At 44.0% G+C, this 71,416-nt stretch overlaps 7 protein-coding genes and 1 long non-coding RNA gene across 8 annotated transcripts; 1 reads left to right on the forward strand and 7 right to left on the reverse strand.

Moving 5' to 3' along the window:
• Positions 1–9,989: 9,989 nt before the first annotated feature.
• LOC145345365 (histone H3) lies at positions 9,990–10,405 on the reverse strand. The gene has a single exon (XM_080193184.1). It carries the CDS (start codon positions 10,398–10,400, stop codon positions 9,990–9,992), a length of 411 nt encoding a protein of 136 aa, XP_080049310.1. The 5' UTR covers positions 10,401–10,405.
• A 332-nt stretch (positions 10,406–10,737) lies between these two features.
• On the reverse strand, positions 10,738–12,623 carry LOC145345366 (histone H1.3-like). The gene has a single exon (XM_080193185.1). It carries the CDS (start codon positions 12,564–12,566, stop codon positions 11,925–11,927), a length of 642 nt encoding a protein of 213 aa, XP_080049311.1. The 5' UTR covers positions 12,567–12,623; the 3' UTR covers positions 10,738–11,924.
• Positions 12,624–15,580: 2,957 nt separating this feature from the next.
• On the forward strand, positions 15,581–42,649 carry LOC145344708 (uncharacterized). Its single transcript, XR_013886966.1, has 6 exons — positions 15,581–15,835; positions 20,393–21,281; positions 31,488–31,688; positions 33,321–34,057; positions 37,241–37,354; positions 42,371–42,649. It is a non-coding gene; the product is annotated as an uncharacterized LOC145344708 (long non-coding RNA).
• On the reverse strand, positions 37,354–40,677 carry LOC145344706 (histone H2B 7-like). The gene has a single exon (XM_080191812.1). The coding sequence runs from the start codon at positions 40,151–40,153 to the stop codon at positions 39,773–39,775; it is 381 nt and encodes a 126-aa protein (XP_080047938.1). The 5' UTR covers positions 40,154–40,677; the 3' UTR covers positions 37,354–39,772.
• A 2,027-nt stretch (positions 42,650–44,676) lies between the features above and the next one.
• Positions 44,677–45,737, reverse strand: LOC145344709 (histone H2A-like). Its single transcript, XM_080191813.1, has one exon. It carries the CDS (start codon positions 45,735–45,737, stop codon positions 45,348–45,350), a length of 390 nt encoding a protein of 129 aa, XP_080047939.1. The 3' UTR covers positions 44,677–45,347.
• Positions 45,738–47,197: 1,460 nt separating this feature from the next.
• LOC145344711 (histone H2B 7-like) lies at positions 47,198–47,608 on the reverse strand. Its single transcript, XM_080191816.1, has one exon. It carries the CDS (start codon positions 47,576–47,578, stop codon positions 47,198–47,200), a length of 381 nt encoding a protein of 126 aa, XP_080047942.1. The 5' UTR covers positions 47,579–47,608.
• Positions 47,609–49,461: 1,853 nt separating this feature from the next.
• LOC145344710 (histone H2A-like) lies at positions 49,462–49,896 on the reverse strand. The gene has a single exon (XM_080191814.1). It carries the CDS (start codon positions 49,849–49,851, stop codon positions 49,462–49,464), a length of 390 nt encoding a protein of 129 aa, XP_080047940.1. The 5' UTR covers positions 49,852–49,896.
• A 681-nt stretch (positions 49,897–50,577) lies between these two features.
• Positions 50,578–51,708, reverse strand: LOC145345367 (histone H2B 1/2-like). The gene has a single exon (XM_080193187.1). It carries the CDS (start codon positions 51,696–51,698, stop codon positions 51,321–51,323), a length of 378 nt encoding a protein of 125 aa, XP_080049313.1. The 5' UTR covers positions 51,699–51,708; the 3' UTR covers positions 50,578–51,320.
• Between the last annotated feature and the right edge of the window lie 19,708 nt (positions 51,709–71,416).

A 71,416-nucleotide genomic window follows, 5' to 3' on the forward strand; every position in this document is an offset into this window, starting at 1 on the left:
GATAAGTCCTAGGACCACAGTTTTAATTCATGGGACAATGATTAAAGGGGTAATAGAGATAGTAAGGATAATAGGGAGTATTGTAACCTGCTTGCAGAGTTGTTTATTTCACTGTATAAAAATAGCGCGGGTTTGTTCAAAAATTCAGAGTTCTCTCGGTGTTGACTGAGGTGTACTCTGTGATATCACGACAATAAACTCTCCTGACGCCTGACTCTGAACGTCTCTGCCTGAGTTATTCTGAGCTAGGAATTTCCTCGACACTCTGATACAATAACGCACCTTGACCTACAGAAATGCTACATTCAGTGTGAAGGGATCCATTCTGTAGAAATGTCAGGAGTTGAGGTAACTGTTTGTTTGGTCTCATACCTGAAATTTTCATTTGTCGTGGAGTTTTTTATTTTGTTTTTTTAAATTCCAGTCTGAATAAAGATGCACACCAAATCAGAAAATCTTTCTAAGCTAAGAGTGGTAGTAAAATTTAAAGGTGAAAAAGAATGATGCCTTTGCTAAAAAGTTGTTGTTTTTATTTGATTTATTACTATCACATGTATTGGGAGACAGTGAAAAATGTTGTTTCTTGTGCACTTGACAGACAAAACACACCATCCATAGAGGAGAAGGAAAGGAGAAGGTGCAGAACGTAGTGTTGCAATTACAGATACAGTGATGAGAAAGATTGGCTTAATGTATGATCTATGCTTTCAAAAATCTGATGGCAGCAGGGAAGAAGCTGTTCTTGAGTCATCTGATACATGTTCTCAGACCTTTGTATCTTTTTCCTAATGGAACAAGGTGAAACACAGCATGTCTGGGGTGCGTGGTGTCCTTGATTATGCTGGCCGCTTTTCTGAAGCAGTGGGAAGTGTGGACAGTGTCGATGGATGGGAGGTTGGTTTGTATGATGGACTGGGCTATGTTCACAATCCTTTGTAGCTTCTTGCAGTTTTGATCAGAGCAGGAGCATACCAAGCTGTGATACATTTGAAAAGAGTGCTTTCTGTGGTGCATCTGTAAAATTTGGTGATAGTCATAGTGGACATGTCGAATTCCCTTAGCCTCCTGAGAAAGTAGAGGCATTGGTGGGCAATCTTAACTATACTGTGGAGAGACAGGACAAGTTGCTGGTAATCTGGACAGCTAAAGGCTAGAAGCTCTTGGCCATTTCCACTTGATCACCATCAATATCAACAGGGGCATGTTCTCCACTACACTTCCTAAAGTCAAAGACTAGCCTCTTTGTTTTATTCACATTGAAGGAGAGATTATTGTTGCACCATTTCACCAATACTCAGCAAATGACACCAGACTGAGGAACATTTTTAAAATTTACTTATTTATTCACATTGCTAATTACCCTCACCTTCGAGGACAGTTTGCAGTGGGCACTAAATGCTGGTCTAGCAGCGATACCCAAATCCCATGGACGAAGAAATCAAAAATACACAGAGGGTTGAAAGTGATATTCACCATTAGCTAAACCAGTGAATTGTTCATCAACTTTCACTGTTGACTTTTTTTTCAACTGAAAGAACAGTTTGGCTGCTATGTAAGATTGTAACCAGGTCCCCACCAGTGCCAAATTTCTGACCTGAAAATTGACTCAGCTCCTTCCTCCTAGTGAAAATTTAACTAATTTTAATGTGTCTTTCACTCTCTTCATTTAGCCTGAGCTGCAATAATCTGGGAGATTCAGGAATGAAACTACTGTCTGCAGCTCTGAGGAATCTGGACTGTAAAATACAGAAGCTAAGGTAAGTTCCAGAATATGTGAGGTTGTCTGTGTAGAGATGTTCTTTCTGCAATTTCATTTTTGTTCTTATTCACATTTCAGGCTGTGCTGCACTCACCTTGTCAGAACACATCAGGACATTTGATACTTCTTTCCACACTGTAACCATGTGTCTCACACCCGCTCACCTCTCTACAATCTTCATACAGACTTGTTTGGATCAATGAAACAGTCTTCTCCCATCCTGAGAGAACAGGACTTCCCTCTGAGGCTGAGCAGCTGGGAGGAGTGTCTGCAGGGATGTATTAGGGATTGGGAAGAACTCTTGACCTGCTTTCAGTCATTTCAGCTCTTCATTCAGTAAGCAGAGTTCCCTCACTGCTCTCTCCAGAGCTGCTGTGTTTTGAAAGTCCTGCTGGCTGCCTTTGAAGATGGTGCCTCTGACAATAACATCTTAATAACTCTACCTATCCTGCCCATACAGTCACACCACCCATTCCCATCCCCATGTTGGCATTTCAGAACTTCTGGTAAAATCACAGCCATTATCTTCAACTGCACCACAAACTGCATTCCCAAACCATTGACCATCCCATGTCCCCCCCAAGCCTCTTCAATAAGGACATGGGGATGAGGTGTTTTTGTCTTGTCCCATCATCATTATCCCTATTGTCAGTTAACTACTCCTGTAATTCCAGTTTTGTTCTTTCTTTGTTCCTTCCCCAGTCACCCACTGCTGTCACTTCAAACCTGTCAATTCACTGCCACTTCCCAGTTACAATGAAAGGTCAAACTTTAACTCTGCTTCTTTCTTCACAAAATTTTACCTAACCTGTTGAGCATTTCCAATATATTCTATTTATATTTCAGTTTCGGCATTAAATACTCCATTCAGTATAAATGCAGGTTGTGCTTTTTGAATGCCTCATACTATACATTATTCTTATTCATACCATCTTTAAAACTCTGACAATTTACCCTGATTCCTAGTATTGTTCTCTCTCTGATTTCCCGTCTATATAGTAACTTTCTCTCAGATTCTTGTGTTGAGGATCTCATCTCCGCTGTTAGTACAAAGCAGTCACTGATGGATCTGATGCTGAATTCAAGCTCCTTCACAGACCAATCTGTCCCCACTTTCTGTCGCATCATCCAGACCTGCAGGAGTCTGGAGAGGATCCAGTGAGTGCTTGCATTAATTTAAATATAAATGGGACTTCAAATTCAGGCCAATTTATATTTTTCCAGCAGTGGCAATGACAAGCAGATTCCACTGTGCGTGAACGTTCTCCCAAACCTTCAAGCACCTCAAGCTGCTGCATATTTTCCCTTGGATCTTCAGCACAGTGACTGCCAGGAGCTCCATCACAGCAGAGTCAGAAGATCAAGCACACACCCAATTTACAGCAGTGATCCCAGGGAGCTGCATCAGAGCAGAGTCGGAGAAGAGAGAGCACACATCCTATTTACAGGACAGTGACTACAGGGAGCTCCATTGGAGGAGAGTAGAGTCAGGGAAGGGAGAGCACACCAGTGGCGCAGCTGGACAGGGAGCAGTGGAGCAACTGCTTCCCCTGAGCACATTCTTCAAAAGTGGTGCCTTTTCAACAGGGTGTTCCTCACAGGCCCCTCAGATCTCTTCCCGAGATCTGAAGGCCTTGAGCCGTGTACTACAATCACGGGATGTGATACGGATGCAGGGACTTCAGGCAGCAAGGAAGGCATGCAATCATGAGAATAATTGCAGAGGCTGCAAAGGACATAACTATGCAGCCAATGTGATGAAGGGGCAGTCAAGATCAAGCATCCCAGCCTTTGTTCTACAATGGGTGAGGATAGATTGTCTGGGTTAGCTTTGGTCTCCATTGAAAGACAGTGATTACTGAGGTAGATTATAATAAAGTAATAATAACTTTGCTAGAATGAAGCCTAGATGAAACAGGCTATTGTAGTTGTTTCATACCTTTTTCATATTGCTTTGTTTTGTTTTCATTTTGCATTTAAAAATGTAAAATAACCCCAGGCAGAATGCTCTCCAGTGGGGCACTTGACTAATCAACAGATAGGAAAGACCCATTGTGGAGATTAGTCTGGGCTACAGTGATTGATTACGCTCAATATTCCTGCAGTTAGGGTTAAAGTATCCAGGGTTCCTGTTCAGTGCCCATGACCCTGCTGGGAGGTGAACCTGTGTGGGTTCAGGATGGGGACAGGATCTGTTCAGCTGCGATAGATCCCACTGTCCAATTGGGACAAACACCCGCACTGCAGGGGGTGACCTAGAGAGAGTATCTCGTCAGGGAGGTTCTGGTGGATTCTGCAGCTGAGGAGCTGGACTGAAAGTATCAGCACTGTCTTCCCTCGGTAAGAATGCTGTGAAAACCCAAACTGAATCCACTTGTCCTGACTTGCTGTCAATCAACTCAATTATCAACAGTGTTTTACTGCCAAGTCTGTTCCAGCGTGAGAATGGGGCAAAACCCCCTCAATTCTAGCAGATATTCATCAGACTTCAGAAATCAAGGAAAGGAAGCAATCTGTGATTGACCATGAGCAGATTGGAACAACAAGTGCAGATAAGGTGACCTGGTATTAGATATCAGCTGTGACCATAGTCTGATCAAGGGATAGAGGGATAAAACTCTTGTGGTTTAATGTAAAAATCAAATTGGTCACCATACAGTAATGATGAATTGAGATAGAGATATACATATATAGTGGAAAGAACAGGTAACAAGAAGAAAATAATTATTTTTATAAGTTTTCATACACATCAGTAATGTTGCCACTGGCACCCAATTACTGCTGATCACTACAAATTGTAGCTGATAGCCTCTTATTCATTGTGCTATTTACCCTATTGTATCTGATTAGTATTGCTGGGTGACCCTGTCTCTAACTATTTTGATGCTGAAGTTATGATTATGTTATTATGTCAATTAAACATTCCTAGTGGATAATTTGTTGTGAGTTCTTTGACGATTTAACAAGAAAAAATTTTTAATTCATTCACACAGGACCTTGTGGGGATTTGAATCGAGGGCTTGAAGTTATCTCAATGGATGATGTCAGACAATTCGACTGAACGATATTAGACATCGTTCACTTTTAGGCTGGGAGGTAAAATTCAGTTGGTTCCTCAGTGCTGACAGTAGGTGAAGGGGGTAAAGGTGCATGTCCATTCACCTTACCATTTATTTGTTGGAACTCTGAATATCAGCATTCAAACAACAGGGGTTTAATAGACAGAAACTTCGGGTTCAGAAGTGATTGATATCTCTGAGCCACAATTAACACTGGCATGGAATGAAATATAAATCCGATTGCATGAGTGAGCTGTGCTACAGCTATCAAGGAATGGATGGGAATGTAAGTACTTTGCTTATTGCTAATTAACTCAGTGGAGTTTGAACCAAACTCAACAGATGCTGGTACATTCAGGATGGGTGCTGGTCCATCACAAAGCACACGCACAGACAGACTAAGGGGCAATTGAGCACAGCCAATCCACCTAACCTGCACATCTTTGGACTGTGGAGAAAACCAATGCAGACATAGGGAGAGCATGCAAATTCCACATAGACAATTACCCAAGACTGCAATTGAAACTGGGTCCCTGGCACTGTAAGGCAGTGATGATATCCAGTGTCACTATGCTCCAATGTCAATAAAAATCCAATGACCATAAAGATCAACAGGATATGGTCTTGAGCAGACTTAAATACTGAGGACCAAACCTGTGTTTGGTGATGGCATTTCCAAGATTCCTATTTAAATGTGTGAAGGTTTTAATGAGGGTGTTCTAAACATTATAACTGAAAAGGATCATCTATGACACCTGGTGATTGACCTCTGTAACCTGAACAGATTCCTCCTCCCCAATATAAATGGATATTTATGGTTGATCTAAATGCCTCCTCTATTCCACAGAAAACAACTCAAGTTTATCATCTCTTTCTTCATTGGGAATGGCTGATCACCAGACTTGACTGGAGGGCAGGAGTACATGACTGCATCTCACCCCACAACCAGCAGTCAGGACTAGCGAAGAGTGGTGGTGCAATTAAAAATCTAATAATGATCCTGAAATTATTGTGAATTGTCATATAAACCCATTCTGGTTCACCTTTATGGAAGGAAATCTGCTATCCCTATCTGGACTCTGAAATGTCCTGTGCAGCTGCCTAGCCAGCCAGACACTCAGTTCCAGGGCAATTAGAGATAGACAATTAATACTGGGCCAGACTGCAATGCCTAAATCCAATGAACTTTTTTTTTGTAAACTGGAGTGTCCAGCCAGGGAAATTTCATGATACCATGCACACTGAGCAATAGGTAGATTAAGATGACATACTGAAAAGGAATTTTATAATTAGGAGAAATGTGTGTGGGCAAGTGGGTCAGGGCAGTTCCTGCAGCTACATATAAGAATTCAGGATATGTTGCCAATGCACCCTGACACCCCATCCCTCACATCACAAGCAGGGCATTCAGAGTAAATTAATGCATGATGTGGAGATGCTGGCATTGGACTGGGGTGGGCACAGTAATAAGTGTCACAACACCAGGTTAAAGTCCAACAGGTTTATTTGGTAGCACGAGCTTTCAGAGTGCTGCTTTTGAAGAATTCATCTGATGAAGGAGCAGCACTCTGAAAGCTCTTGCTACCAAATAAACCTGTTGGATTTTAACTTGGTGTTGTGAGACTTATTACTAAATTAATGCATGTCTGGAGAGATGGTAAAAAAGGACATAAAATAGCAATAGGTCATTAGGCTGCTTGAGCCTGCTCTGCCATGAAATCTGATCATGGGTAGCTATAACTCTGCTTTCCCACCTGCCCAAGACAGCAAGTTTTGATGCACTTGTACAATAAAAATCTATCCAAACTCAGCCTTGAATAATTCATTGATCCAGTTTCCACTGCTTTTGTGGTTACAAAATTTTATTGATTAATATAAAAGTAGGGAGGTCTTGCTGCAGCTGTATAGGGCATTGGTGAGGCCGCAGCTGGAGTACTGTGTGCAGTTTTGGGCGCCGCACCTGTGCAAGGATATTTTGGCCCTGGAGGGAGTGCAGAGGAGGTTTACTAGGCTGATACCGGAGTTGAGGGGATTGAGCTATGAGGAGAGGCTGAATAAACTAGGCTTGTACTCGTTAGAGTTTAGAAGAATGAGGGGAGATCTCATTGAGACGTATAAGATGATGAATGGGATGGATAGGATAGAGGTGGAGAGACTCTTCCCGCTCAAAAAAGACAGTAGGACTAGGGGGCACAGCCTCAAGATAAAGGGGAGGCGGTTTAGAACGGAGTTGAGGAGGAACTTCTTCACTCAAAGGGTGGTGAATCTCTGGAATTCTCTGCCCGTTGAAGTGGTGGAGGCTGCCTCGCTAAATATTTTTAAGAAGCGGGTTGATGGGTTCTTGATAAGAGAGGGGATTAAGGGTTATGGGGAGAGGGCGGGAAAGTGGAACTGAGCCACGACAGATCAGCCATGATCTTATTGAATGGCGGGGCAGGCTCGAAGGGCTAGATGGCCTACTCCTGCTCCTATTTCTTATGTTCTTATGTTCTTATGTTAAAAATAAACCCTGCTCGTCAGCATCTTAGTGCTGAAAATCTGTACCTGAAATGCAAATAAAATGTAGTTTTTGAACACTCATTGTAATTAATTTCATCACATCACATCTGATTCATTTTATTTCACACAAAGTGCTTCTTTTCCTATTGTTATGAATTATATTGACTCAATGCTAGCTCCCCAATCCAGCTCCTGCCCACTGTAACTTTAGAGTCAAATGTCTGTGATCAGGAAGCAGATGAGGTGCCCTCCAAGAAGAAGCGCAAGTGAGAGATTTTTTTTCAGAAAATAGCTCAGCTCCGCATCAAGCGCAGAAGGCAGAAGTCAGCTTGTGAAAAAGATCATTTTCTGTGTTGAACCGAACTAAGGACTAAGCAGTCTCCTTAGAGACACATGGTTGCAGTGTGGAAAAAAGTATCAAATGTCCTGATGTGTTCTGACAAGGTGAGTGCAGCACAGCCTGAAATGTGAATAAGAACGAAAATGAAATTGCAGTCTCCTAGGGCCAGAATTGAAACCGGGTACCTGGCGCTGTGAGGCAGCAGCGCTAACCACTGTGCCACCCACATAGAAAATTCTTTATTGAAAGTCTGAGTACTCAGTGCTTCGGATATTGCCGATGTATATTCCTTCTCAGGCATACAAAACCAGTCAGGTTTACATCAATATTCGCTTTGAGATTGCGGTGGCTGTGGAAGCTGATAGGATAAAGGTTCAGATATAGAGCTGGAATTAAACCAATCAACATTTCTGCTTTCAGCAATCCTTAATTTGCATACTTGCATGGTGGTCAGTACCATCCCAGCGTGAAAGAAAGTTTGGGGGGAGGAGGACGGCGGCGGGCGGTGGGAAGACAGAAGCAGAATTAGCCTATTAACCTCCACATCATCCCGGCTATGAGGAAATATATGCACGGTGGCACTGTCAGAGGGTCAGTGTAAACTCGATGGACCGAATGACCTCCTTCAGCATTGTAGCACTGTATGAATCTATATGCAACTTACAAACGAATGGTACTCAAACAAGGCAGCAAGACTAATTGCTGGTAAACGGGATTAGGATGCATCGGTGCTGAATGGAGGGCACAGACACGATGGCCCGAAGGGCCTCATTTTGTTCTGTAAAATTCCATGACTAGTGGAAGAGGGGACACAGTGCAACACAGTGCCCCGGGCTGGTGCTCTGCAGAATGCACACATTTGAAACCAACCACGGGGATGGATGGTGAAATGGGAAATTAAATCTAAATGCCCTTTAGGAACCGTTGAGGACTCTGGGTCGTTGGACTTTAGAAGAATGAGGGGGGAATCTTATTGAAACTTACAGGATACTGCGAGATCTAGATAGACTGGACGTGGAGAGGATGTTTCTACTAGTAGGAAAAACTAGCACCAGAGGGCACAACCTCAGGCTAAAGGGACGATCCTTTAAAACGGAGATGAGGAATTTCTTCAGCCAGAGAGTGGTGAATCTGTGGAACTCTGCCACAGAAGGCTTGGTCATTGAGTATCTTTAAGACAGAGTTAGATAGTTTCTTGATTAATAAGGGGGTCAGGGATTATGGGGAAAAGACAAGAGAATGGGGATGAAAAAAAACTGCCATGATTGAATGGCGGAGCAACCTCGATGGGCCAAATGGCCTAATTCTACTCCTATTTTTTAGTCTTACAGAAGGCTGCCAAACTAACCGACGTGAATCTGACAGCGAGTCATTCATTGTCGGTTAAACAAAGCGCATTCAGTGACTCTCAGGCCAGAGTGAGTAAATTCTGATCTATATTGGTATGTCATGGGCTGACAACAAGCGCAGCACCATAGCCCCCAGCAGGGAGCGCCAAATTCTAAACTATTGACTTTTAGAGGCCCTCCTCCAATGTACATGCTTGGAAAATATTTCTTCCAAACTGCTGGGCGGGTAATTGAATGAGACTCATCTGCTGTTAAATATTTTAATCAAATACATGCAAATCAGTGAGGAACTTTATCAGATTTACCTTGGCTAAACCATTGGATTGAGAGTCACAACAGCTTCACAGAAAAGTTGGATTGAATCGGCACCCAATCTGGATTACAACTTCAGGTTAAATAGTTACCAAATTGGATTGTGTTATCACACAACATCAGGTATGAGAAACGATTTAGGGCTCCGGGTTTGTACTTGGGAGTTTAAAAGGGATCAATGGAGAAGGGGAATCTCATTGATAGAGTGGACGTGGAAGAAATTCTTTCATCAATAGGAGACTAGGATCTGAGGGTAGAGACATTTGAGAACTTGATGGGAGGGTAAGTTTTTCAGCCAGAAGTTGGTGAACCTGGGAGTTTACCATAGAAGGCTGCGGAGGCCAGGTCAGAGTGTAATAACATAATAGGAGCAGGAGTAGGCCATCTAGCCCTTCGAGCCTGTCCCGCCATTCAATAAGATCATGGCTGATCTGAAGTGGATCAGTTCCATTTTCCCCCCATAATCCTTAATTCTTTTATCATATGGCAAGGGGAACAAAGGTTAAAACCCCAGCTTACGCAGTTCAAACTTGTATGTTATCACAGGATAGCTGCACTAGTACCGGGCATGTACCTCAGGCCGATTACTGCTCTTTTGGTAGATTTAGTGGCTCTGAAAAGAGCCTTTGTTTTTTTTCCGCTATTCAATTTAGAAAGGGGTCCGGGTCAATTTAGGCGCGCTCCCCGCGGATGCGGCGGGCCAGCTGGATGTCTTTGGGCATGATGGTGACTCGCTTGGCGTGGATGGCGCACAGGTTGGTGTCCTCAAAGAGCCCCACCAGGTAAGCCTCGCTGGCCTCCTGCAGGGCCATGACGGCCGAGCTCTGGAAGCGCAGGTCGGTCTTGAAGTCCTGAGCGATCTCCCGCACCAGGCGCTGGAAGGGCAGCTTACGGATCAGCAGCTCGGTGGACTTCTGGTAGCGGCGGATCTCCCGCAGAGCCACAGTGCCGGGCCGGTAGCGGTGAGGCTTCTTCACTCCGCCCGTGGCTGGAGCGCTCTTGCGGGCAGCTTTGGTAGCCAGCTGCTTGCGGGGAGCTTTCCCGCCGGTTGACTTGCGCGCTGTCTGCTTGGTTCGGGCCATCTCTTCAAACGCAGTAACTCGGAATGTCAGAGCGGCTTCCAGCCTCCCTTTTTCAACTGGCTGAAGCACCGCCCGCCGCCACTGATTGGCTCTCGCCACAGCCCCTATCCAATCACCCTCATAGCAACCACAGGCTGCCAGCTCTGATTGGCTGAGCTCGGATGGCCGCCTGATTTTCAAAATTCACCGCCAAAAAAGACCGCCAATTTCACTGCAAATCAAACCGTGTTGGTCAAAGCAAACCCTTTCCAATGTGTTTTATATATAAAAAAAATACACGTATACATATTATATATACAATTATATTGTAGATTTAGATAACACAGATATCACGATATGTATAAATGAAAATAAATTTATTCAAGACATTATAATGTATATATATGACACATGTAAAAATGCATACATTTATAACATACATTACGATATTATATGCAGTGCGGAATGTTGGAAATAATAATAATATATAAAAAAAATTTCTGGTCTTGCTGACTTTTTCCAGCAGTTTTATTATAAATGCGTTCATAAAATTGGCAAAGGCACATTGTATAGCTGCTGAAATTTGTAACAGATTGTGAGGAGCTAAGTTTGCTTCCCTCCAATATCCGGCACCCTGAGGTCTCTGCACTAAAGGAAATACATGGTTCATCTAATGTGTGGGTGCTCCGGATTCATTCTCCGGCACATACCGTTCTAGTGTGTTCCACATCTCCCTCTGTGTGGTAAGAGGGGGTCCTTTAGGGGTTTAGTTTTGTGGCAAATATATATTCGATTCATTTAATATCTGAAAGGATATACAAAATATTGAAATGTGCGCCTTTTGACAATTTTAACTTCCCAATAAAGCCATCCTGTCCAGGAAGGCTTTCACAGAATAAACAGTCTCCCAATGTTATCCTTGTTCGGAAACGGAGAGGATTCGCGGCCCTACTCAGGAATTATTGTCTTTTTCAAAAATGCCAGACACTATATTTGGACAAAGCTCATCCCGCCAATGTCAAGCAGCCAGCTTAACATCGACATCGCCCGCCCCTCCTCATCTCAACTCTAAAACACATTAACAGTGAACAATGTTTAAAAACATTTAACAACGCGAAACACCAACAATTGGAAAAAAAAACAATTTAGTTATGCTATATCTCCTATTCACTGTCTATGCATACATAGAAACTGGAGGGCATTCGGCCCTTCGCACGTGTTCTAACCTACCGTGCTACTTCTGCAAATTCATCCTTCAGAGTCAACAGCGCAAAACGAAGCCATTCGGCCCATCTTGTCTGCCCTTTTCCCTGCATTTGGCTCATAGCCTTGTATGTCATAGTGTTAAGTGTTCATGAACAAACTTCTTAAAAACTGTTCATTGAAAATAGGGGAGTAAACATTTACTTGAACTGATTTGTTAAAATAACTAGTCTGTTTGAGGGGACGCTCGGGGATCTCGGCTCTTTTTGGCGGATGTAGTGGCTCTGAAAAGAGCCTTTGGGTTCAGAATTGTCACTTTTTGCAACAAGTTGCGGGGTCGCTTTACTTCTTGCTGGTTTTCTTGGCCTTTGCGGCTTTGGTAGCCTTGGGTTTAGGTGCTTTGGCCGCTTTCGCCTTCTTGGGGGCAACCTTCTTGAGAGCGGGGGCAGCCTTCTTGACGGGGGTCTTCTTGGCAGGGGCTTTCTTGGCCAGTTTCTTGGGGGATTTCTTGACTGCAGCTTTCTTGGCCGGAGCTTTCTTGGCCGATTTCTTGGCGGGAGCTTTCTTAGCCAGTTTCTTGGCGGGAGATTTCTTGGCGATGGTTTTCTTGGCCGCCGGTTTCTTCGCCTTCTTGGCCGCCTTGGTCTTTGTCGCCTGTTTGGCGAGTCTGAAGGAGCCGGAGGCGCCGGTGCCCTTGGTTTGCTGCAAGATGCCTTTCTCCACGCTCTTCCTGATGGCCAGCCTGATGCGGCCGCGGTTCTTTTCCACATTCAACCCGCTGCTGCCCAGCGCCTTCTTGATGGCTGCCACGGACATCCCCCGGCGGTCGGTGTTGGCCGCCACCAACTTGCGGATCTGCTCGCTGAGTTTGGGAGCGGTGGACTTGGAGCGGGCGGACGCCGCCTTCTTCTTCTTCTTGGGGCTCTTGGCTGGAGCGACGGGAGCGGCTGCCGGAGCTGTCTCGATTGCTGCAGCGTCTGCCATAGCTGGATCTGTATCCAAAAACTGTCTGGAGTTCAGAGAGAGTTAAATCTGGAATGAAGCGAGAGGCGGCAGCACAGAGCAAGTTAAAGACAAGGAGCGGACGTGAACGGTGACTGGCAGCTCTCAGCTCCCAGAGCTGCTTCTGTCTGTGTTTCTCTCCCACTTAAACCCCCCGATTCCCATTCAAATAGGACCCCCCGAAACTCCAAAGGACCTTTACCGTGTGCCCAAGCCTGGACACCTCACCCTGCATCAGAATCCCCCCGGAATTATCTCTGTGTTGGTCAGTTAAACCCGCACAAATGTTGCTCAGAGCTCTCCGCCAGAGCAGCTCCGCCGACATCTCCTCTCCCTTTTCACCCAAATTGCCCAAAAATCGCTAGGCTTCGCCCCCAATTCCCAGCCGGGCTTTGGGCGGGATGTCTGTGCTCTGCCCAGGCAGGGCTTTCAAATCCTTCGCCTCAAAGGCGGAGGAGAAAGGCGACATTGAAGCCGGCCACACAAGCACAGAGATTGGAAATCTCTTAGAGAGGTCCCAGGAACTAGAACTTCTCTCCTCTCAGCAAAGTTTATGCAATAAACACCTCTGTCTTTTATATTCTGAGGTATTCAAAGTTTTCCAGCACAGAAAGAGGCCCTTCAGCTCATTGTGACTGCGCTGGACCCCAAAAACTTATTTATTTGAATCTCATTCTCCAGTACTTGCTCCATAGCTTTTGATGCTATAGTGTTTCAAGCGCTTATCTAAATATTGTGAGAGACACCGTCTCTACTACCCTTTATCACCTTCTGGGCAAAAAAAAAGTTAATCCCTCCTCTTAAATCTTCTCCCCTTACCTTAAATCTATCCAACAAGTACCCCCTCCCCTCCCCCGCCGGTTATTCACGCCTCCGCTAAAGGCAAACGTTTCTTCCTATCTTCCCTATCTATGACCCTCATTATTTTGTGCACCTAAGTCAGTACCCCTCCCGCCCCCGTCCCCTCCCTCTCCTCAGCCTTTTCTGCTCTAAGGAAAACAACTCCACTCTAACCAACCTCTACTCATAGCTGAAACACTCCAGCCCAGGCAATGTCCTGGTGAATCTCCCCTGCACCCTCTCCAGGGCAATCACATCCTTTCTATAATGTGGCGACCAGAACTGTACACAGTACTGCAGCTGTGGCCTAACCAGTATTTTATACGGTCCACCGTAATCTCCCTGCTCTTACATTCTCCGAATGGCATGTATCTCCCATTAGCCGACCCGAGGCAACTTCAAGTTTGCAGCAGTTCCGGGACAGATGCTGAGAATTTCTGAACTTCTCCATTCTCCTTTGATGTTGAGGCAAAGGTTCGAGACGGCCTCACATTCACCTGGACTAACTGGCATCCGATGCTACGTGTATGAACACGAAACTGATATCTTACAACGCATGGTGGTGGAGAGGGATGTGCAGAGATAGAGAGGTAGGGAAAGAGAGAGGTCAAGAGAAAGGGGCAGAGAGAGAGCACGAGAGTGACAGACAGAGACAGAGAAAGGAAGAGGGGGGGGGGACAGCAGAAAGCAAGATAGAGAAAGAAAGGAGAATGAGAGGTAGAACAGGACGGAAAATAGATAGATCGAGAGAGATTGGTAGCCAGGCAAACACAGAGAGGAAAAGAGGAGCGAGATAAGAGAACGGAACGCGAAGAGATGGAGAGAGAGAGACGAAAAGAGAGACGAAGACGGAGAGAGACAGATTGCGAGAGAGATGAAGACAGGCAGAAATAAAGGAGGAGAGATAGGCAGAGAAACGGGGAGATAGAGACTGAGGGAGAGACAGTGAAAATCTATCACAGACTCAGCCACAATGTCATGTTTGAGGTCAGTGAGGGATGAATGTTGTTCCTCTTCACTTTGCTCTTCAACTTCATTGTTACAAAGACAAATAAATCACAGAAGCATTTTGTGCAAGAATGGGTCATCTATTATCGCCGCACTCAAAGACAGCGCTCTGCAGCGAACCAGTGGGTCACTTTCTGCCTGCTATACAGCAATACTGATACACAGTCCATGGGCCTTCCGCCTTCATTCAGAGAGGTTAGTTGTTTCACTCGGATTAAATCCAGCAGCCGCTATCAGGAATCAACATCAATATACCAACGCTTCAGTCCTCGCATTTCAGCAGGACAGGTCTGGCCTAACTTAATTTCAGATCACACTGCCCTGTTGTGATAATTTTGGGACGATTTTATATTTAATCGCTCATCACAGATGTGATGGCAACATTTATTGTGGATCCACATATTTCCTTTGTTAATGTGCTGGTGAATGACCTCTTTGAAATGCAACATATGCAAGAAAGTAATGGCTTAGTGATATTCTCACTGGCAGTACAATCCGGAGAAGCAGGGTAATACTCTGGAGATCCAGGTTTGAATCCCAACACTGTAGATGGTGAAATTTGAGTTCAATAGAAATCTGGAATTGAAAGTCTAATGATGGGAGCATAATCGATTGTTACACAGCAATGCGGGTGACACTTAAATGCCAGTAAAGGACAGCTAACTTCCATCCTGAAAATGCTTCAGTGCCTCTGAGTGCTCAGATATACCAGTCCCAAGTTGTGGAATTTTTTGACTGCTCTCTCGACCCTGAATGGTGGCACAATGGTTAGTATTCACAGTGACAGGGAGCAGGCTTTGATTCTGGTAATGGGTGAAGTTAGCACATACTCCCCGTGTCTGCGAGGATTTCCTCCAGGCGATCTGGTTTCCTCCCACAATCCAAAAATGTGCAGATTAGGTGGATTGGCCATGGCAAATTGCCCCTTAGTGTCAAAAGATGCGTGGGTAATATGGAATAGCCATGAAATGTCCCCCTTAAGTCCTGATTCTTTGACCAGGATATTTGAGAGGATTCTAATTCTGCATTGTGAACAGATTGCCTTTGCTGGCAGCCCTGCAAAACGCTTTGAACCAATGTGTGACGTTGCGGGCGCTATACAAATCCAGTAGCTTGTTGCTGTTGGAGTCTCTGGGGTTTGCGCCTGCGTGCTAACTCCTCGCCTGCTGTGTGCAGTTTCACATTGCTAGGAAGGGTGAATGTGCCTTTACTGTCCGTCCCCCGGGGCCAGCAGCTTTTGCTCTTGTGCTGGACCGTGTGTGTGGAGACTTTACATCAGACAGGCAAAGGAAGGGAGTTAAACAGCTCCAGTGAAGAGCAGCAAGTCACCTTGTTTCCCTGTGAGCTGTATGGCCTTTGGTGAAATCCGCGGAATACAGGCTGAACTGGACCCGGAAGCTGCAGTGAGTGACAGCGTATACCTTAGTAAAGCGACAGAGATCGTAGGTGCAGAAGCCGGCCGTTTGGCCCATCTAGTCTGCACTGGGATGGCACTGTGGTTTGCTGCCTCACAGCGCCAGGGACCCGGGTTTGATTCCCGGCTTGACTGTGTGGAGTTTGCACGTTGTCCCCGTGTCTGCGTGGGTTTCCTCCGGGTGCTCTGGTTTCCTCCCACTGTAGGTGGATTGGCCATTCTAAATTGCACCTTTGCGTCAGGGGAACGAATTAGGGTAAATGCATGGGGTTATGGGGATAGAGGCTGGGTGGGATTGTGATTGTGCAAACCCAATAGGCTGAATGTCCTCCTTCTGCACTGTCGGATTCTATGAGATGTAGCTTCCCAGGTTGTCGTGGGGGTCAACCACATTGCTGGGCATCTGGAGCCATGCATAATCATTAAAGTCATGGTGTGGAGATGCCGGCAACGGACTGGGGTAAACACAGTAAGAAGTTTCACAACACCAGGTTAAAGTCTAACAGGTTTATTTGGTAGCAGAAGCCACTAGCTTTTGGAGCGCTGCTCCTTTGTCAGATAAGTAGGAGTTCTGTTCAAAAACAGGGCATACAAAGGCACAAACTCAATTTACAAAATAATAGTTGGAATTTGAGTCTTTACAGGTAATCAAGTCTTAAAGGACTTTAGGACTTTTAAAAGTCTTTAAGACTTGATTACCTGTAAAGACTCACATTCCAAGCATTATTTTGTAAATTGGGTTTGTGCCTTTGTGTTCCCTGCCTGTGAACTGAACTCCTACTTACCTGACAAAGGAGCAGCGCTCCAAAAGGTAGTGGCTTTTGCTACCAAATAAATCTGTTGGATTTTATCCTGGTGTTGAGACTTCTTTATTGTAATCACTAAAGGACATAACTAAACCAAATGCTCACTTAGTGACAATTAGTGATAGTCTTACAGATTTATGTCTAGACTAAGGTGATATTCTCAACTAAATTAAGTAAATTCAATTGCCACCTCCCCTCTCACATCCACCACTCTAAAGATGAATGGACCAGAGTATAAGGACAAAGAGGTAATGTTGGAATTGTATAGATTGTTGGTTAGACCAGAACTGGAGCACTGTCTGCAGTTCTGGTCATCTCACTATAGGAAGGACATGATTGCACAAAAGGGGATAAAGAGGAGCTTCACCAGGATGTTGCCTGGGATGGAGCATTTGAGCTATAAGGAGAGATTGGGAAAGGTTGGATTGTTTTCTTTGGGCAGAGAAGGCCGAGGGGGCACATTTATTTTAATGTTTGCAGCAAATAGTTTGGACAGGTAGACAGAATAGATCAAAACATAGCCAACAGCAACAAGCATCATCTTAGCTGGTATCACAAATTCCAACTTTAAAAATGCATTATTTTTCCAGAATTTCTTCAAGATTCCAATTTCAAGTCATAAGAAGTTCAATGTTTCAGAAGATGCAACACTGCACCCAGCATTCTTCAAACATCACACTTTCCTACGCAAATACCAAAATAAGCTATAGGCTTTTCAACTTATCTTACACCAAAGTTCACTGCATATCACGAGGGAAGTCTTTCTCAGTAAAATCAGGCATACTGTGCAAAATGTGACTTCAAGTGTGCACACAAAACTCCTGACAACCATGTTGCCTGTCATTTCCCAGTCAGCGCTCAAGTGTGGCCTGGGGGAGTGGCAGTGGGAGACATACAAGTATGTAAGATTGTGGGGTCTGGACAAGATGAATAGGAAGCAGCTATTCCTCTACACAGTTTCAGGATAAGTGGTTGGAGATTCAGGGGAAAAAAAATCTCTTTAGAGGATGGTGGGAATCTGAAATGCACTGCCTGGGAAGGTACTAGGTGCTAGAAACCTTGCAACCTTTAAAATGTATTTGGATGAGCACTTGAATTATGTTAACATTCAAGGATATGGGACAAGTGCAGGAAAATGGGATTAACACGAGTTTAGTAGTGGTTCTTGCAGCCCTGAAGGGCATTTCCTGTGCCATACAAAACAATGTCACTATGAGATTTGTTTTTTAATGATGGTTAAGGGTATTCTAGACTTTAATTTGCAAGTCTGGATTTATGTTCTAGGTTAAATTTATGGAATTTAATCCCTGCCCGCCACCATACTAAAGAACATTAGTGAAGCAGACATCTTTTTTAATGACAATTAATGATAGTCTCAATATAAATTTGCAAGTCTAGATTAAATTAATTGAATTCAATCACCCGCTCCCAGAGTATCCCCTGGTGCCTAGCTTACATATCCAGTAGATTCCTGCCATACCAACATCTCATCAGGTCTTCTGGCAACTAACTATAAAGATTGTCTTACACACTTAGTGCAGGGAATATACATGTTAATGCATTGCAACACAATCAGACAGTAACACCAATTCTGTTGTCTATTCTCCTCAGATTTAACACTTCATTAGACATAAATACATCTTGCTCTATCCCACATCTGCCCATATCATTGATATACTTTTTCTTAGCAAGCTAGAATAAAATTCAGTAAGCTAGAATAAAACTGATCACCCCTCCAGTTAGAGCACAATAAGCAATGCAGGCACCTCCTCCTCAGGCACAGTAAGTACATGATCTCTTACAGGACAGAAGGTGAAAAGGCAGCACACTGAGTCTGTCCCACAGTAACCTGAAGTTCCAAGTTTATGTTACAAACCCTGCAGTGAGACTTAGCGCTAGAATCACACATTGTTTCCAAGTGCTTGCTCTCTCTCTCTTTTTTCCTTCCTCATACAAACAAACTGACAGGAACTGATTGAGATCAAAGCAAATTACTGCAGATGCTGGAATTTGAAACAAAAACAGAAAATGCTGGGAAGTCTCAGCAGGTCTGACAGCATCGGTGGAGAGGGAACAGAGCTAATGTTTCCAGTCTGGATTACCCTGAATCAGAACTGACAAAATCTAATGAGGAGATATCCAGACTCTAACTCTACTCTCTCACCAAAGATGTGAGCACAAATGCGGGCAATTGGGATTAGCTTCAGGGTTTAAAAAAAAGGCAGTAGAAGCAAGTTGGGCCAAAGGGCCTGTTTCCTTGCTGTAAACCTCTATGACTCAGTGACTCTATAAATCTGGACCTTGGTTTGGCAGCAAACAATTTGAAAGGTGGCGGATGAAGTATAAATTGTACGTAGTTCAAAACTTGGAAGTATTGTAAACAATGTTGAGGATAGTGTAGAATTTCAAAATATCACAGAATCCTACATTGATTCTACAATGACTCTCCAACAGAACATCTCACCCAGACCCTATCCTGCAACACCATGTATTTACCCCACTAATCCCACCACACTACATATGTTGGGACACAAAGCAGCAATGTAGCCTGGCCAATCCATCTAACCTGCACATATTTGAACAAAAAATTGTTTGCCTGGCTAGAATCCCACACTGTATCAGGAATAGATGGTTATTCATCAAATTCCATATTCCCATATATTACGAGAGACTGACTGATTTGCAATCTTATTTGAATTTATATGATCAAATATTAACAGGCAATTAGTCCCGCACTCAAATGGCACCAGACATTGACACATACAGAAGTTATACGTAATTCAGGTCACTGATAGATAAAGCAAGAAGCTCCCATTCAACTTTGATAACGAAAACTGACAGCAGAAGAGCAATCACCACATTGTCGCACTGAATCTGAGAGACACAGCACCGCCACATTGTCGCACTGTATCCGAGAGACACAGCACCGCCACACTGTCACACTGTATCCGAGAGACACAGCACCGCCACATTGTCGTACTGTATCCGAGAGACACAGCACCGCCACATTGTCACACTGTATCCAAGAGACACAGCACTGTCACACTGTATCCGAGAGAGACAGCACCGCCACATTGTCACACTGTATCCGAGAGAGACAGCACCGCCACATTGTCACACTGTATCCGAGAGAGACAGCACCGTCACATTGTCACACTGTATCCGAGAGAGACAGCACCGCCACATTGTCACACTGTATCCGAGAGAGACAGCACCGCCACATTGTCACGCTGTATCCGAGAGAGACAGCACCGTCACATTGTCACACTGTATCCGAGAGAGACAGCACCACCACATTGTCACACTGTATCTGAGAGAGACAGCACCGCCACATTGTCACACTGTATCTGAGAGACACAGCACCGTCACATTGTCACGCTGTATCCGAGAGACACAGCACCGCCACATTGTCACACTGTACCCGAGAGAGACAGCACCGCCACATTGTCACACTGTATCCGAGAGACACTGCACCGCCACATTGTCACACTGTATCCGAGAGAGACAGCACCGCCACATTGTCACACTGTATCCGAGAGAGACAGCACCACCACATTGTCACACTGTATCCGAGAGACACAGCACCGTCACATTGTCACACTGTATCCGAGAGAGGGACAGTGATGTCCCACAATCAGCAGTTAGTGCAGTAAGCCATGGTGTTATGTAACTTTTTAAAATATACAATAACTTTGTAACAATGTAACAGTTTCTTATTTCTTCCATATTTATTGATTTAGACCTGTGTTGGCATAACCCTCTGTGTGGCATCTGTCTCGTGGTGGTAAGATGAAGCATCAAGATAAATGGACTCTGGCCGCAGGTTTGTGAGGAGCTCTGCTGAACTGCACTGTAGACTCAAAACACAAAGCATGATGGTTAATTCAGTCAAGCAGCTTTGCTTGGAACAACAACATTCTGCAAAATGACTGAAACTGTAAGAGGGCTAATTCCAGGGAACACAAACAGACTGAGCTTCATTAATGGGGCGAAAATGTGCTACTTTCTCCCAGTTCTGGAGATGGATGATGATCCTGGAGATGACAAAGTGGAGTCGAGCTGCTTTGTGGTACTTCAAGTCTGACTGTTGAATGGGGCTGAGCGAGGGAACATCTGCAGTGACACAGAGATGAGAAGAGATGCATTTAAGAACAGTTCAACACACTAAAAACATGCTTCACCTGACATGGCAAAGGACCATAGCAAAACAGGCAGAACAGAGCCCACAGAACTATTGTGGCTGCAATGGTTCAATCAATTTTACAAGTTGCTCAATGATCGAATCTTAATGCAGAAGGAGGCCATTCAGCCCATTGAGTCTGTGCCAACAACAATCCCACACAGGGGTTATCCCCATAAATCCACATTTACCCTGCTAATCCCGCTGATACTAAAGGGCAATTTAACATGGCCAATTCATCTAACCCGCACACCTTTGGACTGAGAGAGGAGACCCACACAGATACGGGGAGAACGTGCAAACTCCATCCAGACAGTCACCCATGGCCGGAATTGAACCCGGGTCCCTGATACTGTGAGACAGCAATGCCACTGTGCCGCACGCAGAAGATTTTGTCACTGGATCGACCATGGATACAGCTGGTAGCACACAGGGATGCAAAACAAAAGGTATTGTTATGAGTACATAGTGTTGCTTAATAAAGGTGTTATCACCTTTGGTGAGACTTCATCCAAGTTGCTGTGTTAGTTTTAGCCAGAGTATCGAATAAGGACCAGGTAATGGGTTTTACAATGTCACTGACACCAAGACAGATGTAGTATTAGTCTTTCAATTATGAATGCCACTATTTATATTATTCATTCAGGTGATGAATCCTGGGAGAACTTAGTCACCATATTCATGCAAATTCAATTAAAAACGTAGTATCAGATTGTAAAGGCAACAGTTGGAACAAATGATAAGAAACAGTGACAGTCAAGTTTGTACATCAGAAGAACCAGCTGTCTTTATAACCAGTAAATCAATTTTTCAGTTCAATGAGAAAATAAAGCTTTAATTTGAAAAGCCAGGCTAAACATAGTTGTATGTTTCATGCAACATGTTGATGAACCTATTTTGCCAACTTGAAGTTATGAATAGTAACTTTTGGGAAGGCGGGACTGATATGAGGAAAGATTGAGCCTTTTTTTGTTATTCATTTGTGGGTATTTGGGTGTAGCTGGCTGGGCTTACATTTGTTGACCATCCCTAGTTGCCCTTGAACTGAGTGGCTTGCTAGGCCATTTCAGAAATCAGTCAACCACATTGCTCTGGAGTCACATGTAGGCCAGACCATGAATGGACGGCAGATTTCCTTTCCTAAAGGATATTATTGAATTGATTTATTGTTGTCACGTGTGTTAGTATACAGTGAAAAGTATTGTTTCTTGCACACGGTGCAGATAAAGCATACTGTTCATAGAGAAGGAAAGGAGACAGTGCAAAATGTAGTGTTACAGTCACAGCTGTGGTATAAAGAAAGATCAACTGAATGCAGTGTAGGTCTATTCAAAAGTCTGATGGTAGCAGGGAAGAAGCTATTCTTGAGTTGGTTGTATTTCTCCTCAGACTTTTGTGTCTTTTGCCTGATGGAAAAGAGTCTATCCAGGGTATGTGTGGTCCTTAATTTTGCTTATTGCTTTTCTGAGACAGCAGCAAATGTAGACAGTGCCAATGGGTGCAAGGCTGGTTTGAGTGATGGACTGGGCTTACTTCACAACACTTTATAATTTGTACGTGAACCAGATGGATTTTAGTTCCAACAGTTGACAATGATTTCATGGTCATGGAGATTTACAGCATAGAAACAGGTCCTTTGGACTGACTTGTCCATGACAAGCTTTCTTTTTAACCCCTAAGCTAGTTCCAATTGCCCGCATTTGGCCCATATCCCTCTACACCAATCTTACCCATATAACTGTCTAAACACTTTTCAAAAGACAGAATTGTACCCACCTCTACTACTACCTCTGGCAGCTTGTTCCAGACATTCACCACCCTCTATGAACAAAGTGCCCCTCTAGAGCCTTTTGTATCTTTCCCCTCTGACCTTAAATCTATGCCCTCTAGTTTTAAACTCCCCTACCCTTGAGAAAAGATATTGACTATCTAGCAGATCTATGCCACTCATTATTTTAGAGACATCTATAAGATCACCCCTCAGCCTTCTACACTCCAGAGAAAAAAGTCCCGGTCCTCTCCTTATAACTGAAACCATTGAACCCCAGTAACATCCTAGTAAATCTCTTCTGCATTCTTTCTAATTTAATAATATCCTTTCTATAATAGGGTGACCAGAATTGTACAGAGTATTCCAAGTGTGGCCTTACCAATGTCTTGTACAACTTCAACAAGACTTCCCAACTCCTGTATTCAATGTTTGACCGATGAAACCAAGCATGCTGAATGCTGCCTTCACCACTCTGTCCACCTGTGACTCCATTTCCAAAGAGTTATGAACCTGTAGATCTTTGTTCTGTAACTCTGCCCAGCACATTACTATTAACCGAGTAAGCCCTGCTTTGGTTTAATCTACAAAAAATGCATTATCTCGCATTTATCTAAATTAAATTTCATCTGCCATTCATCAGTCCACTGGCCCAATTGATCAAGACCCGATTGCAATCTGAGATAACTTGCTTCACTGTCCACTATCCCACCAATCTTGGTGTCATCTGCAAACTGACTAATCATGCCTGCTATATTCTAATCCAAATTATTAATATAAATGACAAATAACAGTAGACCCAACACCGATCCCTGAGGCAACCCACTGGTCACAGGCTTCCAGTTTGAAAAACAACCCTCTACAACCACCTGCCATGGCTTCTGTCATTAAGCTGATTTTGTTTCCATTTGGCTGTCTCACCCTGGATCCCGTGAGATTTAACCTTAGGCAACAACCTACCGTGCGGCACTTTGTCAAAAGGCCTTGCTAAACTCCATGTAGACAACACGAACTGCACTGCCTCATCTACCATCTTGGCTACCCCTTCAAAAAACTCAATCAAATTTGTGAGACATAATCTTCAACTCACAAAGCCATGCTGACTGTCCCTAATCAGTCCTTGTGTCTCTAAATGCCTTTAGATCCTGTCTCTCAAAATACCTTCCAACAACTTACCCACCACAGATGTGAGGCTCACCGGCCTGTAGTTCCCAGGCTTTTCCTTGCAGTCCTTTTTAAACAAAGGCACAACGTTTGCCACCCTCCAATCTCCAGGCATCTCATCTGTGACTGTCGATGATTCAAATATCTGCTAGGGAACCCACAATTTCCTCCCTAGCCTTCCACCATGTCCTGGGATGCACTTTATCAGGTCCCAGGGATTTATCTATCTTGATGCGCTTTAAGACTTTCAGCAGCTTCTTGTCTGTAATATGCACGCTTCTGAAAACATCACTATTTATTTCCCCAAGTTCCATAACATCCATGCTTTTCTCAACAGTGAATACTGATGAGAAATATTCATTTAGGATCTCACCCATGTCTTGTGGATCCGCACATAGATTACTTTGTTGATCCTTAAGAGACTCTACTCTTCCCCTAGTTATTCTTTTGGCCTTCATGTATTTGTAGAAGCTCTCTGGATTCTCCTTTGCCTTATCTGCCAAAACAATCTTGTGTCCCTTTTTGCCCTCCTGATTTGTCTCTTAACTCTACACCTACACCCTTACACTCTGCTGTAGAAATAGGACAGCTATCCAATTTTAACTAATTTAGCAGTGATACTCCAGCACAGATTGGAGAAGAAGAGGAACAAGAGTAGCAATAGTTGTATCGATTTGTATAGTTCCTTTTATATACTGAAATAGTCCAAAGCGCTGGACGTGAAGTGAAATGTGACACCAAGTCAATAAAGGTTGTTTTAATAAAAGCTTCCTAATTTGACTGTGCAATTGCTACTGGAGTGAAGCATCCTGTCCTCACATTTATGCCAAAATATAAAAACTGTTCTGACTTCATATTATACCTTGGGGTTCTAAGACACTGACGCTAACTCTCTCTCCTTCTTCTCTCTTATGCTGTTTCTCATTGCATCAATGACTAGAGGTGTTTAAAAAAAATACAGAAATGCATCTTCACTTTTGGACAATTAATTGGTGCAAAGAGGTGCCCTCAAATGAATTTGAGATTAATCAGCAACAAAACATAGAAATTCAAATCATAGACTCCCCGCAGTACAGATGGAGGCCATTTGGCCCATCAAGCCTGTACTGACAACAATCCCAACCAGGCCTTATCCCCATAGACCCAGGATTTACCCTGCTAATGCCCTGACATTGGCCAGGCTACATTGCTCCCAATCTATCTAACCATACATCTTTGGACTGTGAGATGAAAACGGAGCACCCAGAGGAAACCTTCATAGACACAGCAAGAATGTACAAACTCTGCTCAGATAGTCACCCGAGACTGGAATTGAACCTGGGTCCCTGGCATCCTTAAAAACAATGGTCATTGTTAGACTTTTAATCTTGGATTTTTATTGAATTAAAATTTCATCATCTGATTTGGTGGGATTCGAAACTGCATTATCCTGAAAAGCATTATCCTATGCCACTGTATCACTAGTCCAGTGATAATAGCACTGCACCACCACTACTTCTGAGCAAATAATTAAATAAAAGCCCAAAGAGCTCGATTGTAATGAGTTTCTAAAAGAAGAAAATAATATTGAGGGGCAGACAGCTGTAGGAAAGCAAGTGTGCAGTTTTCTCTTAAGGAAATTAAAGACATATGAGTCAACCCTAACCAGCCATTATAGCAGAGATTGCAGAGTCAGCGTGCATCTACATTAGAATGTCATAATAACACTGATACAAAGGGCTAAGGAGTGGGACATGCTGTGTCTGTCCAGCTATGTGCAAAAACAATCCCACATCGATTATGGAGCATCTGAGAGTGATACAATATTGATTTTGTTTTTAACAAATCTCAATGACACAGTAACACAGTGACAATGTTACCTAGTCTTAACTGAGAATCACATTTTATCACATTGTTTCAGTGATTGACAAACGAAGTATGTACATTTCTACTCACTGTAGCATTTGAAAATTGCAATTCTTTCCACCCAAATGGCTCAGATAGTACTTCAGCCTTATCTTTTGCACTGATGTGCTGGGCTCCTCCATCATTGAAAATGTGGATATTCGTGGAGCCCCATCCTTCAGTGAGTTGATGGGTTGATGGGTTTTTGATAAGAGAGGGGATTAAGGGTTATGGGGAGAGGGCGGGAATTTGGAACTGAGCCACGACAGATCAGCCATGATCTTATTGAATGGCGGGGCAGGCTCGAAGGGCTAGTTGGCCTACTCCTGCTCCTATTTCTTATGTTCTTATGTTCTAATTTTCCACCACCATTCTCGGCTGGATGTGGAAGGACTGCAGAGATTACATCTGATCCGTTGGTTGTGGAATCGCTTAGCTGTCTATTACTAGCTGTTTTTGCCATTTGGCATTCAAGTTGTCCTGTTTGGTAGCTTCGTCAGGTTGACACCTCATTTTTAGGTATGCCTGGTGCTGCACTCCATTAAACCAGAGATATTTCCAGAGGCAGTATCCAACTTAAACACCTGTGCAGAAAAAAAATGTATCAAATGGAATCACAAAACCAACAAAATTAGCACACAATATCAGATAGTGGCATTAGCTTGCCTGCCCTTTATTACTAGTGGATCTGACTTTTCTCTGTTCATTTATGGGCTGTGGGGATTGCTGACTGGGGCCACATTTAGGGCCCACCCTTAATTTCCCGTTGAAGTGAATTGCTTCCTGGGCCAATATTGCTATTGATCTGCAGTCAGACGTAGGCCAGACCAGATAAGAATGACAGATTTCCAGATGAATATTTACAACAATCAGTAGTGATTTTTGCAGTTAGAACCATAGAAAATTACAGCTCAGAAACAGGCCTTTCGACCCTTCTTGTCTGTGTCGAACCATTTTTTTTGCCTAGTCCCACTGACCTGCACTTGAACCATATCCCCCCACACCCCTCTCATCCATGAACCCGTCCAAGTTTTTCTTAAATGTTTAAAGTGACCCCGCATTTACCACTTTATCTGGCAGCTTATTCCACACTCCCACCACTGCGTGAAGAATCCCGCCCCCCCCCCCCCCAATATTCCCTTTAAACTTTTCTCCTTTCACCCTTAACCCATGCCCTCTGTTTTTTTTTTCCCCCAGCCTCAGTTATTAGCCTTTTAGTTCCAATTTTTTATTGACTAACCCAGACCGCAAAGGATTACCCTAGGGTATTTGACGTTAAATATCCAGTGACAATATCACTGCACCTTTGCCTTCCATTACCATTTACAATATACAGACAGGACACAACTGCAGACTGGGCTACAGTTGTGTTCAAACACAGCAATTGTGTATGTGTCTGGAAACTGCAGAAAGTCTAATAAAATACAACTTTTCTTTGTATACAGTATTCCTCTTTGAACTGATTCAATGCAATTTCAGTATACCTGATATGATAGAAATAATGAGAATAAAAGAAATGGGCCATTTGGCCCAATCCACCTTTCAAATAATGATACGGTGCAGGAGAGGCATATCAGGTCTGCACTGAGACCCATCCTCATAATCCCTTGTATTTACCTTGATAATCACGCTGACACTAAGAGTCAATTTAGCATGGTTAATCCATTAACCCACGCAACTTGGAGTGTGGGAGGAAACCCATGCAGACATGGGGAGAATGTACAAACCCCACACCATCATCCAAGGCCAGAATTGAACAAGGGTCCCTGGCAACATGATGCAGGAGTTCTAGCTGCTGTGCCACCATGCTGTCCAAGTGATTATGTGATTTCAGTGTAATTATGGCAGATCAATATTTCAGTTCCACACACTGATGTTCTCCCCAAAATCCTTAGCACCTTAAGAGTCTTGAAATCTAATTTACTTTCTTCAAATACATTCAGTGACTTGGGCCTCCACAGTCTTACGTGGTAGAGATTTAGATAGGATTATTACCCCGTGAGTGGAGAGAATTTGCCTCATCTCAGGCCTAAATGGTCTACCCCATTTCCTGAGATTGGGACACCTTATTCTAGAATGCTAAGCCAGCAGACAAATCATCCCTATATTCTTTCCTGTTCTGAATGCCAGTGCATAAAGGCATAGTCAATGCAATCTCACCTCATACAACTGGACTGCCATTCCAGGAATGAGTCTGGTGAACCTTCACTACACTCCATCTATAGTAAGGATATCCTTTCTCTGATAAGGAGAGCAAAATTGCACATGGTTCTCCAGGTATTGTCTCATCAAAGCCCTGTACAATTGCACTGAGACATTCTTACATCAGTGCTCAAATATTCTTACAATTAAGGAAGTATGACTTGGTGCCATTCCCCTCTCTGCCTTTTCCCCAGAAACTTACACATTATTTGAATAGAAACAAATATCTAATGTCCTCCTGAATATCTCAATTGAACCTGTCTCCAGCACACTTCCAGGCAGTGCATTCCACAATCCAAACATTCGCTTTGCAAAAATGTTCTTTCTATCAAATCTCATTTGCGTCTTTCATAAATATCCATAAATCGCATTCTTGTTCCTTTTACCTAGATGGCATGGTGGTTAGCACTGCTGCCTCACAGTGCCAGGGATCTGATTCAATTCCCAGCTTGGGTCAATACCCCCATGAAGTCTGCACGTTCTCCCTGTACCTGTGTGGGTTTGCTCCCATAATCCGAAAGACGTGGTGAGTTAGGTATGTTGATGTGGAGATGCCAGTGTTGGACTGGGGTAAACACGATAAGAAGTCTCTCAGCACCAGGTTAAAGTCCAACGGGTTTATTTGGTAGCAAACACCACTAAGCTTTCATGTTCTGCCCCTTCGTCAGGTGAGTGGGGAGTTCTGATCACAAACAGGGCATATAAAGACATACACTCAGTTTATAGAATACGGGTTAGAATGTGAGTTTTTACAACTAATCAATTCTTAAAGGTGCAGACAATGTGAGTGGAGATAGCATTAAGCATAAGTTAAAGAGATGTATATTGTCTCCAGACAGGACAGTAAGTGAGATGTTGCAAGCCCAGACAAGTCATGGGGGTTACGGAGAGTGTGACATGAACCCAAGATCCTGGTTGAGGCTGTCCTCATCTGTGCGGAACTTGGCTATCAGTCTCTGCTCAGCGACTCTGCACTGTTGTGTGTCGTGAAAGCTGCCTTGGAGAACGTTTACCCGAAGATAAGAGGCCAAATGCCTGTGACCACTGAAGTGTTTACCAACATCTTCGTGCACAGGCTCGAACAAGACTCCTTCACTGCACAGGACCTTCAACCGATGCTATACACTAGATACATCAATGACAATTTCTTCCTTTGGACTCATGGTGAACAATCACTGAAACAACCGTATGATGACATCAACAAGTTCCGTCCCACCATCAGACTCACCGTGGACTACTCTCCAGAATCAGTTGCATTCTTGGACGTGCGCATTTCCATTAAGGACGGTCACCTCAGCACCTCAGTGTACCGGAAGCCCACGGATAACCTCATGATGCTCCACTTCTCCAGCTTCCACCCTAAACACATTAAAGAAGCCATCCCCTACAGACAAGACCTCCGTATACACAGGATTTGCTCAGATGAGGAGGATTGCAACAGACGCTCCCAGACGCTGAAAGATGCCTCATAAGAACAGGATACAGTGCTCGACTCATCGATTGACAGTTACAAAGTGCCACAGCGAAAAACTGCACCAAACTCCTCAAAAGACAAACATGGGACACGGTGGACAGAGAACCCTTCATCATCCAGTACTTCCCCAGAGTGGAGAAGCTACGACATCTTCTCCGGAGTCTTCAACATGTCATTGAAGATCAACATGTCATTGAAGATGAACATGTTGCCAAAGCCATCCCCACACCCCAGTTCTTGCCTTCAAACAACTGCACAACCTCAAACAGACCATTGTCCGCAGCAAACTACCCCGCCTTCAGGAGAACAGTGACCACAACACCACACAACCCTGCCACAGCAACCTCTGCATGACATGCCGGATCATCAACACGGATGCCATCATCTCACGTGAGAACACCATCCACCAGGCACACGGTACATACACTTGCAACTCGGCCAATGTTACCTGCCTGATACGCTGCAGGAAAGGATGTCCCAAGGCATGGTATACTGGGGAGACCATACAGATGCTGTGACAACAGATGATTGAACACCACTTGACAATCACCAGGCAAGAGTGTTCTCTTCCTGTTGGCAAACACTTCAGCGGTCACGGGCATTTGGCCTCTGATCTTCGGGTAATTATTCTTCAAGGCGGCCTTGATGACACACAACAGCGCAGAGTCGCTGAGCAGAGACTGATAGCCAAGTTCCGCACACATGAGGACGGCCTCAACCGGGACCTTGGGTTCATGTCACACTACTCCTAACCCCCATGACTTGCCTGGGCTTGCAACATCTCACTTACTGGAGACAATACACATCTCCTTAATCTGTGCTTAATGCTATTTCCACTCATATTGTCTATACCTTTAAGACTTGATTAGCTGTAAAGACTCACATTCGAATCAGTATTCTGTAACGTGAGTGTGTGTCTTTATATGTCCTACTTGCGATCAGAACTCCCCACTTACCTGGTGAAGGGGCAGAGCCCTGAAAGCTAGTGGTGTTTGCTACCAAATAAACCTGTTGGACTTTAACCTGGTGCTGTGAGACTTCTTACTGTGTTCGGTATATTGGCTATGCTAATATTTTGCTGTGTATTATCAGTTAATCATAGAATCCTACAGTGCAGAAGGTGGCCATTTGGCCTATCGTCTGCACTGACATTCCCACTCAAGCCCTATCCCTTAACCCTATGCACTTACCTTATCTAGTCTCCCTGACACTAAGGAGGAATTTAACATGGTCAATCCACCTAACCCACACATCTTTGGACTGTGGGAGAAAACCAGAGCACCCGGAGGAAACCCATGCAGACACAGGGAGAATGTGCAAACTCCACGCAGACAGTGGCTTGAGCCAGGAATCAAACTGGGGTGCCTGACCCCGTGCAGCAGCAGTGCTAACCACTGTGACACTGTGTACCTGGACAGGGCTGGAGCATGGGGACTTGGGGATTTTCACAGTAACCTCATTGCAGTGATAATATAAGCCTACTTATCACATAAATAAACTGTAAACAAAATGGGAACAGTTTCTGTCTATCTCTTGTGTCCAGCATCTCTCAGAATGCTGAAGGTCTCTATCAAATCTCCTCTTAGCTTTCTTCTCTCCAAGGAGAACAGTCCCAAACTATCCTATTAAATAAAGCTTCTCATTCTTGGCACCATTCTTGTAAACCTCTTCTGCTCTCTCTCTCCAATGTGTTCACATCCTTCCTTTAGTGTGGCGCCCAGAACTGTATACAGTATTCCAGCTGAGGTCTAACTAGTGTCTTGTATTAGTTCAGCACAACCTCCTTGCTCTTGTACTCTATTCCCCTATTAATAAAGCCCAGTTTATTAACTGCTCTCTCCACCAGTCCTGCTACCTTCAATGAGCTATACTCATATACAGCCAGCTCCCCTACATTTACCCACAGTGAAACGTTGATTTCAATAATATTAAAAGAGCCAAATTGACCTTTCTTGATGTCTCGTGATATTTTAAAAGTTAAAAGGTCTACAAGATGCAAATATTATTTGAATAATGTTGAACACAGGCCTGGGGACAAGGGCTAAAGGAATGTATAATATTATATGTATGTATAATTCTAGATTCTCTTTCTCCTTGGAGTGTTTGACATTGATGGGAATAACTCACTGGTCTATTCTCTCTTACTCCACCCCCCACCCCCAGCTCTGTCCTTGATGGTGGTCAAATGCTGCTTCAGCTCTCAGGAACTCCGGGATATCAGCAGCCCCAGCGGAGAAGCAAGCAGCAAGTACCCTGAAATTCACTGTGCACCGTCCTACAGCGGGGCTCTGAGGGGATGTCAATGTATCAAAGTGTCTGCTTGGGTGCGCGGAGTGGAGGCTGGGCTGGATCCGGAAGAAGGGGGTGAGTGGGGGGAGGGGAGAGGCCAGTCTCAATGTGTGTGTGTGTGTGTGTGTGTGTGTGTGTGTGTGTGTGTGTGTGTGTGTGTGTGTGTGTGTGTGTCTTTATATGAGTGTGACTATGTGTGCATCTCTGTGTGTGTGGATTTGTGTATCTTTTCGGAGTATTTGTCAGTTTGAATGTGTATTGCTTTGTGTATTTGCTTATGAGTGTACCTGCGTGTGCATTTTTTGTGAGCGTGTGTGTATTTCTGTGTGTGTAAGTTTGTGGCTGTATTGCGGTGTTTTGTGTGTGTACATGTGTTTGTGCTTCTTTCATTGGCTGTGTTCAGTACAAGAGCAAGGAGATAATGTTGGCGTTAAACAGAGCATTGGTTAGGCCGCAGTTAGAATATTGTGTGCAGTTCTGGTCACCTCATGAGAGAAAGGCTGAGATTGTATTAGAGTGGGTACAGAGAAGGTTCGCCAGGATGTTGCCTGGGATGGAGCATTTGAGCCAAGAGGAGAAATTGGACAGAAGAAGCTTGAATTATTTTATTTAGTGAAGAGAAGGCTGGGGGAGGGTTACATGATTGAGGTGTATAACATTATGAAGGATCTGGGCTTGGTAAATAAGAAGCAGCTGCTCCCCTCAGTTGAGGGGCCAATGACAAGGGGGCATAGCTTTAGGGTAAGAGGCACATTGAGGGGATTTATGGAAAAAAAAAGAATAGAGGGTAGTGGGAATCTGGAATGTACTACCTTGGGGGAGGAGGTGGGGTGTGTCTTTTGGGTTGAATGTACTACCTGGGAAGATAATGGAGATTGGAAACCTTACAATCTTAAAGTATTTGGATGAGCACTTGAACTGTCATAACATTGAAGGATATGGGAAACGTGCAGGAAATGGGATTAGTGTGACTTTAGAGGTAATTATTGTCAGTGCTGACTTGATGGGCCATTGGGCCTTTTTGGTATTGCGTGACTCTATAACTCTAAAACTGCACACAATATTCCAGATGTGTCTAACCAAAGTCCAAATTGCAGCAAGTCACCCCTGCTCCTCTACTCAAATCCCTTACTATGAAAGCCAACATATAATTTCTTATTTACCACTTACTGTACCTGCATGCATACTTTCAGCAATTGGTGTACAAAGACACCAAGGACCCATTGCACATTCTCCTCTCCCATTCACTTAATCTGCATTCCTGTTTTTTGCACCCAGAATGGATAACCTCAGATTTACTAATCCTATACTGCATTTGCTCACTCATTCAACTTGTCTAAATCACAGCAAAGCAACTCTGCTTCATTCTCACAGCTCAGCCTCCCACCCAGCTTTGTGTCATCTACACAAATTTGAATATTACTTTCAGTTCCCTCATTTAATTTAAATCATTAAGGCACATTGTGAATAGCTGGAGTCCCACCAGTGATCCCTGTGGTTCCCCCACTAGTCATTGCCAAAGATTGGAAACATACTGTTTAATTCCTAGTCTTTGTTTCCTGCCTGCCAGCCAGTTTTCATTCCATCTCGGGGCACTATCCCCAAACCCATATGCTGTAATTTCACATATTAACCTCTGATGTGGGACCTTGTAGTAAAGATTCATTTTGGACTCAACACATTAAAATTCTGTTTTTCTCTCTACAGATGCTGCCGGACTGACTGAGATTTCCCAGCACTTTCTGTATCCACTTCAATCTTGTCCTGCTTGTGCTATTGGGCAGTCAACAATTTGAGCAGTGGCTCGCTCTGTGAAAATGGGGTGTAGCATAAACAGGGCCTAGTTTTAAGGCTGATGAAATTGGATATCCTAAATTAAAGAATTGGGCATATTAAAAATCAAACACAGTCAAACCTCAGGCAGGCCAATTGTACAATACGCAAACCTGTCTGGGCCTGATTCATCAATCTCCCATCAAATGTTGTTGCACCCTACTGATACTTAGCACCCCATTGAAATGCACCAGCCAGTTGTTAGAAGCCCAGATCGGGCCAGACTTTCTGTCAGCACAAGTTCCTGCAGTTGGCTTAATCTGATAACAGGTTACATGTAAGCAACAGCATGGAGATGGACACCTGGGGGCGGACCCTGGTGTCCTGTCAGGCAGACATCAAGAAACCCATTGGGTATTGGAACCCCCTCCTGGGACCTCATTGGCCGGAAGCTAGAGAAGTTTCTGGAAAGGCAAGCAGGCAGGGGACAAAAGAACACATTTTCAGACACCAGCAGTGAAGACTGGATGAAGGAGGTGACCCTTGACCATTCGGAAGGCTGACCAGAGAAGGAAAGACTCACCTTCGTGACGGCAGACCAGACGGACTCAGAGAATCGAGCTTGCAGTTTTAACCAAACCATCTTTGCGGGTAGTATATTTGAATCTAAGGTATTCTCTTGTTTTATGTGGGTAATTTAAGGGTTAGTAGTGTTATTGTTAATAAACCTATTGAACCTTTACTCGTGTTTGTCCTTTGTCCATCTTGCAAATAAGGGCACTGGGGTAAAACATTGGAGTAAGCAAACTAGTGGAAAGTATCTGAGAATTAAAATTACATCAGGGAAATATTTACAAAATGTTGTTAATTCATGCAGCAGCGAAGAAGTGTGGAGGGATACATTTCAAATGTCCTGTTCAATGAGATCTTCAACATTTGGATATCCCCCCATAGATCAGTGCTGATTTCTTTCCTCCAGTCTGTTAAGCACACCAGCCTTAACCTCAGTTCAACAGACCTGATTATTCAGCCTGGGTGCTTCCACTTGTGGGACATGATGCTTAATTTTGCAGGTAGTCACACCGCAATGGGAGATTAACACAAGCACTGTGACAATCTCACTGCACTGTCAGGCAAGTCCAAATTGAGGACAAAGTCAGAGGCTCAACTGTGTCTGGATGCTGATAACTTACAAAAATCTAATACTCCCGCCCTGCTGTTTTGTCAGATATTTACAATCTTTGCATCTCCCTTGGTCCTCACCAGCCCTTAGACAATATATTGACATACTCACTCATTGTAATATCATCAACATATTCCAATCCACATCAGTTTGTAACTTATTATATAAGTTGTTTTTTTTTTGTTTTCAAAGCAAAGAATATATTGCATAATTTCTCATCTCAAGCCAGGAGGTATATTACAAACTGCTCCTCACAACTGTAGATACCACTAAGCGGAATGGTGGCACAGTGGTTAGCACTGCTGCCTCACAGTGCCAGGCATCCAGCTTGGGTTACTGGCTGTGTGGAGTTTGCACATTCTCCTCGTACCTGTGCGGGTTTCTTCTGGGTGCTCCGGTTTCCTCCCACAGTCCAAAAAAAGTGCTGATTAGGTGCATTGGCTAAACAAGGCACATAAAGACACAAACTCAATTTACAAGATAATGGTTGGAATGCGAGTCTTTACAGGTAATCAAATCTTAAAGGTACAGACAATGTGAGTGGAGAGAGGGCCAAGCACAGGTTAAAGAGATGTGTACTGTCTCCATCCAGGACAGTTAGTGAGATTTTGCAAGCCTAGGAAAGTCGTGGGGGCTACAGATAGTGTGACATGAACCTAAGATCCTGGTTGAGGCTGTCCTCATGTGTGTGGAACTTGTTTATCAGTTTCTACTCAGTGATTCTGCGCTGTGTGTCATGAAGGCTGCCTTGGAGAACACTTACCAAAGATGAGAAGCTGAATGCTGAAGAATTCCCTGACTGGAAGGGAACACTCCTGCCTAGTGTTTGTCGAGTAGTGTTCATTCATTCATTGTCATAGCGTCTGCATGGTCTCCCCAATGTACCATGCTTCGGGACACCCTTTCCTGCACTGTATCAGGTAGACAATGTTAGCCAAGTCACAAGAGTATGTACCATGTACCTGGTGGATGGTATTCTCGCATGAGATTATGGCACCTGTGTTGATGATCTGGCACATCTTGCAGAGGTTTCTGTTAAAACCTCCCACAGCAAGAGAAGGTCTTGGTGGGTGATGAGTTTGGAAAGGATGTGTAGTTTGAGTCATGTTGAGATCAAAAAGGAGGAGATATTGGTGTTCTTGAGAAACATTAAGGTTGACAAGTCCCCAGGGCATGATGGGATATACCCCAGAATACTGAGTGAGGCAAGGGAGGAAATTGCTGGGGTCCTGAGAGAAATTTTTGTATTCTCATTAGAAAGGTCCCCAGAGGATTGGAGAACAGCCAATGTTGTTCCTTTGTTTAAGAAGGGTAGCAAGAATAACAGGCTGCAGGTAATTACAGGTTGGTGAGCCTTACATCAGTGGTAGGAAATTATTGGAAAGAATTCTTTGAGACAGAATTTATTCCCAGTGGGAAATAAATGAACATATTAGTAAGTGGCAACTGGTTTTGTGAAGGGGACGTCATGTCTCACTAACTTGATTGAGTTTTTCGAGGAAGTGACAAAGATGATTAATGATGGTAGGGCAGTGGATGTTGCCTACATTGACTTCAGTAAGGCCTTTGACAAGGTACCTCATGGCAGACAGATGCAGAAGGTGAAGTTGCATGGGATCAGATGTGAGCTGGCAAGGTGGATACAAAACTGGCTTGTTTATAGTAGACAGAGGATTGCAGCAGAAGGGTGCATTTCTGAATAGAGAGCATTCCTCAGGGATCTGTGCTGGGACCTTTGCTGTTTGTAATATATATAAATAATTTGGAGGAAAATAAAACTGTTTTGAAAGATTGAAGAAATTGGGGCTCTTTTCCCTTGAAAGACGCCGACTGAGGGGGGATCTAAAAGAGGTATATAAGGTTATGAAGGGTATAGATAGAGTAAACAGAGGTAAGCTATTTCCTACGATAGAGACACGTAGGACAAGGGGCCATGGACTTAAGGTAAGGGGGGAGAGGTACAGCACAGATATTAGAGGGAGGTTTTTCACACAGAGGGTAGTGGGGGTATGGAATGCTCTGCCAAGTAAGGTGCTGGAGGCAAATACGCTAGAGTCATTTAAGAGTAACTTAGACAGGCACATGACTGGTTTGGAGATGGGTGGATATAGGAGATTGTTTTAAATAAGGGTCATTAGCATTGGGGCGTCCCTGGTAATGTAAATGGATATGGTATGATAATAATGTTTTTTCTCTTTTCATTCACAGGTTTTAAGTCGGTCCACCTCATGTCCAATGAGGGGCATACACGCGATGGGTCGTATTGGGGCTGCTCTTGGTTGTTTGAGATTGGCCTAGTGCTTCATGTCGTTAGTGTGCTTAAACTGGACGAGATACTGGGCAAGACGACAGCTCAGTGACTATCGCTGATTGCTGTGCAGACACATGGATTTGGGCCGGTGTCTGTGGGAGTTTGCGCATTCTCCCCGTGCTTGCGTGGGTTTTCTCCGGGTGCTCCAGTTTCCTCCCACACCCCAAAGATGTGCTGTTAGGCTGATTGGCAGGAATAAATTGTCCCTAAATCAGATTCCCTCAATCTGGATGGCCATAAAACATTAGACAGGGGTCGTGGGTGGAGTAGGGGGACTGGTGGTGTTGAGATGGCGGCGCGGGCTCGTTGGGCCGAAGGGCCTGTTTCCCGGGCTGATTTTGTTCTTTGTTCTTTGATCAGTATATTTGCGAACAACACAAATTTGATGGATTTGCAGATAATGAGGACCATCAGAAGATACAGCAGGATTGGGCGGAGGGATGGCAGATAGTGTTTAATCCGGACAAATGTGAGGTAATGCATTTTGGAAGGTCTAATACAGATAGAAAATATACAGTAAATGGCAGAACCCTTAAGAATATCGATAGGCAGAGGGATCTGGGTGTATAGGCATTGAAAGTGGCAGCACAGAAGGTAGTCAAAAAGGCATCTGACATGCTTGCCTTCATTGGCTGGGGCATTGAGTTTAAAACTTGGCAAATCATTTGCAGCTTTATAGAACCTTAGTTAGACTGCTCTGGAGTATACTGTTCAATTCTGGTTGCTACACTACCAGAAGGATGTGGAGGCTTTGGAGAGGGTACAGAAAAGACTTACCAGGATGTTGCCTGGTATGGAGGACATTAGCTATGCGAAGAGGTTGGAGAAACTTGGTTTATTCTCACTGGAACAACAGAGGTTGAGGGGCAACCTCATAGAAGAGTACAAATTTACGACGGACATGGACAGAGTGGATAGTCAGAAGCTTTTGCCCAGCGAGGAAGAGTCAATTACTAAGAGGCATAGGGCAAGATTTAATTGAGATGTATGGGACACGTTTTTTTATGATGTGGAGATGCTGGCGTTGGACTGCAGTAAACACAATAAGAAGACTTACAACCCCAGGTTAAACTCCAACAAGTTTATTTGATAGTAAACCCACAAGCTTTCAGAACGCTGCTCCTTCATCAAGTGAGTGGAACCTTCCTTGTGGGTTTACTATCAAATAAACTTGTTGGACTTTAATCTGGTGTTGCAAGTTTTTTTTTTACAGAGGGTGGTGAGTGCCTGGAACTCGCTGCCAGGGTAGGTAATGGAAACAGGTACAATAATGACTTTTAAAATATCTTGTCAAATCCTTGAACAGGCTGGGAATAGAGAGTTATGGTCCCCAAAAGGATAGGGGGTTTTAGTTCAGTCGGGCAGCATGGTTGGTGCAGCTTTGGAGGCCCAAGTGCCTGTTCCTGTGCTGTAATTTTCTTTGTTCTTGCATTTGTGACCTTAATAAATAAAATTGAACATGGGAATACATGTGATCCATCTGGGGAGATGCTGACAATGGTTGCATTGCCTACCTCTTCATACAACAATAAAACAAAACTTTGGTACTCTGGTGAAAACTCAAATATCACAGCCCTTTCATAGAGCATGTGAGTGGCACTGAAAGGAGCCTTTGGGTTATTGGAGTAAAGAATAATAGCTTCATTTCTTTGGGGTCATCCTTCCCAGCACCTTGTTGAGGGTGATAAAACTCACCCACTATTACCCCTCTTGTACCTCCTTCAAGGATAGTGTTGGACGGACTTGCGACTTGGCCCTCTGCACTGGATCCCATTGGCTGGTTCATAGTTCCAATCGAACAGTTCATTCCTCACCACCCAGACAGGAAAATGCGACGAGGACGGAAAATAAAGCGCGCCAAAGTTCCCAGGCTTTTGTTTTTGCCCCAGATTTGAAAAGGCGGCCAATATATTTGTGAAATAAGCAGCGGCTTGATGTAGAATTTCACATCAGGAGGCAATAATTCTCAACGACAAATCTGCTGTTAGATTTCACAAATGCATTTTTCCTGACGGATTTTTATACACTTCTTTATAAACCAGCTTCGCTGCTGTAAGATGGTTTTTTTCTGTATATTCAATTTCTTGGACCGAACACCCTCTTCACAGATTCTGTAACCTGACACTTTTTCAGGTTAAACTTTGCAGAAATGAGGTTCCAAATATGGGATGAACTTTAAACGAGGATTCCAAAACGAAGTGCTGGCTTTTATTTTAAACTGTTGTAAACTGGAGATCAGATTGCTACACATTGGCACATACTGAACTCATTGTATCAACGAAAGAGAAGAAACATCAAGTGATTGAAGCTTGAAGGATTTGTCTTAATACCGGCGGAACAAAGGCGGACTATTGATTTTAATACTCGTCAAAAAGGATCGGTCATTTATTGTTGACAGGAGACACGAACAGAAAACTAACATACCAACGCAAATACACAATGATACATACAAAGGCATCACACATACTGACAAAAACTATGACAGTCAGCTATCACAGAAAACTACCGCACACCGAAACAACCCCACACAGATACACACACATACACCACACATACTGATGCTGACAAAAACTGAGTTATCACAGATTGGTCAAAGTACAACGCACGTACAAAATCACACAAATAACGGTCACCCGCTCATACAATAACATACGTTCATAATAGAAGTATCATCATACACAGACTAAACTGACAGACATGCACAACCAGGGACAGTGTAATTGTATAAACCTTTGTATTTCAGGTAAACGTACACAATCGCAGAAACAAATGTTCGTTCACAATCAAAACAGGAATAGGATTCGGTTCGGCTGGTATTGCTCTGTTGGAAGATTGTGGGTGGCTCTTAGAAGAGCCTTTGGGGTGTATTTTTTTTCAGTGCATTGTACAGTTTTACTTGGAGCTGGTGTATTTGGTCACGGCCTTTGTTCCCTCCGACACGGCGTGCTTGGCCAGTTCCCCGGGCAGCAGCAGGCGCACGGCGGTCTGGATCTCCCGGGAGCTGATGGTCTGTCGCCGGTTGTAATGGGCCAGGCGAGAAGCCTCACCGGCGATGCGCTCGAAGATGTCGTTAACGAAGGAGTTCATGATGCTCATGGCCTTGGAAGAGATGCCGGTGTCGGGGTGAACCTGCTTCATCACTTTGTAGATGTAGATGGAATAACTCTCCTTCCTGGTCCTCTTCCTCTTCTTGCTGCCCTTTGGGGCCGTTTTCTTCACAATTTTCTTAGACCCTTTTTTGGGCGCTCCAGCTGTTTTCTTGTCTTCAGCCATTGTACCACTTCACTGCAAACGCGAAATAACTGAGAGAGCGCCAGGGCCGCGTCTTTTATAACCAAGCCCTGGGCTCTATGCTAATGAAGGATTGCTGAGAACCAGTTTTCATGATTGGCTCATTCAGGATTATGTCAATTTCTGTGATTTACCCCTTTCTCATTGGTCTTTGATTTTGCCCAAGTTAAATGATGACACGATTGGCGCATACTTCTTGTTGCAGAGGTCTACTTTATTCATATGAAATCTCAAAGACACATTACAAAACATTTAAATTTGTTATAACAGTAAAAATGCAATAATATTAACATTTTAATGTAGAAGCTAGAAGAAGGAGTAGGCCATTCGGCCCTTCGACTCTGCTCTGCCATTCATTATGATAATGGCTGATCCTGATCCCACCTTTCCCTCATATTCCTTGATCCCTTTTAAACCCAAGAGCTATATCTAATTTATTTTTGAAATCCCAAAACCCCTTTGTCCTCAACTACTTGCTGTGGTAATGAATTCCACACATTTAACACGAATTTCTCTTCACCTGGCGCCGAAACGTTTTGCCCCTTTTCCTCAAACTATGACTTCGGCTTCTGGACTCCCTCACCATTGGGAACATTTGTTCTGAACCTACCCTGTGTAATTGTGTTAGAATTTTGTAAGGTTCTATCATGATTTCTCCCAGAGAGACTAAATAATACGGCTTGATATTCCTTGGGATAGATGGTGAGATGTTTTCACGAGTGGGAGAGCTTTGACTGAGGACACAGGTAAAGGGTCTGTCATTGGAGACTGAGATCAGTAGAAGTTTCTGCTCACTGATGGTGGTGAATCTCTGGAATTCTCAGGCCAAAGGGTGATGGCGGCTGGAACATGAGAAGCATTTAAAGTGGAGGTAGATAAATATTTGATAGATTGAGGAATAGAGGGTTGTGGGGAAATGACAGAAAAGGAGTTGAGGCCAGCATAGATCAGCCATGATCATGTTGAATGGCAGGGTAGGCTTAAAGGACTTGGTGGCCTGTTCCTGCTGCTATTTCTTGTGCTCTAAAGTGAGTCACTTTTGAAATAAGAACAATACACATACTGTATAGGGCAGTGGTGAGGCCGCAGCTGGAGTACTGTGTGCAGTTTTGGGCGCTGTACTTACGCAAGGATATTTTGGCCTTGGAGGGAGTGCATAAGAACATAAGAACATAAGAACATAAGAAATAGGAGCAGGAGTAGGCCATCTAGCCCTTCGAGCCTGCTCCGCCATTCAATAAGATCATGGCTGATCTGTCGTGGCTCAGTTCCACTTTCCCGCCCTCTCCCCATAACCCTTAATCCCCTCTCTTATCAAGAACCCATCAACCCGCTTCTTAAAAATATTTAGCGAGGCAGCCTCCACCACTTCAACGGGCAGAGAATTCCAGAGATTCACCACCCTTTGAGTGAAGAAGTTCCTCCTCAACTCCGTTCTAAACCGCCTCCCCTTTATCTTGAGGCTGTGCCCCTTGAGTGCAGAGGAGGTTTACTAGGCTGATGCCGGAGTTGAGGGGGTTGAGCTATGAGGAGAGGCTGAATAAATTAGGCTTGTACTCGTTAGAGTTTAGAAGAATGAGGGGAGATCTCATTGAGATGTATAAGATGATGAATGGGATGGATAGGATAGAGGTGGAGAGACTCTTCCCGCTCAGAAAGGATAGCAGGACTAGGGGGCACAGCCTCAAGATAAAGGGGGGGGGGCGGTTTAGAACAGAGTTGAGGAGGAACTTCTTCACTCAAAGGGTGGTGAATCTCTGGAATTCTCTGCCCGTTGAAGTGGTGGAGGCTACCTCGCTAAATATTTTTAAGACAAGGGTTGATGGGTTTTTGATAAGCGAGGGGATTAAGGGTTATGGGGAGAGGGCGGGAGTGTGGAACTGAGCCACGACAGATCAGCCATGATCTTATTGAATGGCGGGGCAGGCTCGAGGGGCTAGTTGGCCTACTCCCGCTCTATTTCTTATGTTCTTATGTTCATTTTGTTCATTTCAGTGAGTAAAACTCTTTTCAAACTTTGTACTTTAGTAGTAGAAATTAAATTGCAACAACTATGGCAGACAGCTCTGTCAGCAAAAAATGGTAAGTGTTCATGAGCCGACAAGGCCTGGGTGAGGTTGGTGATTGCTTATTCAAAGAAGTGACTAATCTAACCTTATGGCAGTTTCTTAATCACTGTGTTCTGCACCTTGGCCATAGGATGAATAAAGACAAGTAAAAGAACAAATACGAAAAACAAGATTTGGCGACATATTATGCTAATGATGGATTAGAAGGAGGCAGTTTCTACTGAATAGGAAAGGACAATAATGATTGATAGACTATGTATGTAAATTAAGAATTAAAATGTTGCTCGTTTCTCATTTATTGTAATGAACTGTAATTGCAAATCATCTGTGTGAATCAATGGAACACCTAGCAGTGTATGTCACTGTATATGTGTTTTCCTTGTGCACAAGTAATAAAACCCGTTTCTCTGCCTTTTGGTTAAGATCAAGAATAGATTTTGATCCTGCACTTGACAGAAGTCAATGAGGCTACACTGAGGCTTAGGTGAAGCAATTTTTAAAATGCCATCTAAGCCTTTTGGCCTAGATCAGATCAAGTGCGTGAAGGGGGTCTAAAGCCTGCTCCTGCCAGCTTGGACCTTGCTGATCGAGCCAAGGCAAGGAACGGGGAGCCTGTAGTAGGCTTGGATCTGTAATGTCACTCATCGGGAATTTTATTCGATTTTCATTGGATATAACTAAAACAAAAGCTTGAAAGTTTGAGTACTCGTTGTCATAGTCTTGATTGCACCTAAGACAGTTGCATTGTGAGATGTTTTAATAAAGTTACATGCAATTAGGGTTGAGCACAAAGCCTGTTTTGTTTCCGTTACCAGACTGCTCCCACCACCACCGCCACCAGGAGTATAGACTGGGAAGTAACACATCATAGAATGAAGTATCCTGTAAACGTGCATTTAATGTACATAGAACATAGAACACTACAGCACAAACAGGGCCTTCGGCCCACGAGTTGCGCCGATCACATCAACACCTACCAATCCATAGACCTATCTATAACCCCCAATCCCACTAAATCCCATATACTCATCCAGAAGTCTTTTAAAAGACCCCAGCAAGTTCGCCTCCACCACCACTGACAGCAGCCGATTTCATTCACTCACCACCCTCTGAGTGAAAAACTTACCCCTAACATCACTTCTGTACTTGCCTCCCCACACCTTAAATCTGTGTCCTCTCGTAGCGACCATTTCAACCCAGGGAAATAGCCTCTGAGAATCCACCCTATCTATTCCTCTCAACATTTTATAAACCTCTATCAGGTCGCCTCTCAACCTTCATCTCTCCAGGGAGAAGAGTCCCAGCTCCCTCAACCTATCTTCATAAGGCATGCCCCCCAATCCAGGCAACATCCTTGTAAATCTCCTCTGTACCTGTTCAATAGCTTCTACGTCCTTCCTATAGTGAGGCGACCAGAACTGCACACAGTACTCCAAGTGAGGCCTGACAAGGGTCTTATAAAGTTTCAGCATTACCTCCCGACTCCTAAACTCAATCCCTCGATTAATGAAGGCCAGTACACCATACGCCTTCTTGACCAGGTCCTCCACCTGCGAGGCCAATTTAAGAGTCCTGTGGACCCGGACCCCAAGATCCTTCTGCTCTTCAACACTACTAAGACTCCTGCCCTTGATAGCGTACTCGTTCATCCCGTTGGTCCTGTCAAAATGGACGACTACACATTTATCCGCGTTGAGGTCCATCTGCTGCTTCGCCGCCCAGTCCTGCATCCTATTTATGTCCTGCTGCAACTTCTGACATCCTTCCAGACCATCCACAACACCACTGACCTTCGTGTCATCGGCGAACTTACTAACCCATCATAGTACTGCAACTGCTTCTCAGCATCCAACCACAATCTCAAACCTGACACTTATGAACTTATTACAATAGAAAGATTGTGTCCTGACTAAATCATCCAGTCTGGGGATTCAGGGTAGATCATTTAGGATGGAGGTGAGGAGACATTTCTTCACCCAAAGAGTGGTGAGCCTGTGGAATTCATTACCACGTGAAGAAGTTGATGCCAAAACATTGAATGTATTCAAGAGGCAGCTGGATATAGCGCTCAGAACTAATAAGATCAAAGGTTATGGGTAGAAAGCAGGATTAGGTTACTGAGTTGGATAATCAGCCATAAGAACATAAGAAATAGGAGCGGGAGTAGGCCATCTGGCCCTTCGAGCTTGCCCCGCCATTCAATAAGATCATGGCTGATCTGAAGTGGATTAGTTCCACTTTCCCGCTTTCTCCCCATAATCCTTTATTCCCTTATCGATCAGTATGATGGTAATGAATGGCAGAGCTGGCCTGAAGGGCCAAATGGCCTCCCCCTATCTTTCTATGATTCTAAAACTGGACTACGAACAGCAAAGTGGATCAGTGGTTCGCACTGCCTCACAGTGCTAGGGACCCGGATTCAATTCTGACCCCTGTCTGCATGGATTTTCTCTGGTCCCCCACTATATTCCAAAGATGTGAGGGTTAAGTGGATTGGCCATGTTAAATTGTTGCTTGGTGACTCAAAATGTGTAGGTTAGGGGGATTAGCCACGGTAAATTGCCCCTCAGTGTTTCAACATTTGTAGATTAGGGGGATTAGCGGGTTAAATGCGAGGGGGTGGGTGAGCGAGATGCTCTGTCGGCGCTGGTACAGATTCGATGGGCCGAACGGCTTCCGTCTGCACTGTAAGTATTGCAATGCAGCATTCTCCGTTCCTGCGCTTATCAGAACATATTAACAGATTAAAATTCTCAAAGAATGATAGACCACCCAGAATTGATAGGCCGAACGGCCGCTTCTGTGCTGTAAATCCTATGTACTAATATAGTACTGAGCTGAAAACTAAAATAAAATTCTGGACGGGATCAAAGCAAAAGAGAAAATGCTGGAAAACCTCAGCAGGTCCCGCAGCATCTGTAAGGAGGGGACAGCTGAAGTTTCAAGTTCTGACAACTCTTTGTCAAAGCTCAAAGCCTGGGCAGGATAAGGTGCACGATAATATTATGATGCAATAGCACCTCATTGACAACGATCAGCCCTTTTTCTAGAGAAAGTGGGTGGCTCTGAAAAGAGCCTTTGGGTTGTTAGATTGACGAATGGTCGCCTTACTTCTTCTGGGAGCGCTCAGAGCTGCTTTTCTTGGGCAGCAGCACGGCCTGGATATTAGGCAGCACCCCACCCTGAGCGATGGTCACTCCTCCCAGCAACTTGTTGAGCTCCTCGTCGTTGCGCACGGCCAGCTGGAGGTGTCTGGGGATGATACGGGTTTTCTTGTTGTCCCGGGCCGCGTTACCAGCCAACTCCAGAATTTCAGCCGTCAGATACTCGAGCACAGCAGCCAGGTAGACCGGGGCTCCGGCACCCACACGCTCCGCATAGTTGCCCTTTCTCAGGAGACGGTGAACACGGCCCACCGGGAACTGCAGTCCAGCCCGGGAGGAGCGAGACTTGGGCTTGGTGCGAGCTTTCCCGCCGGTCTTTCCTCTTCCAGACATTATCACAATCTCACAAAGACTTCAACAATGAATGAGAAAAGCCGCCCAGATTCACTTCTCTTATAGCTTGGGGAGGGATGGCGGTGCACACATTGCTGATTGGCTATGGGGAAAACGTAATGAGACCTTCTCCACAATGCCCAATCAGATATCTGTTTAAAGCACCAATCGGGAAAGGTCCCGGTGCTGAGGGCGGAAAGTAAGGGCGCCAAATTCTCAAATTCCAACCGATTCTTTATTTCAAATTTCAAATGAGCGCCAAAAGACATAGAAAAGCTCGAGTAGGAATTGTAAAAGTTATTAATACATAATTCAGATTTTAGTTCAAGTTTAGATGGACTTCAATCCTGTACATATCTCTCTCCATAATTTAAATTTTTCTTTGATCTGTCGGTTTCTGATTTTATGTGTGGGATTTTTCTCTGAGAAGAAGCCGAAAATTAATTGAAGTCAAACACTGCGGGAAATCCGAATTAAAATCAGAAAATGCTGGATAAACCCAGCAGCTCCGGCAGCATCGATGGAGAAACAGGGCAAATATTTGGGATCTTTACAAGGGTCATTCCAATCCGGATCCTTAATTCAGTTTCTCCACAGATACTGCCAGGCTTGGTGAGTATATCCAACATTTTCAGTGTCTATTAAAGGCCAAAATAAAGGCGCCAAACTGGCAGAACCTAAATTTTCAACAAGTTGCTGATTTATTTGCAAATTAAGGGACAAGTTGCATTCACCCAAATAGTTAGAATTTGAATGAACAAGTTGTATAATGTAATAGATTGGTACCATGTGTATTAATTATAATGTCGTGCTCCCTCATTCTATTGATTTGATTTATTATTGTCACATTATTGGTCTACAGTTTAGCGCAAATTCCAAATTAATTTTCTACAACCCAGCGTCTAATCAAGGTTAATCTGCGATAGAGCAACTCTGCATAGTTTTAAACGTTCTGACCAGGCAGTAGAATGTCTCATTCACCGCCTCCTGATAATATTGCATCCATTCTGTAACCGTCTACAAATTCAGTGTCAAAACCGGAGTTTTCACTTTGGTGCCAGTATAGAGATTGAGTTTTCGACACCAGTAGGATTGGTGTTTATTAAACTGATTGACTATTGAGAGCATTCTCTAACAAAGAGAAACGGACAAATTTGCTTTCCATTCGCTCTGTAAAGCCAGCGACAAGGACGGATATCAGAGCGTAGCCAGGGTCACCGAGCAATCATTAAATTAAGAGACATTACAAACAAGACGCAAAGATCCACTGCACTCTGATTCTGCATCACGCACAATCTTGTTTGGACCATGTACCGGGGACTCAATTTCAAAGTGCTCGGTTATTTACAAAATATCAATAATTTCGGAAAGTGGGTTCAGCTACTTCACAGAAGTTGTGGGTGGCTCTTAAAAGAGCCGTTGGGTTTTCTGTGGGTATGTTTTCAGTGCATTGTGTGCTTTTACTTGGAGCTGGTGTACTTAGTCACCGCCTTAGTTCCCTCCGACACGGCGTGCTTGGCCAGTTCCCCGGGCAGCAGCAGACGCACGGCGGTCTGGATCTCCCGGGAGCTGATGGTCTGCCGCCGGTTATAATGGGCCAGGCGGGAAGCCTCACCGGCGATACGCTCAAAGATGTCGCTAACGAACGAGTTCATGATGCTCATGGCCTTTGACGAGATGCCGGTGTCTGGGTGAACCTGCTTCATCACTTTGTAGATGTAGATACCATAACTCTCCTTCCTGGACCTCTTCCTCTTCTTGTTGCCCTTGGGGACTGTTTTCTTCACGATCTTCTTGGACCCTTTCTTGGGAGCTCCTGCTGCTTTCTTGTCCTCAGCCATTGTACCGATTCACCATAGACACGGAATAATTGAGAGTGAGTCAGAGCCGCGTCTTTTATAACGAAGCCTTGGGTTTTATGCTAATGAAGGATCGCTGAAACCAGTTTTCATGATTGGCTCATTCAGGATAATGTCAATTTCTGCTATTTACCCCTTTCTCATTGGTGGTTGATTTTGTACCAGCCAAATTCTGATATATGATTGGCACATAATTCTTATTGCAGAAGCCTACTTTATTCAAATGAAATCTGAAAGGCACGTTACAAAATATTTGAATTTGTTAAAAGTGCAAAATACTGACGTTGTAACATAGTAACATTGAAGCTAGAAGCAATAGTGGGCCATTCGGCCCTGATCCTCCACTCATTATGATCATGGCTGATCCTCAAATTCAATATCCTGATACCCCCCCCCCGCCCCCCCCCCCCTCCCCCGGCCGTATCCCTTTCAGACCCAACAGCCAAGAGCAATTCTTAATATTTTCTTGAAATCATACAACCTTTTCGGCCTTGACTACTTTCTCTGGTAGTGAATTCCACACATTCACCACTCTGGGTGAAGAAATTTCTCCTCACCTGATTCCTAAAAGGGTTGCCCCTCATCCTCAAACCCTGACCCTTAGTTCTGGATTCCCTTACCATCAGGAACATTCTGAATCTACACTGTCTAATTCTGCTGGGATGTTATAAGATTGAGATTGGAAGTTTTCTCTGAGAGGTTAAATAGCGTGGGTCTATACTGCTTAACGTGGATGCTGGGATGTTTTCACTTGTGGGATATTTTCAAATGATTGGACATAGCTACAATAAAACTGAGGTGTGTAGAAATTTCTTGTCACACGGGTTGGCGAATCTCTGGAATTATCAGCCCCAAAGAGGTGGCTGGGTCATTGGAAGTATTCAAAGTGGAGGTGGATAAATACTTGATAGATTGGGGAACATAGGGCTGTGTAGAAATGGCACAGAAAATGAGTTGAGACCGACATAGATCTGCATGATTGCACAGGGTTATCACTGTTCCTCACTGTGCCAGTGTCCTGGGTTTGATTCCCAACTTGGATCACTGCCTATGCGGAGTCGGCATGTTCTTTCCGTATCTGCATGGATTTCGTTGGGTTTCCTCCCACAGTCATACTGATGTATGTATTGGCAAAGCTGAATTCTCTCTCAGTATATGCGAAGAGGCACTGGAGTGTAAGGGTCAGGGGGTTTTATCAGTATTTTCATTGCAGCGTTAATGCAAGCCTGCCTGTGACACGAATAAATAAACTTTACTTTAGATCAGCAATGAAGATATTGAATAACAGGGCAGGCTCGAAGGCATTCGTGGCCTAGCCCTGATTCTGTTTCTTATGTTGTGATTCAATTTAGCAATGAGAAGGTAATACATACATAATGTTCTGGTTTCCTCCCACACTCCAAGGATATGTAGGTTAAGTGCTATGCTAAATTGCCCTTTTGTGTCCCAAAATCTGTAGAATTGGGGACCAGCGGGTTAAGTGCGAGGGGGTGAGAGGCGATAGACGTGTGATGATCTGTCGTTGGGCAGACGCCATGGGCCGAATGGCCTCCTTCTGGACAATAGGGATTGTATCACTCCAATATAGAGATTATCTTATATTTTTCCCTTCTGCATTTATTAGCACATACTCGGAAGTTAAAATTGAAATAAAAAATGTATTATAACTAGCCCAGATTTGGGGCCTCTCTCCACGTTGTTTACACTATGAATAAGCGAAAACCGGAATTTTAAATGTTGGTATAATGCGGAAGATGATATTATGATGCAATAGCACCTCATTGGCAACGATCAGCCCCTTTTTCCAGAGAAAGTGGGTGGCTCTGAAAAGAGCCTTTGGGTTGTTAGATTGACGAATGGTCGCCTTACTTCTTCTGGGAGCGCTCAGAGCTGCTTTTCTTGGGCAGCAGCACAGCCTGGATATTAGGCAGCACCCCACCCTGAGCAATGGTCACTCCTCCCAGCAGCTTGTTGAGCTCCTCATCGTTGCGCACTGCCAGCTGGAGGTGTCTGGGGATGATACGGGTTTTCTTGTTGTCCCGGGCCGCGTTGCCGGCCAACTCCAGGATTTCAGCCGTCAGATACTCGAGCACAGCAGCCAGGTAGACCGGGGCTCCGGCACCCACACGCTCCGCATAGTTACCCTTTCTGAGGAGCCTGTGAACACGGCCCACTGGGAACTGCAGTCCAGCCCGGGAGGAGCGAGACTTAGGCTTGGTGCGAGCTTTCCCGCCGGTCTTTCCTCTTCCAGACATTATCACAAACGCGCAAAGACTTCAACAGAGAATGAGGAAAGCCGCCCAGATTCACTGCTCTTATAGCTTGGGGAGGGATGGCGGTGCACACATTGCTGATTGGCTAGGGGGAAAACGTAATGAGACCTTCTCCACAATGCCCAATCAGATATCTGTTTAAAGCACCAATCGGGAAAGGTTCCGGTGCTGAGGGCGGGAAGTAAGGGCGCCAAATTCTCAAATCCCAACCGATTCTTTATTTCAAATTTCAAATGAGCGCCAAAATACATAGAAAAACTCGAGTAAGACTTGTTAAAAAAAAAGTTAATATCTAGTACAGATTTCAGGTCATATTTCCATGCACTTCATTTCTCTCCACAATCTGAAGTGTTCCTTTGTCAGGCAGTTTCTTACTTTGTATGTATGGAATTTCCTCAGAAACTGACAATTAGGTCACCTCAAGTAAAACACTGCGGAAAATCCGAATTAAAATCAGAAAATGTTGGATAAACCCAGCAGCGTCGGTGCAGAAACAGTGTTAATGTTTGGAATCTAATCAAGGGTCATTCGAATCCGGATCCTTATGTTTCTCCCCAGGTTTTGCCAGACTTGCTGAGTTTATCCAGCATTTTCAGTTTTTAATTCAAGCCCGAAAGAAAGGCGCCAAAATGGCAGAATTCAGATGATCAATATAACCTGCCGATATATTTGTAAATTAATTTACAAATTACTGAAGCTCACCAGAAGTTAAAATATTTAATCAATAAATTTTATTATATGGTCCTCCCTTATTGTGTTGGTCTACATTTTATCACAAATTAACCCGTCGATATACCTGTAAAGGGGCAAGTTCATCCGAATACTGGATGAACAGATTGTATAATGTTGGTACAATGTGTATTAGTTATAATGCATTCCACCGGTCCACATTTTATCACAAGCTCCATTCCGTTTAAACAATCCAGAGTTTAATCAAGATTAGTCTGGGAGTTGTTTATAAACACTGATGAGGCAGCAGAATGCCTCACTCACCGCCTCCTGCAGTCTAATATTACATCCATTTTGTAATGGGCTCTAGTTCGAGCTGTCACTTGTGTCGGTATTGAAATTGAGATTTCGCTATCAGCAGGGTTGATGTTTAATAAAACTGATAGACTTACATTAAGAGTATTCTCTAACAGAAACGGACGCACTGGCGTTCCTATCTCTCTCTCTCCAAAGCCATCGACAAGAATGTCAAACCGCAGGGTCACCGAGCAGCTACTAAATGCAGGGACTTTACAATCAAGACAGCGATTTACCGGTCTCTCGTTTTACATTACTCAATACACGGTTAAGATATGGAAGAGACTGGATTTCCAAGAGCACGTTTACAAAACATGAAGTAATTATGAAAAGTAGGTTTAGCTGTTTAACAGAAATTGTGGGTGGCTCTTAAAAGAGCCTTTGGGTTTGTTTTGGGGTGAATTTTTTTCGGTGTATGTATAGTTTTACTTGGAGCTGGTGTATTTGGTCACGGCCTTTGTTCCCTCCGACACGGCGTGCTTGGCCAGTTCCCCGGGCAGCAGCAGGCGCACGGCGGTCTGGATCTCCCGGGAGCTGATAGTGCTGCGCTTGTTGTAATGGGCCAGGCGGGAAGCCTCACCCGCGATGCGCTCGAAAATGTCACTCACGAAGGAGTTCATGATGCTCATGGCCTTGGAGGAGATGCCGGTGTCGGGATGAACCTGCTTCATCACTTTGTAGATGTAGATGGAATAACTCTCCCTCCTCGTTCTCCTCTTCTTCTTGCCGCTTTTAGTCACCGGCTTCTTCTGGGCTTTTTTAGCGCCCTTCTTAGAAACTTGGAGCTTCTTTTCTTCAGGCATGTTGTACTCGGACTACGGACACAGAGTAACTGGAAGTTTCGCCGGAACTCCTGTTTTATGGACTAACCCAGACAAACATGCAAATGAAGGATAGGGAAAAGGCGTGTTCACCATTGGAGAGTTAAGAATGACGTAGTGCCTTCCGTTTATTTGATTGGTAAGTTCAGATAACCAATCAGTTATTGCTCCACAATTAAACAACACACTGGGGAAAAAAAATCCCCAAAAACACCCAACAGCTCGTTTAAGAGCCACCCACAACTTCAGAGAACTTCAGAGAAGTAGCTGAGTTTCCTTTAAAAATTACTTTTACCATTCCCTGGCCATTTCCCTGATCAGTTGTAGTATTGACATGCTGTACTTGCTTGAAGTCATATGGTTACATCGTGGCTTCACTTAAAGCAATTGTTTTAAAGCTGCATCTCGGCCTTTTGGATAAGATGCAAATGAGAGCAAGCCTTAGAGGAGGTGCAGTGCCTACTCCAATCAGCTTGGACCATGTAGATCAAGCCCAAGGCAGGAGGTGAGAGCTCTGTCTTGTCAGCTTGGATCGGGAATGTCTTACTTGCTGAAATTTTGAATTCGACTTTGGATTGAATTGGATTTTTAAACAAAAAAAAACTTTAACCCTTTCGCTTTCTGCCTCCTTATTGATACAATTTCCTGACGCCCTGACTCTCTCTGGTGGTAAACACAGTGAGAAGTCTCACAACACCAGGTTAAAGTCCAACAGATTTATTTGCTAGCAAAAACCACCGGCTTTCAGAGGCTGCTCCTTTGTCAGGTAAGTGGGGGTTCTGTTCACAAACAGGGCATATAAAGACACAAGCTCAATTTACAAGATATCTCTCTGGTGCTACCAGTGCATCGTCCTTGCTGGTGCTACCATCTCATTCTGCTGACACAGTATATAACTTTTCCCTTCCTCACCAGCTAACCTGCTCCTTATTTTCTTCCATCGACTGGATGCAGCAGCCCTGAATTTGTCACTTCAGACTCAAAGGATGGTTGGTCCTGTTGCCTCACAGCACCAGGAACCTGGGTTCACTTTCGGCCTTGGGTGGCTGTCTGTGTGGTGTTTGCACATTCTCCCCATGTCTGCGTGGGAGATGGTCTGGTTTCTTCCCACAGTCCAAAGATGTGTGTGTTAGATTAGATTAGATTTGATTTATTATTGTCACATGTATTAATATACAATGAAAAGTATTGTTCCTTGTGCACTATTCAAACAAAGCATACCTTTCATAAAGAAGGAAAGGAGAGAGTGCAGAATGTAGTATCACAGTTATGACTAGGGGGTAGAGAAAGATCAACTTAATGCAAGGTAGGTCCATTCAAAAGTCTGAAAGCAGCAGGGAAGAAACTGTTCTTGAGTCGGTTGGTATGTAATCTCAGACTTTTATATCATTTTCCCAATGGAAGAAGGTGGAAGAGAGAATGTTTGGGGTGTGTGGCATCCTTAATTATGCTGGCTGCTTCTCCAAGGCAGCAGGAAGTGTAGGCAGAGTCAATGGATGGGAGGCTGGTTTGTGTGATAGATTTGGCTACATTCATGACCTTTTGCAGTTTCTTGCTGTCTTGGGCAGAGCAGAAGACATACCAAGCTGTGATACAACCAGAAAGAATGCTTTATATGATACATCTGGGGATTGATCATGCTTAATTGCCTCTTAATGTCCAAAGATATGCATGTTAGGTGGATTGGCCATACTAAATTGCCCCTTAGTGTCCAAAGATGTCTAAAGGGGGTGGCACAGTGACACAGTGGTTAGCAATGCTGCTTCACAGGACCACTGCCTGTGTGGAGTTTGCATGTTCTCCCCATGTCTGCATGGGTGTGCTCCAGGTGCTCCAGTTTCCTCCCACAATCTGAAAGATGTGCTTCTTAGGTGCATTGACCTGAATAGGTGCTGGACTGTGGTGGCTAGGGGAATACCACAGTAACTTCATTGCAATGTTAATGTAAACCTTACTTGTGACTGATAAATAAATTTTACTTTATGTGTAGGTTATGTGGATTGGAGATGCTAAATTGCCCTTTAGTGCCCAAAGATGTGTAGGCTAGGTGGGATTTGTGGGTTAAATTTATAGGGTTGGGGGATGGCAGCCTGCATAAGATGTGCTTTCAGAGAGTTGGTGCAGATTAAATGGGCTGAATGGTCTGCTTCTGCACTGTAGAGATTCTATGAAACTGTGGGTCATGTGAATATTGCTGTGGATGTTTTGGACTAGACATGGGAAATGTGTGGGGTTACAGTGACAGGATGGAGGAGAGGACCTGGATAAGATACTCTGTCAGAGAGTCAGTGAAGCCTTGATGGGCCAAATGGCCTCTTCTGCTCTCTAGTGATTCTATAATTAATTCAGTTCTCATCAAGATACAGCTGACCTTGAGTGTGCGATTCATTTAAATTTCCCACGTGCATGCTATTAGATCTGAATGTGCCAGTATCTGTGCCTTTAAATGCATGATATGTTGCATCATTTTGGGACTAGCTCATATTTAATTGTAGGTTTGTTACTGTCTTCATTTCGATTTTTTTATTAGTGAGATTATTTCTAGATTCTTCAGATGCATATAGTATAAATGGTTGTGGGAACTGTTATATGGATTTCAGTTTTGGTAGTTTCTATAACTAAGAGCTAAACCCTCAATCTGTCAGTCCCTAGTATGTATATATATGTCAGAACCTTTTGTAGCATTTGTTTTTGATGGTATTGTCCTTGTGTCTGTTCAAGGCAAGAATGTGAATGACAGGTTCATTTTGTGGCTATGATTCTTTGGTGGAAGAAGTCCCTTCATCAAAAACTCTAACAGCAGTACACACAGTGTTAGCAGTCAGCAATCACCCTCTGGGGGCATCACAGGAACTGACTGTCCCAATTAAGTACAAGGCAAAGATTACCTGAATGGCCCATTACCTGAATCTTTAATCAGGGATTCATTTAAAGTCCAACCAAATAAACAAAATTAAATTAACTGCAGGACAACTCAAAAGAAGCAACTCCCTAAAAGGAGGGGAACTGCCCAAAATAAAGGACAAAGCAGAAAGGAGTCATAAAACAACACATTAATATGTGATTAAAGGTTTCAATAATACATCCCAGTCCCTGTGGTGCCCAGCAGTCACGGGAGGCATTAGCTGTGCCTTTGGACACTGCATGCTCTCCCTCCAGGGACAACTAACTATAAACTTAGCCATGGTAGCAGTTAAGACAGTCAGGTTGGACAAATCCCTCGGTCACTCGCTGCCTGAACCTGTAGATGGCACGCCTTGCCAGGCCCAGGAGCAGGCTCACGAAGAGGTCCTCCTCCTTCCCCACCTCCCTCCGTACCAGGTGCACATAGATCAGAAGTGTGGGGCTGGAGTGCAAACAAAACATCAACAGAAGGTTCTTGAGGAAACTAAAAAGGGTGTGGTGCCTATAAAATGCAACATAGACATGGCTCACAGGCTCCATAAATTGCATAAAGGACATGCTTGGGAACCCATGAACTGGTTTAACCTATGATTGTATGGCAAGGACTAGATAATATTTGACTGTCCGGACTATTTCTGGATTCTTCAGATGCAGATAGTGTAAGTGATTGTGAGATCTATTATACAGATTTCACTCTTGGTAGTTTCTATAACTTAAGAGCTGCATCCTAAATCTGTCAGCCCTGAGAATGGCGTGTTTGTGTAGGAATCTTTCTGTAGTTGTCGTTTTTGATGGTATTGTGAATGGCAGGTTGATTTTGCAGCTATGATTCTTGTAATAAATCTCCAGAGGCAGAAGCCCCTTAATCAAATTTTTTTTTTATTTACAACTCTAACAGCAGTACACACAGAGTGCTAGCAGTTAGCAGTCAACCTCCAGGGACATCAGAGGAACTGACTCTACCTGCAAAGACTCCCTGATTGACCTATTAACTGGATCCTTAATCAGGGAGTTCATACTCCAATAGGCCAACCTTAATGGCCTGATTGAAGTCATTACAACTCTCTGCTTATCTATGTAGTTTTCAATCTGTGTTGTATGTAACTGTGTGATATTTTGTATCTGCACTCAAGTTTTATCTCAGGCATTTGTTGGAAACTATATACAAACGTATGCATACCTGTCTGCCAATGGGTCTAATTTATAATATGGATTTGGTGCATGTTACAGTTACAAATTAATCTGACTAGTTTTGGAATGGTATTCAATTTGAAACTATGTGAATAATAAATGTGGATGCATCAATCAGATCCAAGGCTTGACATGTAATTACTGCAGTGTGAAGTAAAGGAAGTGTCATGTTTCAGTTTTATATAATGTCAATTACTTTTGTTTTAAAGTGTTGGACTGGTATGCAGCATGTGGCCTTAGCTGATTTCTTTGGTACTTTATTGCAATTTATGCAGTCTTTGTATAAATTGGCAGTGCCCCGGGTTCCTGGTGCTGTGAGGCAACAGTGCTAACCATCCTTTGAGCTCAAAGTGACAAATTCAGGACATCTTTTGTTTCAGGTAAAGCTTACATTAACACTTCAATGAAGTTATTGTGAAATCCCTAGTCACCACAGTTCGGGTCAATGCAGCTAACAAGCGCCTCTTCCAGAATGCAAGAGGAAACTGCAGCATCTGGAGGGAACCCACAAAGATATGGAGAGAACATGCAAACTCCACACAGACAGTGACCCAAGCTGGGAATCGAACCCGAGTCCCTGCTGTTGTGAGGCAGTGGTGCCAACCAGCATGCTGCCAGTTCGAGGGAAGTTTTAAGAAGTCACTCAATGGATTTTACTTTTGGATTGAAAAGTGTTCTTTACCTTGGGAACAGTGTGGAACAGAATAATTATTTCCTTGTTACATTGGGCCAAATGACCTGGCAGTATCTCTGTGTACTTTGTGTGTGACACTTTATCTACATTGTGTCGCTTGCCATTTCAGGTGTTTAAGTTCTATCTTTTTAAATTGATACCATTATGTATCTATTTCAATTACTGACTTTTGCAGGCATCAGGAGCATCCATTGCCCGGGTTTGTTTGTCTGTTTTTTTTACAATATGCTTCAACCCAATACTATTTTAACAATTGTTTTTGACTTCAAATTCATTTATTAATTTAAAAACCTATGTTGGAACTATTTCATGAAACAGGATGGTTAATAAGGGACCATTGTAAAACTGACTATCAAACAATGGTGTGTTTTTCACTGCTATCTCATTGTTGAATTTCACTACATGACACGCTCTGTATTTATAGAACTGTTTCACACTGTAGAAGAAATTAGATTCATATAAGCAATTAGGTTGCATAGAAAAGTAAGTCTGTTTTAAACGGACTTGCTATAGTAGGGGCTAAAGCTGCAGCAGTAGCTAAAGGGTTAATGATTCACTATATACTCACCATTATACTGAAAATCAAGAAACTAGCTGAAGCAGGCAGGGTTAGAAAAACAGGGCCTAGCAGACACTCAAGGTCTAAAGGCCAGATAACGGGCCATCTGCCTTTAGGAGGATAGAAAAATAAACCACCACTCTTCTTCTCTATCTAGTTACGGTAAATCACAAGGGACAGGGACTGTAGGATGATTTAGACCAAGGACACTATAGATAAGTCCTAGGACCATAGTTTTAATTCATGGGACAATGATTAAAGGGGTAATAGAGATAGTAAGGATAATAGGGAGTATTGTAACCTGCTTGCAGAGTTGTTTATTTCACTGTATAAAAATAGCGCGGGTTTGTTCAAAAATTCAGAGTTCTCTCGGTGTTGACTGAGGTGTACTCTCCGTGATATCACGACAATAAACTCTCCTGACGCCTGACTCTGAACGTCTCTGCCTGAGTTATTCTGAGCTAGGAATTTCCTCGACACACACCCTTGGTGTTTTGAACTTTAAATTTGATTGTTATAATGATTTGCAAACATTTGAATCAGAAGATAAGAATTTCTTATTACTTCACTCCAAGTTCATATGATTCTGAATCCATATTTACCTTGGGTGGCACAGTGCTTAGCACTCTGTCTCACAGTGCCAGAGGCCGGGGTTCCTTGCGTGGCTGTCTCCGAGGAGTTTGCACATTCTCCCTGTGTTTGTGTGGGTTTCTTCTGGGTGTTCCAGTTTCCTCCCACACTCCAATGATGTGCAAGTTAGGTGGATTGGCCATGCTAATTTGCCCCTTAGTGTCCCATGCTGTGCAGTTTGGATGGGATTAGCCTCGCTAAATGTGCTTAATTACAAGGATAGGGCATGGGAGAGCCCTTGGGTAAGATATTCTGTCAGAGAGTAAGCGACTCTATCAGAGAATCAATTTAAGATTATTTATTAGTGTCACAAGTAGGCTTGCATTTACAATGAAATGAAGTAACTGTGAAAATCCCCTAGCCGCCACACTCTGATGACTATTTGGGTACACTGAATTTAGCATTGCCAATGCACCGAACCAGCATATCTTTCGGAATGTGTGAGGAAACTGGAGTGCCCAGAGGAAACCCACAGGGAGAGTGTGCAAACTTCACACAGTCACCCAAGGCCAGAATTGAACTGGGTCCCTGGCGCTGTGAGGCAGCAGTGCTAACCATTGTGTCACCGTGCTGCCCTCAATGAGCCAAATGGCCTCCTCTCCATTGTAGGGATTCTGTAATTCTATGATCATTGTTGTATGTATAATTTTCAACCACCAAATGTCCAGAAGCCACAATAAGTTCCTATCTCTGAACAGAAAACTGGAAAGCAATGGGCCTGATGCTGCACTTTGAGCTGGTGAAGAAAGTCTTCACCAAGAGGCAAATGCAATCACCATCTAATTGTTCTCCTTATAGTACTTTCTGCAACTGAAAAATGATTTTAGCTCCCAGTTGTTGCGATTCATTCATATATTTAATTCTGTCCATGTTTTCAGAGAGGGACAAGTGAACCCAGACAATAGCATTTGGAGCTTGCTAAACAGATTTACATGGGGATATGAATATCTGGGAAAAGGCACGAGGCAGATCACACCTAAATGGCCTGGGAGGATTGCAATCAGTCAGATTCCGAACACGATTCAGATTTTTTGCTTCCTGCTGAATTTTCCCACCCCACGACACGACTTGGGCAGTGCAGCAAGGCAGGAAAATTGTGCACTGTATGTTTTCAAGAAACAGTTAGATATAGCACTTGAGATGAAGTGAATCAAAGGCTATCAGAGCAAGGAGGGATCAGACCTGATCATAATGAATGTCCGAGCAGGCTGAACGGCCTATTCCTGCATCTGATTTTTCTATGTTTTTATGGAAGTCTTTGGAACTGTGCCTGGCCTTTTCATGTAATTTCTAGGTCAGAAGGACAGTTTGAATATGCTCCACATTACATCCATCTTTTTTATTCAATGAGAATAAATGCTATGATAATCTCTGGTACTGTATGTGAGAGGCATGATAACTCTGCTGCTCGCTGACACAAGGTCAGAGTGTTAGGTCACTTGTTAGTATTGTAATCCTTCCAGTAAGGTGGTGAGTATGTGTGACAGTTCTGATTGTGAGAGAGAGGGGATGTGAGATAGTATGAGAGGGAGCTCAGTGTGTATGGGAGAAGGTGAGTTTGTGAGAGAGAGAGGCAAAGGGGTGAGTGTGTGTGTGTGTGTGTGTGTGATGTGAGTGTTTGAGGCTGAGCGAGGTGCATGTGTCCAATATGAGAATCAAGTTTCCAGCATCTATCCTTCCATCATAAATGGCAAAGAGATTTGAATATTTTTTAAGAAGGAAACCTTTCAGATTCCCCTCTCCTTGACTGAGCAATGCTCCAGGGATTAATGTTAAATGGCCAGTGGAGTGTAGTTTGACCTGGGGTTAATGTGAAGGAGCCATGTTCTGTCAGATATTTTTGTGACAGTGTAGTTCTTCCTGGTTTTATAGGGAAGTAGCTCTTCCTGGTTTTATAGGAATGCACAACTCTTGTTCAAATTCCATTTCTCCAGCAGCACCCATATTGCAGTAAAGAGGGGCTTTCACATTCTGGGAATGCTTGGGGTTCTCTGATCCACTTGGGAAATCACCAGGTCAGTGGCTTGAATGATTTGGGAAACCCTGGAGTAAAGGATAGAGAGTGGGAGGAGGTTCCAAAATCTGTTCTGGAGAACTTCCTTGATTAGTAAGTGATCGGGCAAACTAGAAAGGAGGAATCGTTGGATCTGGCACTGGGAAAAAACATGGGACTAAGTCTCATTTGGGGAGCATTCAAGCATGAGTGACCATTGTATATAACCATCAGGCTAGCAAAAAAGAAGGATACAGAATAATCAAAAATCGAAGCTGCAATTTGGGAGAGGGGTAACATTGATGGGTAAGGACAAATCTAGGGTAAAATGGAAGCAAAGATGGACAGGAGGAACCTGCAGTTTAATTTAAATCTTTGAACAGTAAAGTGGTCATGTTTTGTGTGTAGCCTAGCTACATTGAAATTCAGATGGAAGGTTGTGAAATGGTAGGTAAGGTTTTATAAGGCAGAACCAGATCTTTCCTCAGCCCTCATTCCATCTGATTCTTTTGTGGTGGATAAGAATCAGGTTGGTTCAGTGGAATAATTTCTCTACCAGTGCTTCCAACTGGCTCTGATATTCCAGACATTGTGGCTGGATGTGGAAACCTGGCCAAAGCTGTACATGACCCAGACCAGGCTGATGCAGTAGTGCCAGTGGAATCATTATTACCATCATGAAAAACAGCTCTGTTGCAGAGTTAGTTCGAGGAACTGCCTGCACCCTGGATGGCATTTTGTAAGTTATCATGGGGGCATCATGCCCAGTGCTCCCATCCCAGCCTTAGTAGCTGACATGTGTGTAGAAGTTGTCACATTCAATCATAGAAACATAGAAGATAGGAGCAGGAGGAGGCCATTTGGCCCTTCCAGCTTGCTCTGCCATTCATTAATATCATGGCTGATCATCCAACTCAATAGCCTAACCCTGTTTTTCCCCATAACCTTTGATCCCATTTGCACCAAGTGCTCTATACAGCCACCTCTTGAATACATTCAATGTTTTGCCATCAATTACTTCCTGTGATAACAAATTCCCCAGGTTCTTTGGGTGAAGAAATGTCTTCTCACCTCCATTCTAAATGGTCTACCTTGAATCCTCCGGCTGTGACCCCTGGTTCTGAACTCCCCCACCCATTGGGAACATCCTCCCTGCATCTACCATATCTAGATCTGTTAGAATTTTATAAGTCTCTATGAGATCTCCCTTCATTCTTCTGAACTCCAGTGAAAACAATCCTAACCTCAGCTCGGGGAAAGTTGGCTTCGATACTCCATCCAAAATTACTCTGTCCTGAAGGTATTTCTTCCATTTCTCTGTGAAGTAGGAGCTGAAGTCAAATAAAACGGGGATTAGTTCTTCATTATTCTGGAGTTATATTTCCCTCCTCACAATCCATGTCAGAAAAGTATCATTGAATCCCTACAGTGCAGAGGGAGGCCATTCAGTCCATCCAATCTGCACGGATTCTCTAATACTGACTCTCTTACAAAGCATGTTATCCAGGCCTTATCCCTGTAACCTCACATTTGTATCCCAGTAGTCCCACCAAACTATTACTTTTTAAAAAAATATCAGCTTCACAATTAGGCTTATATTAACACTGCAATGAATTTACTGTGAAAATTCCCTAGTCAATACACTCTGGCGCCTGTCAGATACACTTAAAGACAATTTAACATGGCCAATCAAACTACACATCTTTGGACTGTGGGAGGAAACCAAAGCACCTGGAGGATACCCATGCAGAGATGGGAAGAACGTGCAAACTCACAGTCACCCAAGGTTGGAATCAAATTTGTGTCCCTGGTGCTGCGAGGCAGCAGCACTGACCACTGTGCCGCAGTACTGCCCCTGAAGATTTGTTGTGCTGCTAATTACATCCAGAGCAGAACTATAGAATTGCTACAGTACAGAATGAGGCCATTTGGCCAATCGAGACTGCACTAATTCTCCAACAGGCTGTCTTACCCAGGTCCTACCCCACTAACTCCATGTATTTACCCTGCTAATCTCCCTAAACTACACATCATGGAACACTAAGGGGTAAATTTGCATGGCCAATGCACCTAATATACACTGTGTGAGGAAATCAGAGGAGCCAGAGAAAACCCACACAGATACGGGGAGGATATGCAAACTCCATACAGACAGTCACCCAAAGCTGGAATTGAACCCGGGTCTCTGACGCTTTGAGGCAGCAGTGCTAACCACTGTGCCACCATGCCAAATAAGCAACATTTCATACCCCAAAACAAATACACTTCATTGGCTGGAAAGTGAGGACACTGTAATGCCATCTGAAATATGCAGTCAACTTATGGACAGCTGATTGGCGGGTAATGGCCCCAACACAGAGAGAGAGAGAGGGGACGTCCCAGCTCTCTTTGAATCTGTCCCACAGGATCTGCTATGTTCACTTCTGGAAGAGCAGTCGGAATTTCTGTTAAAATGTCTCGCCCAAAAGGCTGCACACCCCCACACTGCGACACTCCCTTCCTGCAGCACTTCCTGCAGCACTGAACATGAAAATGTGCGGTTTAGAGGAGGATTTACCAAACTAATACCATGAATGGGTGGGTTGTCTTATGAGGAACGGTTTGACAGGGTGAAGCTCATGGGATTATCTCACAGAATTCCAGCAATTTGCATGGCTTGAGGCTGTCAACAAACCTCACATTTGAATTCCATTGGACCTGTGCCTCTGAGTGCTTGCCTGAAACCCATTTGTTCAATTCAGAAGTTTGTTTTGCTTTACTGGAACTCTGGCAGCTGATTTAGATACAAATGTTGCAACATTGACTTTTGCAGCCTGTTTCCTGCAGTTTAAAATCCAAACACAAAGACACATGCTTTTTTAAAGATACAATGCTATATGATTTATATTAGTTTTCTTGCCATTTCTTTTGAATATTTAGATTTGTCAAACACCACATTTTTAACCTGAAATATTCAACTTCATAATACTTCCCTTATTTCAGTTCTAAAAACAAATGGTCTACCAGGTACTCTGAGACTGTGTTCCCTGGTTCTCCCAAGCTAGGAAAACATTTTCCCTGCATCTAGTCTGTGCAGCCTTGTTCAAATTTTATGTTTCTATTAGATCTACTCCTATTTATGGAGTCGTACAGTCACACAGTAAAGAGGAGACATTTGAGCCAGCTGGGTCTACCCTGACAAAACCACACCAAAATCTGCATCCATCCAACTTCCCAGCACTTAGTCCATAGCCTTGAGTGTTATGACATTTCAAGTGCTCAGCCATGTACGATTTCACCATCCCATCAGTCTCCATGTCATACGCAAATGTCCTTCTAAACTGTACTAACTACAAGCCCACTTGAACTAATATCTCCTCATAGGACAGTTTTGCCAAATCCAGTGAACCACCAAGACATAGCCTTCTTTAGGCAGAGAGATCAAAACTGCACACAGTAATTCAGGTGTGGTCTCACCAAGGCCTTGCATAAATGAAGTAAGTCATCCCTACTCTTAATCTTAAATCCTCTTGCAGTAAAGACCAATGTACCATTTGCCTTCCAAGCTGTTGTTAGTTTGCACAGACCTGTCTGCCACGTCCTGCTGTTCTGCTGGTGTCTTCAGCAGCATCACCATCACCTCTCTCAACATCTCCTATCACCACATCCAATTTCTTCGCCTGAAGGAAGGAACAGAATGTACCGTGGCCAAATGTGCAGATGATGCAAAGGTGAGTGGAAAGGCAGGCTGTAAGGAGGAAATAAAAAGTAAAAAAACAGTTTGTTTATTAGTCACCACTAAGGCTCACATTACACTGCAATGAAATTACTGTGAAATTCCCCTAGTTGCCACACTCCGATGCCTGTTTGTGTAAATGCAACTAACTAGCACATCGTTCAGACTGTGGGAGCACCTGGATGAAATCATTGTATACACAGGGAGAATGGGTCATTTTCTGTGCGGAGTTTGCACAATCTGGAAATCAAACCCAGGGCTCTGGAACTATGAGGCAACAGTACTAACCACTGTACCATCGTACCACCTGTATGTAAATATATAAAATAAATATTTACATGCAGACATTAGCAGGGTAAGTGAGTGGGCAGAAAATTGGTAAGTGGAATTCAATGTGGGAGAATGCAAGATTGTTCATTTTGGAAGAAGGAATGAGACAGCGGATTATTATTTAAACGGAGAGTGGTTGCAGAAAGCTGTAGTAGAAAGGGACTTGGGGGTCCTTGTTCATGAAACCCAGGAAGCTAACTTACAGGTACAGAAGGTAATTGGGAAAACAAATGGAAAGATGGCCTTTCTTTCTCAGAACCTGGTATTTTAAAGTAAAGAGGAGTTGCTCCAACTGTACAAGTTACTAGTGAGGCCATATTTAGTATACTGTGTGCCGTTTTGATCCCATTATTAAAGCAAAGTTTACATTATCAGTGGAGGCGGCCTACAGGAACTTTACTAGGATGATCCTGTGTAAGGAAGGTCTGTGGTATGAGGAAAGATTAAACAGGTTGGGCCTGTTCTCCTTGGAGTTTAGGAGAATGAGAGGTGATTTGATTGAAACATGCCAGATTCCCAGAGGAAATTAGGCAGGCTAAATGTTGGGAGGATGTTTCTACTCAGGTGAGAGTGAAGGACCAGAGGACACAGTCACAGAATAAGGGGGGACATTTAAGACCGGCTTGAGGAAGAATTTCATCTCTCAGGGAATGGGGGATCTTTGGAATTATTTACGCCAGGAAGCTTTGGAAACTAAGGCCTTGAACATTTTCAAGGCTGAGATTGATATGTTCTTAATCAGTCGGGGAATTAAGGGTAACCATGAAATTGCAGGAAGTGGATTCAGTGTGTTATAACAGTCATTATCTTATTAAATAATCTTATTAAATGGGGGAGCAGCTCAGAAGGCTGAATGGCCTCCCCCTCTCCCTAGTTCTTATGGTCTTATGGAGATACAGTTGGAAGGAAAAGAGTTGACTCAACTGAAACACAGTATCATAAAATCCCTACAGTACAGAAGGAGACCATTTGGCCCATCAATTCTGTACCAACCATAATCACACCCTGGCCCTATTCTCACAATCCCATACATTTACCCTGCTAATCCCCCTGACACTGGGGTCAATTTATCATGGCCAATCTGCCTAACCCATCTTTGGAGTGTGAGAGGAAACCAGAGGAAACACACGCACTTACGGGGAGAATGTGCAGTGTACCTTTCCTTGAATGTGAGTTAGACTTCCTGGGTAATGTGTACCTGACCCTGGATGTGAGTTATACTTTCAGGGTACAGTGTACCAGTCCCTGGATGTGAGTTATACCATCAGTGTTCTGTGTACCTGACCTTGGATGTGAGTTATACTGTCAGGGTGCAGTGTACCATCCCTGGATGTGAGCTATACTGGCAGGATGAAGTATATTTGCTGATCTTCTGACATGCCCTCCATGCAGTCAAAAAACATGGAAAAAAGAACAGTTTAGCAGCACAGTAACCCTCCAAGCTTCAACCCACCAAAATTGCCTTTATGATGATGCTTACCTAAGCTTGCCTGTAGGTACTTAGGAGTCCCGAGCCTTCCATTCCCATCCTATTCATGTATTTGTCAAGCTGCTCCTTAAATGCCGCTATTTAACCTGCTCCCACCACCTCCCTGGGCAGTGTGTTCCAGACATTCACTACCCTCTATTTAAAAAAAAATGCCTCATACATCTCCTGCAAACCATTCCCCATGTACCTTAAACATGTGTCTGTTAGTGCTTGACATTTTACCCTAGGAAAGAGCATCTGTCTATCCACACTGCCCATGCCATTCATAATCTTGTAAACATCTATCAGGTCACCCCTCAACTTCCGTCGTTCCAGTGGGAACAAATTGAGTTTGTCTTCTCATAGCTAATACCCTCCAGATCAGGCAATATCCTAGTAAACCTAATGATCTTATAGAAGTCTAGAAAATAATGAGGGACATAGATCAGCTAGATAGTCATTACCTTTTCCCAAAGGTAGGGGAGTCTAAAACTAGAGAGCACAGGTTTAAGATGAGAGGGGAGAGATACAAAAGTGCCCAGAGAGGCAATTTTTTTCTCACAGATGGTGGTGAGTGTCTGGAACAAGCTGCCAGAGGTAGTAGTAGAGGCGGGTACAATTTTGTTTTTTAAAAAGTGTTTAGACAGTTACATGGGTAAGTTGAATATTGAGCGATATGGGCCATATAGAGACAATTGACAGGAGTTTAGGGGTTTGAAAAAAAGGGCAGCATGGACAGGATGGGCTGAAAGGCCTGTTTCCGTGCAGTAAACTTCTGTGACCTTCTCTGTACCGTCTCCAAAACATCCACATCCTTCTGGTAGTGTGGTGACCAGAATTGTACACAGTAATCTAAATGAGGCCTAACTAAGGTTCTGTACTGCTGCAGCGAAACCTACAAATTTTTATACTCAGTGCCCCAACCGATGAAGGCAAACATGCCATGTGCCTTCTTGACTGCCTTTTCCAACTTGTATTCCTGAGTCAGTTTCTTGTACAATTGCTCCATCTCTTTCTGGGCTCCCTGGCTCTGCGCTAAGGCCCTGGGTTGTGGCCAGATGCATGACAGTGTCATCGTTCACCCCCGAGCTGGACACATCAATGTAACAGGGTGCCCCCCTCCCACCCCCCAGCTCCCGGAGCTGGCCGTGGATCGCCTCCCCACTCATGCTGAGTTCCCAAGAGCCGTTCCAGTAACCGAGCGCATTTCCTGCCCTGCTCAGAATCATGGAGGCCACATAACGCTGGAGCAGAGGCTTTGTCAGAGCACAGCACAGCCCACACTAACACTCCCCAGTCAGGGTGTTGTGCTGAGGGGCTCTTCCTGACTCTGCAACTGCTGTAGGAGGGAAGCTCCCCCTGAGGCTAAGTAGCTGAGATTGAGGGAACGTCAGTATCCAGCAACGGAGGGGAAACACTTGTCTTTTAGTCTCTGCTGTGCTGAACTGCAGCACCCTCTCATTTCCCTCTGTGTGAGTCTGCTGTTCTGACCTGTTCATCACCATTGTTAATATAGAGCTGGTGTTTTCACTCTGTGCATGGCTGTCATTTGTTTGAGGGAGTGGGGGGAGAGAGGGGGGGAGGGGTTGGGGAGAGAGGAGGGGAGAGAACTCAGTTCCAGTGAAGCTAATCTGCGTGTCACTTTGTAAGGTCAGGGACAGGGGGTGTCGGTTTCTCAGGAGCTGCCAGCGTCTGATGCATAAAAGTGCATGAGGGGGCCTCCTTCACTGGCATGGTGGCACAATGGTTAGCACTGCTGCCTCGCAGCGCCAGGGATGTGAGTTCAATGCTGACGTTGAGTCACTGTCTGTGTGGAGTCTGCACTTTCTCCCCGTGTCTGCGTGGGTTTTTCTCCCCGTATCTGCGTGCTCTGGTTTCCTCCTCCAAAGATGTGCTGATGGGCCATGCTAAATTGCCACATAGTGTCAGGGGAACTAGCAGCGTAAATACGTGGGGTACAGGGGTAGAACCGGGTGGAAGTGTTGTTGGTGCAGGCTCGATTGGTCAAATGGACTCCTTCTATACTGTAGGGATTGTATGATTCTACCTCAGTGGAGCACAGGGTTGAAATCAGACTTGTTCACGAACCATGACACCATGAATAAAATGAAATAGATTGAATATATGTTGAATAATTCAGTCACGGGTGACACAGTGGTTAGCACTGCTGTTTCACAGCGCCACAGACCCGGGTTCAATTCTGTGTGGAGTTCACACATTCTCCCCATGTCTACGTGGGTTTCCTCCTGGTGCTCATGTTTCCTCCCAGAAACGTGCAGGTTAGGTGGATTAGCCATGGCAAATCGCCCCTTAGTATCCCAAGTCAGTGTCTGGGTCAGGGAGTGTCACTTTTACAGGAGCTGCCAGTGTCTGATGCATAAAAACGGCCTTTCATTCTGTGTCAGTGCTGAGCAACCTCGACCTGTGAGTGGGCTGCGAGAGGGACCCCCCTTCATTTCAGTGGGCCGTAACATTGAAATCAGGCTTGTTCACTATCCGTGACACCATGAATCCAGTTCAATAAATTTAATATATGCTGAATACTTCAGGCACGGATGGCACAGTGGTTAGCACAGCTGCCTCACAACACCAGGGAACCCGGGTTCAATTCTGACCTCAGCTGACTGTCTGTGTGGAGTTTGCACATTCTCCCCGTGTCTGCATGGGTTTCCTCCAGATGCTCTGGTTTCCTCCAGATGCTCCGGTTTCCTCTCACAGTCCAAAGATGTTTAGGCTGGGTGGATTGGCCTCATTAATTGCCCCTCAGCGTCCAAAGGTGTGTCAACTGGGGGGACTAGCGGGGGTAAATACACAACATACCAGAGGACAGGCCAGGGGAAATTGCTCTGTACTGAATTTATGGGCCGAATGGTCTCCTTCTGCACTGTAGAGGTTCCATGATTCTGTGATTTTATGAAATGGTAAACCAAATCAATATTTACACTTTGGACACAGAAGGAGTGGACGGCTCTCACAATCAATGTTGTGAGCAATCAGCATGCATGTCACTGCACTTGCCCATGCTTTACCTGTGTATCAATTCATATCGGTAGGAAAAAACATCATAGATGGAAGTAAGTGGAATGTGGAGACCCTGGGCAACGATCAATAAAATGTCTTGTGGGCAGCACTCAGAACCTTGATGGGATGTACGTGACCCCCAGACCTCATCTTACAGTCTTTTTGTTTGACTCTGTGAGTGTGTGTATTATTTAACAGTGTTTGGATTCTGCAATTTCTATTCTAGTAGGAATTTTGGGTTCTATGAATTTTGCCCTTCACTTTTTTAGCATCACAAGGTCACAGAATGTTTACAGTGTGCAGAAGGAGGCCATTCAGCCTATCGTGCCTGTACTGACTCTGCAAAAAAGCATTACGATTGAATGCAATGCCTCTGCCTTTTCCCCATATCCCTGTACTTTGTTTCAATTGCAGTAATCATCCAATGCTCTCTTAAATGCCTCGATCGAAGCTGCCTCCACCACACTTCCAGACAGCCCATTCCAAACCCCAACCATTGGCTGTGTGAAACTCCTCATATCTTTTGCAAATCACTTTAAGTTTGTGTTCTTTTGTTCTTGATTCTTTTTTAAGAGGGGGAACAGTTTGTCTCTTGACTTGTTCCTTCATGATTTTGAACATGTCTATCAAATCTTCTGTTGGTCTTCTTCTATCCAAGATGAACAGTCCTGAGCTCTCCAATCTATCCTCATAACTGAAATATCTCATCCCTGGAACCATTCTTGTCAACATCTTCTGTGCTCTCTCTCTAATGTATTCACATTCTTCCTGTAGTGTGGCGCCCAGAGCTGTGCACAAAATTCCAGCTGAAGTCTAATTAATCATAGACACCTTACAGTACAGGAAGAGGCCATTCGGCCCATTGAGTCTGCACCGACCACAATCCCACCCCTGATATCTCTACATATTTACCCATTAATCCCTCTAACCTACACATCTCCACACTCTAAGGACAACTTTTAACAAGGCCAATAACCTATCCCGCACACCTTTGGACTGTCAGAGGAAACCGGAGCACCCGGAGGAAACCCACTCAGACACGAGGAGAATGTGCAAACTCCATCCAGACAATGACCCAAGCTGGGAATCAAAGCCAGGTCCCTGGAGCTGTGAAACAACCACTGTGCTAATGTGCTGCTGACTAGTGTCAGTATAACCTCTTTGTTCTTGTACTTTGTGCCCCTATTAAAAATAAGATTCTATATGCTGTATTAACAGCCCTCTCCACCTGTCCTGTCACCTTCAAAGATTGGCACACCCAGTTTCCACACCAGAAACTGACAAATATCAAGGAATTCAACAGAATCATACAGGAAAGTTGCAGAAAAGAAAGTGAGAACCACACAGTCAGAATGAGAGTGATTGGCACATAACCAAATAAGGAAGAGAGATCTCGCTGAAGCATGTTAACATGTGAACAGGCTTGCCAGAGCAGGCACTGAGGGATTCTCACTCTGGGTGGGGAATCTCAAACACAAAGACAAAGTGTAAGAAAAAGGATAAGATCATCACAAAGGAAGGATTAAATCTACTCGCAGCGAGCTTTGTCAAAAGAAAAAGAGATTTTATTTCAAAGCTCTTCACCTTACATTCCGGAGGATTGAAAGAATTGTTTAGTTCAGCAATACTTATTCTGTGTTCCCAAATAACTGCTTATGGCATTGTGAACTTAAGGGATTTGCTCCCCTAGGAGGAATTGGATGCTCAACAGTCGAGCATATTTCAGGCTGAAATAATAATAGGGTTTTGAGCTCCCAGGGAATAGTGGTTATGGGGTGAGGACGGGAAGGTTAAGTGAAGGTGGAATGACTACCGTGACTGTATTTGGTGTCAGAGCAGGTATTTGTGGTTTGCACCTTCTCCTATTTGCTTCACTATGATATCATAGAATCATAGAATCCCTACAGCACAGAAAGAGGCCATTCAGCCCATCGAGCCTGCACTGACCACAGCTAGGAGATGCTTTAAACATCGTCAAACAATTCCTCATATCTTGTCTTCGAGAGTGTAGGCCCAAATGTAAGTTCATTGCTCTGACGCCAGTTTTTAAAAATTTATTCGTGGGACATGGGTGTCGCTGGCTGGCCAGCATTTATTGCCCATCCCTAGTTGCCCAAAAGCAGTTGAGAGTCAACCACATTGCAGTGGCTCTGGAGTCACATGTAGGCCACATTAGTTAAGGACAGCAGATCTTCTTTGCTAAAGGACATTAGGTAACCAGTTGGGTTTTTCTGACAATCAACAATGCTTTCATGGTCATCACTAGATTCTAAATCCCAGATATTTTTTATTGAATTCAAATTCCAACAGCTGCCAGGGTGGGATTCGAACCCGGGTTCACAGAATATTAACTGAGTTTCTTGATTAGTAGACTAGTGATAATACCACTTGGCTATCAAAAATTACACCAATGCTGATAACAAGGCCTTATTTCCTTCAGTACAGAGGCCTAATTTCTAATACACAGATTCCTGGTAACAGCTCCGAGTTTTAGAGGGAAATTGGAACCATGGAATCATAGAATCCGTACAGTGCAGAAGGGGACCATTCAGCTCACCGAGCCTTCACTGACCACAATCCCACCCAAACCCTATCCCTGCAACCCTAAATATTTATCCTACTAATCCCCCTGTTAGGAGGGCCAATCAACATAACCCCCACATCTTTGGATCAGAGACAATGTCTCCATGTAGCAAATGGTGGGTATCAAGAACTCACTGCTGAAAGTGTGCTGGAGGCAGAACCCCTCCTAATATCTTGTAAAGTTCTTGGATTTCCAATTACATGGAATGAGGGGGAAGTGATGGCATAGTGTCATTCTCACTGGACTAGTAATGCAGGAACCAGACAGTGTTGTTTTTAATCAGTGGGACTTTCCCTGTGTCTGTTAGTTTTGGTTAGGTGACTGATACTTCTCATTATTAACTGTCAATTTCCACTATTTAAAAGGGATTTTTTTTTAGAGGTTAAGTTAAAGTTTATTTATTAGTGTCACAAGTTGGCATGCACTAACACTGCAACAAAGTTGCTGTGAAAATCCTTTAGTCGCCACACTTCAGCACCTGTTCAGGTCCACAGAGCGAATATTTAACTCGGACAATGCACCTAACAACACGTCTTTCAGATTGCGGGAGGAAACCAGGGCACCCAGACAAAACCCACGCAGACACGGAGTGGACATGCTAACTCCACACA

The sequence above is a fragment of the Carcharhinus amblyrhynchos genome, chromosome 7, assembly GCF_965287045.1.
Source record: "Carcharhinus amblyrhynchos chromosome 7, sCarAmb.v2.hapA, whole genome shotgun sequence".
In the NCBI taxonomy this organism is placed as follows: domain Eukaryota; kingdom Metazoa; phylum Chordata; class Chondrichthyes; order Carcharhiniformes; family Carcharhinidae; genus Carcharhinus; species Carcharhinus amblyrhynchos.

Excerpts from the sequence above, each read along its gene's own strand:
- LOC145345367 (XM_080193187.1), bottom strand. The coding sequence starts at position 51,698 with ATGCCTGAAGAAAAGAAGCTCCAAGTTTCTAAGAAGGGCGCTAAAAAA.
- LOC145344706 (XM_080191812.1), bottom strand. The coding sequence starts at position 40,153 with ATGGCTGAAGACAAGAAAACAGCTGGAGCGCCCAAAAAAGGGTCTAAG.
- LOC145345365 (XM_080193184.1), bottom strand. The coding sequence starts at position 10,400 with ATGGCCCGAACCAAGCAGACAGCGCGCAAGTCAACCGGCGGGAAAGCT.
- LOC145345366 (XM_080193185.1), bottom strand. The coding sequence starts at position 12,566 with ATGGCAGACGCTGCAGCAATCGAGACAGCTCCGGCAGCCGCTCCCGTC.
- LOC145344710 (XM_080191814.1), bottom strand. The coding sequence starts at position 49,851 with ATGTCTGGAAGAGGAAAGACCGGCGGGAAAGCTCGCACCAAGCCTAAG.
- LOC145344711 (XM_080191816.1), bottom strand. The coding sequence starts at position 47,578 with ATGGCTGAGGACAAGAAAGCAGCAGGAGCTCCCAAGAAAGGGTCCAAG.
- LOC145344709 (XM_080191813.1), bottom strand. The coding sequence starts at position 45,737 with ATGTCTGGAAGAGGAAAGACCGGCGGGAAAGCTCGCACCAAGCCCAAG.